Raw genomic sequence first — 72,089 nt, 5'->3', positions numbered from 1 at the left:
CACAGACATCTGTTCTAAGCGATTGTAGATAGGTTGTGGTTCTTATTTTCCAACAAACAAAGTTGCTCCCATCGAATATTGGCGGTCTGATGGATCCCATGCTTTCTTGAATATTCATGTTAATGGATCTCCCTTCAAGCGATCAAGCTTCTTCTGAAGGACCGGCTCTGATACCAATTGTTGGAAATAATACTAAGAGGGGGGTGAATCAGTATTATCAGATCAAAATTTTTATTTCCCAAACAGATTTATATACACTACTTCAGTGAAGTGAACTAGTGTGTACACGTGACTATGCTTAAAGAAACCAACGTATATGCAGAGAACTTGTGATTTAGACAGTTTATCATGTGTTGAGCTTAAACTAGTATATCAGAGATTTATTAGACAATGTAGTAAAAGCAGAATAAAGCATCACACATAAGAAACACATATGAACACCAAGATTTAAGGTGGAAACCCAATGTGGGTAAAAACCACCTGTTGTTGTTGTCTCTGTCTTCTTTTAATAATAAGAAAATCTATTTACAATCTTGTACTGGTGCAAACTCACACCAGTATGCAGGCTTCCACCTGCAGAAGGTAACAACCTTCTCTCATTTTCGAGCTTCTACTGGAAGGGAGCTACAACCCCCTAGCTCTTGTACTAGCCAATATGTTTACTAATACATAGGTGCCAACCTATAGAAAGCTCCACTCTTCCACTAGGGACCACATTTCATGAATTTTCAGACTGGATACTCCTAGATCACAACACCACAAGATGAAGGCCACGTTTCATCAAATTTTCACACTGGACCCATCAAAGCCTTTTAAACTTAAACCGCATCAACCAATATTCAGTTAATGGATTGTAGATTTCTGTGGTTAGGTTTTTTAGACTCTGAACTCGGATATTCCACAGTTTTCATCTTTGCTTTGTCGACGTTTCGAGCCTAGACCAAGACTCATCATCAGGACTTGTTTTACAAAGGATATAGACAGTAGAGATAAATAAGGTTAGGTTGAGATGTCAAGTCAGAGAGCCGACTAGCCTAATGATTTGAATTAACTAGATTTTTTTTTAATATTTTAATAATAGCCCTAATATGTTAAAGCTCTTTTTAATTTTGTTATAACTATCCTAATATATTAAAGCTCTTTTTATAACTGTCCTAATATATTAAACCTCTTTTTTTTATTTATTTTTTATTTTTTATTTATTATTTTTTATTTTATTTTATTATTTTTTTAAAGCTCTTTTTAATTTTATTTATTATACATGGATATGATTATTAAAGTTTAAGTGAAAAAGTTTTTGTTATATTTTATTTAATAATATATCCTAATGGTTATGTTTTAATTAATTGTAACTTATATTGATTTTGTTTAATTTTTACAAGATTTCAGTTACTTAGGAGGTTAATGTTTTATTAATGTTGTGTTCTTAAGTTTATATGTTTGTTAATGAATGCCTAAAACTTTTTATGGTTAGGATGATTTTTAATATTTTAATATTCATTTAATTTTTTATTATTATTATTATTATTATTATTATGGATATATTAAAGTTCTTTTAATTTTATATATTATACAAGTCCTGATGATGAGTCTTGGTTTAGGCTCGAAACGTCGACAAAGCAAAGATGAAAATATTCAGTTAATCTGAATAACCAGATCACTACCACCAGAACATTGTACTGAATGTAGAACCCTGCATCATCATCCAAAACTAGCTGTAACCTCTAAAATCATGCATTAGAGTGTATATGCTACTTGGTTGAACCAGACCTGTGTGTATACGCTACTTCCTTTAACCCAACCTGCGTATATCTCTAAAGATACTGAATCATAAGCTTCTGAACCACAGAATGTACCAATCAGTTACATTCTGAAGATCTACTATCATATTACAGAGTTCAAAAATAGATAGCAACAAGGAGCACCCTTCCTTCTCAATCAATCAATCTATCAAACTCAATTTCCTTATACAACAGTTCCACGTTCAGATCTAAGAGGACTTCATTGATAGACATCAGTAAAACAACAGAATTTGATCAGATAGATCAGTCAGATTTGAATAGAAGCTTTACTTTTTGTATACGCCACTTGAAAGAGTCGAACCTACGTGTACATGCGCTTTGGCTGAGACGAACCTACGTATAGATCTACAAATTTTGACTCAAAACTTTGCTGCAATTTTAGACTTCAGACAAACCCAGATCATGATAGATAACAAGTAGAATAGGCGCAAAACATCAGATCTGGTCTCAACCAATATCAGATCATTCAAGAATAAGTCATTTCAAGTCTCATGATTCCTGATGCAATGTTGAACTAAAGGTGCACATGAAAATTTCACATCCAATCCCAAACATAACCCTGCAACATAATATATATACTTCAGATAGAAGTATTCATTAGAATCTCATTTCTTGCACCCTTGGCCTAATGATCTTCTCCTCCTTATATATTCTTAGGCCTTTCTCAACACCTTGGACCAAAACCACTTAGGACCAATACCTTGGACCCAATACCTAGGGTCAATACCTTGGACCAAATGCCTCGGACCAATTACCTTGGACCAAAATACCTTGGATCAAATACGTTGGACCAAAAACTTGGTTTTCCAACATGTACGTGCTTTTCCTTCTTTGAAAGTGCGTGTATACGTTATACGCTACTTTTTTTTTCTTAAACCCCATGTATACAGGCCTTGGACAAAATGAACCAGCGTATACCTCTCTTTCTTCATTCTTTGGAGTATGAGCTGGAATCCTTTGCTGTTGACTTGCTGCACTGTGAACTTTTATCTGAGTGAGTTGTCATCAAGGACAAAACCTGTATCATAATGCCAACATAATCCCTCTAGATCTTAGTGCTGGTAATAGTGGCACTAGGCTCCGCATCGATAATCTACTTCCATTTATCATTTTTCTTGTTGGTTATTGAATCAGAGTCAGAACATGCATCTGATCAGCTCGGCCACTAGTGACAGTTTGGCTTGACACTCACTTGTGTTGTGAGTGGGGCTCTTATGGAACTCACACCATTTACCTGTTTCCTTCTTTGTCTTTGTGGTGTTGTTCTTTTATTGTGGCTTTGGCGGGTTGTCCTAGGTCACCCCGCCTTGGATTTTTCCTTTGTTCTACAGTTTGGGAGTGCCTTTCCCTTACTTCGGATTCACAAATCCAAAGTGTCACTTCTTTTATTTAAATTTAAGCTCGATCTTGACAATGTATTGATAGGCAACGCCAAGCGAGAAGATGTCCAGGAACTCCATCTCATCTAGGTTGTACTTGTGTATATAGCCATGGTACTTGAGTACAAAATGCCACTCAGAATCCTTGATACTGAGATTTGTGTGAAAGGTATGGAAAACATTTGTGAACTTCGGCACATCTTGGTCCCTTCTCTATTGCAACATGATCCACTTTATGTATTTATCTTCATAGCACCTGAAAGGGTAATGTTTCTCCTTGATGGCATCTCAAAAAGAATTCCAAGTGGTTGCGGTTGAAAACAGTGAGGATTCCCTCTCGTCTTTTTGTTCACAGTAGGTTTCCCAACATTCCTTGACATGTGGGGCAGCTTTAAGGAGTGTAAAAGTAATATTTTCTCGATTGGAAAAGTCATGGACTGAAAAAATGCCTTCCAACATATTTAACTGTCTATTTACGGTGTTTGCATCTATCTGTCCTTAAAAGATGGGATTTCAAAGTTAACTTGTACCTTAGAAGGAGTGGTGCATCCAAAGTGGCTATTGGATGAAGACGTGTCATTTGTTGGTAGCCATTAAAGGATCTGGGAAAAGTTATACATCATCATGTTCCTTTGTCACTTGAGGGATTCCTTGAGAAATATTTTGAAAGGATCTCTTGTCCCCTTGTATTTATTTTCTTCTGCCATGGGAGGTCGTCAGGGTTTGCGAGGCTGGTCTTGCAAAGGTTCAACCAGTCTGAGCCCTAACTCCTTATACCCTGACCTTGTTGGGGACATGTAAAGAAAATCAAAGAAAGAGAAGACTGCTCTGATACCACTGATCCAGATTTATGGAAGAATGTAACATAATATAGATATACACATAAACACAGAGATGCAGCAGAAATAAAACTTCATTTCATTAATATCAAAGAACTAAAATATGATTACATACAAAAATGGAAATAAACTAGCTCGGGCGATGGTAGCTTATCTCTAAGAATAGATGTAGCGGCTACCTGCCTCTAATGTGTGTTACAATGAGGTTCAAAGGCCTATATATTATTGAGAAATAATGGAAAATCCTAAACATCCAAAAAACTAACCCTAGGAGATGAAGCACCAAAATTGTGGGCCCCATTTAGGTATATTGGTACATCAAATTCTTTGGGTCATAACTTTGGCATACGATCTTCATTTGGCTATTATAATACCTCATTTCGAAGGTCTCAAAGAAGAGGCCAAAAACAATTCATATCTTCATTCAAGACTTTTCTAGTCTCTCCGTTTTCCCTAAAAACATCTTTTAGTCCCTCAAAACATCTCTCGAAGTTTAGGACCCAAAAAACTGCTAGAAATAGTATGTTGTGGTACAATTAAGGAAACTAAAAAGAAACAAGAGTAGAGGTCCAAGTGGAATAGGCAGGTGGCCACCAATATCCACCTGGATAAGTCCTCCCCCCTTAGGAGGCAATGGCCCCCATCGCATTGAGTGCCTCCATGAAATGGGGAAACTTCTGCTGAACTTTGTCCCTGGTGAGCCACTTGCCTTGGTGTAGGAGTTGGCCAACTTTGACAACCCAATACAATTGGATCTTCTGCTAGTGAGTGTTCTTGATTTTTATTTCCATGATTTGATCAGTTGTGCCCTCTTCCATGTAGTCTAGGTTTAACTCTATTGGTGTGAGTTGTTTTGCAATGTCTAATGTGTCAAGTAATTGTGGAAAGTATGGTCGAAGGTGGTCCACATTGAGCACTGGGTGCAGGCTAAGGAATGGTGGAATGATAAGCTCTAAATCATTGTCCCCTACAGCCTTGGTGATGGTGTAAGGCCCATATTGGAGAGCGTGAAGCTTGCAGTAGGGCCCAAAGAGGCACTCCTTCTACAAATGTAACCAAACTTTGTCGCCCACCTAGAACTTGTCTGGCACTTGATTGTTGGCATTATGATACAAGTGTTGTCCTTGATGGCAACTCACTCAGAGACAGGTACAAGTGATGGCAACTTGATCAGAGGACAGATCTCAGTACAGTAGGACAAGAAAGAGATATACGCTGGTTCATTAAGGAAAACTAGCGTGTACACGCAGGTTGGCTTCAGTAAAAGCGCGTACATGTGAAAAGTACCTTTGGTCCGTGGCGGTTAGTCCTTGGAAGTTGTGCCTATGGTTTTGGACCATGGTGTCTCGACGGGCGTGTCGATCCCTAGTTTTGAAGTTGATGGTATTGTGTTACTATGGTTTTGGTCCGTGGTATTGTGAAGTGCCTAAGGCTATATAAGGAGAAGATCATTAGGCAAAGTGCGTAAGCAATGTTTGTCTGACGAAGTGAGAAGATCTGGTATTGCTGGTTATCTGTTCGGGACGCTTGGCAAGGGTCGGATCTGACAGCGAAGGTATAAGTAATTATTTCTAGATCTGCACGCGGGTTGCCTTTGGAGAAAGTGCGTATACACGCGGTTTTGGTATATCGAAGTAGCGTATGCATAATAAGATTTGATATTTCAGGTTGCTGTTGATTCTAGTGGTTGTTGCAGAGTTCTGGGTTCTGGTTTGTGTTCTGTGTTCTTGATGACAGGGTTTCAGTGATTCAGTTTTGGGTGATCTAGAGAATTATGATGCAAGTATAAGTTGATGATTGTATTGCAGCAGTGTTTGTTTTATACTCATGGATCTAGTCTGAAAATTGATGAAACGTGGTCCCTGTAAGAAAGAAGGTTGTAGCCTTCTGTAGGGTTAGCACCTACATACTAGTAAATGGATCGGCTAGTACAAGAGCTGAGGGGGTTGTAGCTCCCTTCCAAAAGTAGTTGGAAAACGAGAGAGGGTTGTAGCCCTCTGCAGGTTGTAGCCTGCGTACTGGTATAAGGCTGCACCAGTACAAAAGATTGTAAACTGAAGTTTCTTATTAAAGAAAGAAAGAGACGACTTGCAGCAGGTGGTTTTCACCCACATTGGGTTTCCACCTTATATCATGGTGTTCATGTGTGTGGCTTTTATGTGATGATCTGTTCTGTTATACTGCACCTGTTTACTGTCAATGTGGTTAATAATGTTCTGATGCATTTACTGAAGATAAGCTAACTGAATCATAAGATTTCTGGATATACGCTAGTTGCTTTAGACACAGTAGCGTGTACACGCTGGTTCACTTAACTGAAGTAGCGTATATGTTTCTGAGCATGAAATTTGAAAAGTTTTATTGATCTGATAATACTGATTCACCCCCCCCCCTCTCAGTATTATTTCCAACAATTGGTATCAGAGCAGGTCCTTCAGAGGAAGCTTGATCGCTTGAAGGAAAAGATCCATCAGAATGGCTAATCCAGAAAGAGAGGCACACATCAGGCCACCAGTCTTTGACGGGAACAATTTTACCCACTGGAAGATAAGAACCACTGCATATCTACAATCTCTTGGAGCAGAAGTTTGGGGAATCGTAGAAGGAGGATACAAATTCCCATCAGCAACTCCTACAGATCCAGTAGAGAAAAAGAAATATGAGCTCAATGCCAAAGCTGTTACTGTCCTATTGAGTAGTTTGACACAATCAGAATTTATGAAGATCATGCATTTCAAATTAGCCAAGGAAATATGGGACAAAATCGTTACAAGCTACGAAGGAGATGATCAGGTAAAAAGAGCAAAGCTTCAAACTCTCAGAATCCGGTATGAAACTCTTAAGATGCATAATAATGAAAGCATAGCTAATTATTTCCTGCGTATGGATGGGATTGTAAATTGTATGAGGGATCTGGGTGAAGAATTTGAGGAAGTTGTCTTAGTTGAAAAGGTTTTGAGATCTCTGTCTGCTAAATTTGATTCTAAAGTATCTGCCATAGAAGAAAAGGAGAATGTACAGAAAATCACCATGTCACAGCTTCACGGGATCTTAACTGCTTTTGAAATGCGACAAGAGGTACCATCAGAAGCCGCATTCGAAGCGTCAGAGGAAGAAGATGAGGTAAATTTTGTCAAGAATCTTGAACGGGGAACTGGACGGTTCAAAGGTAAGCTACCTTTCAAATGTTTTCTATGTGGTAGAGTTGGTCACTATGCTGCTATATGCCCTCATAACAAAGGAAAGATATCTGAAGAAGATGGTAGAAGCTATTATACCCATATTAAAAGTTCATTCAATGATAGTGAAGATATTAGAAGTCTCATGGCACATGAAAAGAAGAATGCTTCATCCAATAATAGTGAAGATATTAGAAGTCTCATGACACATGAACAGAAGAATGCAGAAACTGAAGAAGTTACCAAATTAAACGAACAATTGGAGACAGAAACCAGGGTAAGGGAGCAATTGCAGGATATAGTAAAGGATCAGAGCATAACTATTCAGAGACTTGAATCAAATATCCTCTCTCTAAAAGAAGATCTTAAAAAATCAAGAGAACAGAACAGAGAAGCTCTTAAAGATCAAGAACATGAAGTGATCAAACTAAAGCAACAAGTGGAAGAAGGAAGAAAAGCTGAAGAAGACCTAAGGAATCAATATTTGAAAAAGGAAGAACAACATCAAGTTGAGGTAAATATCTTGAAAGGTAAATTAGAAGAAAAGGATAAGATTTTATGATTTCAAGATAGTACTAAAGTCTTGGACGATATTCTTAATAGTCAAAGGTCTCCTGCTATCAAAACTGGTCTTGGTTTTCATGAATATGTTGAAGGTGAATCTAGTTCACAAGGTGAGGCAAGAAACTCTAATGAGAAATCTGAAATGCTCAACAAGGAACAACCAAGGAAAGAAATTCCTCAAGGAAGATCCTTTACTCCTAACTATGGACGTGATAGACGATTATTTCCTCCACTGAATAATGTTGAATGTTATGTATGTCATAATCTTGGACATGTTGCAGCCATATGTAGAAGTAGAATGGTTCAAGACCATTACAAAAGATCATCGCATCCCAGGTATTTCAGAGGATATTGCTTTTCCTGCAATGCATATGGACACAAAGCAATTGATTGCGATAGAAGGAACATGAAATATGTAAGATGTTATACATGCAACAACTATGGGCATAAAGCAAGGGAATGCAGGAGCAGATTTCAAAATTCAAAACAAGAGGACCATACATCATCACAGTTCCAGGAATTGAAGAAGACAGAGACAGAAAGGTGTGGCAGAATTCAGACAGCTGACACAACAGACATAGGGGAATCTGAAAGTGATGAATTTCAGTATTCCATCTTGCATATGCTGATATAATGAAGACAAGTCGCGTATATACGCGAGTTACAGGCTGCAAAGTCGCGTATATGTAGAAAGGGCAGCAGAACAGACCCAAGAAATGGTTCAGTCATGGTTGACTCAGGCTCAGGGGGAGCATAAAGGGCAGCAGAACAGACTCAGGAATGGTTCTATCATGGTTGGCTCACGCTCAGGGGGAGCATATACTTCAAATTATTCATTGTTGGCATTATGGTTGGAAGTTGCTGATGAAACTAAATGATACATCTTGTTGTTTGATCAAAGGAATGGTATTGCAGGCTTATGCGTATGGTATAGATCATATATGATAAATGTTAGTTATTGCTGGTCTTAGAACCTGCATCTGCTCAGGGGGAGCATGGATAGATTGGTACACTTTGGCATACACAAAGGGGAGCACATTTGGAGATTTCAGCAGGTACTTAGGGGGAGTATGGACAACAGAAGGTATACCAAAGAAGAGAATATCTTGGTCCACCCTTTGCCCTTGATGTCAAAGGGGGAGAGTGACTTGGTGTGGTGGTTGCCATCAAGTCCAAAGGGGGAGATTTTTGGCATTATGATACAAGTGTTGTCCTTGATGGCAACTCACTCAGAGACAGGTACAAGTGATGGCAACTTGATCAGAGGACAGATCTCAGTACAGCAGGACAAGAAAGAGATATACGCTGGTTCATTAAGGAAAACCAGCGTGTACACGTAGGTTGGCTTCAGTAAAAGTGCGTACATGTGAAAAGTACCTTTGGTCCGTGGCGGTTAGTCCTTGGAAGTTGTGCCTATGGTTTTGGACCATGGTGTCTCGACGGGCGTGTCGATCCCTAGTTTTGAAGTTGATGGTATTGTGTTACTATGGTTTTGGTCCATGGTATTGTGAAGTGCCTAAGGCTATATAAGGAGAAGATCATCAGGCAAAGTGCGTAAGCAATGTGTGTCTGATGAAGTGAGAAGATCTGGTATTGCTGGTTATCTGTTCGGGACGCTTGGCAAGGGTCGGATCTGACAGCGAAGGTATAAGTAATTATTTCTAGATCTGCACGCGGGTTGCCTTTGGAGAAAGTGCGTATACACGCGGTTTTGGTATATCGAAGTAGCGTATGCATAATAAGATTTGATATTTCAGGTTGCTGTTGATTCTGGTGGTTGTTGCAGAGTTCTGGGCTCTGGTTTGTGTTCTGTGTTCTTGATGACAGGGTTTCAGTGATTCAGTATTGGGTGATCTAGAGAATTATGATGCAAGTATAAGTTGATGATTGTATTGCAGCAGTGTTTGTTTTATACTCATGGATCCAGTCTGAAAATTGATGAAACGTGGTCCCTGTAAGAAAGAAGGTTGTAGCCTTCTGTAGGGTCAGCACCTACGTACTAGTAAATGGATCGGCTAGTACAAGAGCTGAGGGGGTTGTAGCTCCCTTCCAAAAGTAGTTGGAAAATGAGAGAGGGTTGTAGCCCTCTGCAGGTTGTAGCCTGCGTACTGGTATAAGGCTGCACCAATACAAAAGATTGTAAACTGAAGTTTCTTATTAAAGAAAGAAAGAGACGACTTGCAGCAGGTGGTTTTCACCCACATTGGGTTTCCACCTTATATCATGGTGTTCATGTGTGTGGCTTTTATGTGATGATATGTTCTGTTATACTGCACCTGTTTACTGTCAATGTGGTTAATAATGTTCTGATGCATTTACTGAAGATAAGCTAACTGAATCATAAGATTTCTGGATATACGCTAGTTGCTTTAGACACAGTAGCGTGTACACGCTGGTTCACTTAACTGAAGTAGCGTATATGTTTCTGAGCATGAAATTTGAAAAGTTTTATTGATCTGATAATACTGATTCACCCCCCCCTCTCAGTATTATTTCCAAAAATTTGAGCACTGGGTGCAGGCTAAGGAATGGTGGAATGATAAGCTCTAAATCATTGTCCCCTACAGCCTTGGTGATGGTGTAAGGCCCATATTGGAGAGTGTGAAGCTTGCAGTAGGGCCCAAAGAGGCACTCCTTCTACAAATGTAACCAAACTTTGTCGCCCACCTAGAACTTGTCTGGTACTTGATGTTGATCAGGACATTGCTTGTACTTAGCATTGGCTTTGTCCAATATGTCATGGACTTGCTGGAAGATGTTCTATATGCGCTCAATGAAGTTGTTAGCCATGTTAGCTTCAAACTTGGTATGAGGCAAATCTTCATGAGTAGCTACAAATGGTATGGCCACATCAAAGGGGCATAGTGGTTGGAATCCCAACCCCACCTGAAAGGGATTGTGGCCAATTGAGCTATGGATATCTCTATTGTAGCTATGTTGGACATAGGGGAGGCTTTCATCCCATGTCCATGGATGCTTCGATTTGTACATACACAGAATGTGTACGATCATCGTACTGATGACCTCTGTTTGGCCATCATTTTTGGGGTGGAAAGTTATGGATTTAATGAGCTTGATATCCAACATCGATAAGAGACTGGACCAAAATGTACTTAGGAACCTTCTATCACGATATGAGATAATGGAATATGGGATCCAAAAATGTACCCACACTCATTTAAAATGGCCATCTTAGAGAATTTTTCAATGACCACAAAATCAAAGTCATTTCCATGCTCAGTAGAAGGAAGACCCAACATGTAATCCATGGAAATGGATTCCCAAGGTCGACTAGGAGTAGGCAGAGGAGTATATAGGCCTTGATTCTTGATGGTCGGTTTGGAAATGGGACAAGAAATGTAGGATTTGATGTACTTCCCAACATCTTATTGAAGGTTCGTCCAATAAAAATACTTTTGCAGCACTACCACTATTTTCTCTACCTCGAAATGTCTAGTGATCTGACTATAGTGTGCCTCCCAAATCATCTTGTCATGCTCGATTGAAGGAACATAGAGGTGTCCTAGTTGGAAGAACAATGCATCTTGGGTGTGAAAATTTGGAACTTGCTTACCTTCTAAGAGGGTTTGGTACATGTTTCTGAATTCTGGATTGCTCTTGTAAAGATGTGGCCAGCCCGTAGTCTTGTGTCCCCAAGAGTCGAGCATAGTCATTAGCACCATGAACGGTGTTCGGCTGAGGCAGTATGCAACATTTTTGGTGTTTCACTTCTTGTACTTAATGTTCAAATTGAATTTTTACAATTATGTGGACCATTTCTGATGGCTATCATTTTGCGACTTCCCTTGTGTCTATATGAACTGTAGGGGTCAGTGGTCTATGTGGATGACCATTTCCTTCCTCAAAATGTAATGCTTCCATTATTGGTAGGCATGCAAAATGGAGTACATCTCTTTGTCATAGGAGGAATACTTTCGGACTATGTCTGAAAGTGTCTCACTATGATATGCCATTGGATGGCCATGTTGAGTAAGAACTCCACCAATAACATAGTTGGAGGCATCTATCTCGATATCAAATGGTTGTCGAAGGTTTGGTAATGTGAGCACTGGTGCAGAGTAGAGGCAATGCTTCGATGCAAAAAACACCTTATGTTTCAATTCAGACAAAAACAATTTTTCTTTCGCTCCTCCCTTGGTGACTTGACTCAAAGGCCAAGTGATATTAGAGAACCCCAACATGAATCTGCGGTAGAAGTTGGCAAGGCCAAGAAAGTTGCGGAGCTCTGGTAGAGTGGTTGGGGCTAGCCAATCCCGAATGACTCATATCTTGGTTTGGTCCACATACACATACCGTTCATCAGTGATGTACCCTAGATATTGAATCTGGGTCATATCAAAAGTGAATTTCTCCAAATTGGCACACAACGTATGTTGCCACAAGATTTGGAGGACCTATCGATTATGGTGGAGGTTTTCTTCCCAACTCTCGCTAAAGATTAGAATGTCATCCCAATAGACCACCAAGAATGAGTTGGTGAAGGGTCAAAAGATGTCATCCATCGACCTCATGAAGGTTGCAGGGCCATTCATTAGCACAAAAAGCATGACCAACCATTCGAAAAGGCCCTCCTTGGATTTGAAGGCAGTCTTCCACACATTGGACGGTTCGATCGGTACTTGATGATAACCATATTTCAATTCAATCTTGCTGAAATATTCCCCCCCCCCCACTGAGCTGGTCCAGAAGGTCATCAAGTCATGGGATTGGATACCTATTTTGGGCAGTGATCTTGTTCAGTGTCTAATAGTCAATACAGAGTCTCCATATCCCATCCTTCTTTTGTACCAACATGATCGAGCTCCTACAGGGGTGATGAACTTGGCCTGATGTCCCCTTTCTGCAACAATTCATGAATCTACCTCTTGATTTCATCGTTCTCCATAACAGAGCGTCAATAATCGGTCCATTCAGTAGCAGTGATACCAAGGTTAGATCGATGGAGTGCTTGACCTAACAGTGTAGAGGTACCCCTGTGGGTGAGGTGAATATGTCCTTGTACTCCTATACAAACTCGAGCATCTGATGTTGTCATGTAGAGGAGCCCTATCTGGAGGTCATCGCCACAATATTCTTCTTACCTTGAGGGAAAATCATAAGGAAAAAAATTATCAATCTAGGAAATGATATTGCAACATTGCTTCACAGTGATCAAATAAATAGCAGTAGGTGGTGCTACCTCTGGTATCTTTTACAACTTATTGCCAAACGTAATAATAACAATGCGAGGCATAGAGTCATACACAACATACTACTTCCACAAGTATAGTTGGCCTAATAAAATATCACAAAATTCAAGAGGAACAACATCACACTATACCTCATATGTGAAGGGCTTGATGCTTTAGGGAAGGACACATTGTTGGCTGATGTAGAGATCTCGCCCTTGGTGAAGCCACCTGATAGTGTATGGCTATGGGTGTGGTGTTGTCAGTAGGCCTACCTAGAGGTCGCAGCCACAATCTTCTTCTTGTCTTGAGCGTCATAAGGAAAACAACTTTCCTAGTCGAGGAAATGATCTTGTTGCATTGCTTCGCAGTGATCAAAGAGATAGCGGTAGACGATGCCACCTCCGGTATCATCTACAACTTATTTCCCAAAGTAATAATAATAATGTGTGGCCTAGACTCATACAAAACATACCGCTTCCACAAGTATAGTTGGCCTAATAAAACATCACAAACTTCAAGAGGAAAAACATTACACAATGCCTCATATGTGAAGGGTTTGATGCTTTAGGGAAGGTGACACTATTGGTTGACATAGAGATCTCGCCCTTGGTGAAGCCACCCGATGGTGTATGGCTACGAGTATGGTGTGGTCAATAGGTCCAACTGCTTCATGACATCTATTGAAATGTGGTTCTTTGGGCTCCCACTATCGATAATGAATTGCAGTGGAGAACCCTTCACCCACAGTTGTGAGTGGAAGAGTCGCCCCCCCTCCTCTGGATCTTTGCCTTCATCTCTCTAGATCTTTGTGGTGGTGTTATCACCCCAAAAAACTCTCCTAGGTTGTAGCTCAGAGATGCTCGGGAACATTACAAACTTAATTAAATGTTGGAAATGGATGAATGGAAGGAATGATGCTTGTTCAAGCCAGATAACCACTTCTACTTTCTTGACTCGAGACATGCGTGAACACCCCGAGACTACAAGGCTTTAGACCACCAATTACTCACAGTTTAAGGATTGTGTGAATATGGAGAATACTAACCACACCAGCAGATGCACAGGGCTCCGTGATGTCCAACTGAAACCAGTAAAGAGATCTGCAAATCTAATTCCCCAGTGTACAGACAAGATCACAGCTCTCTATCACTAAGTGAAAAGAAACCTGATTAACACATTCACTGATACATGCAAGATTTAAACAAAGAGGTAGGATGACAGCTCCTCTAATGCTGAACATCAAGAGTTCAAGAAAAACGCATATCAAGCACAACCTAGAATAAAATAGAAATGGAAAGTGAGCAATTAACAGCAAAAGAAGCTTGTATTAGCTGAAAATGAAGACGAGACGCTGCAAGTATCAAAGCAGTTACAGTCTCCAGAAGTTGAACCTTACATCAAAACAACAACCATCAACCCTAATTACATCTTGTTTCTGGGTATATATAGAGTTTGAATAAAAAGGCACTCGACCATTCTAAATCTGAGGAGGTCATAATTGACCACCAACTGCTTTAACTATCTGATGGAGTCTCTGGTGCAATCTGCCTACTTCAATGAACGATTTGATCTTCTCGGGTGCTTTGTTGTCCTTCTCGGGTAGGTGGAGTGTTATATGGGATGAAGTCCCATAACTGCTAAATGCATTTATTTTCTCGAGGCTTGTCCTTTTCCTTCTCGGCTATCCTTCCTATTGAATGCGGTTGTTGAGGAGCTACTGCACCGAGTACTGGATGTAGGCCACCTTCGTCTTTTCGACTGTATGGGACAGGTCAAGGATGTGGACTACACAGCAGATTGACGAACTGGATGGAGGAACAAATTGGCCGTTGGATTGAACAGATGGACGGCAGATACGGCTTAGTAGGGGCTATCGGGAAGGCGAGGTGGAAGATGACCGTGAGCTGTTGGATCTCGGGTGGACAGATCCAATGGTTATCGGATGGGGGAGATGCACGGGAGTTATCGGGTGGGAAAGTGGTTTCAGTAGTGGGCAGTATTGATCACACCGTCGTGGATCATCGGGTGGTAATCATACAGGGGTGAGCGATCCCACCTGGAGGGTCACGTGTGGCAGCAGAGGCATGAGAAAACCACTTTTCATCACGCGTTATTGCGGGCGCGGGGGAAGCGATCGCCATTCAATCGCGGCAGATGCGATTGAAAGGTGGGTATTTAAGTGCCTGGGTTAGTTCGTTTGACGTGAGGGGAGACAGTTCGATCGGGACGTGGCGATCGACGACTGAGGATGCTGCGAAGGGTTTATGAAGGCGTGCGAGTATATGGGCACGGGTTATATGCGTTTTTTAAACTTACCGCTTGGGGCTTAAGAGTAAAAGTATTTTATATGATTTTTGATAGCAAGCCTCAGGAAATATAGGTGAAAGGAGGATAGATGAGGTGGAGGGAAGGTGAGAGTGACCGGTATGGGCCTCCTTTGAGCAAAACCAAGGACCAAGCCCACTTCTGCTCCTCGAATATCAGCAACATGTAGCAGAGCTAACACTAGCTCCTTTTGGAGATGAGATCCTCCCTGTGAGGTCTCAAGAACTGCAGATGATTGCCTTTCATGTGAAAGCAAATTAGAAAAATTTCCTAGTGTTCCATTGGGCATGGAGTCTAGCTGAGCTTACACTAAAACTGATCAAATAACATATTTACAACCTTAAGGCCAGAAGACCTTAAGCAACATAAATTTTTAGAAAATGCCCATTAACTGTCCATCAAAACCTGTCTCCCCTTCCACACTTTGCAGCATGAAGGTATTGTTCCCTTGAATATGAGAAATGATAAAAGGCCCTGTTCAGAAAGCATCGAACTTCCCATGGTTGCCTTTCTTCTCTTTCAATGTGTCCCACTTGAGAACCAAGTCTCCAACCTGAAAATTATTTGTTTTGGCTTTTTTTTCAAACATTTCCTTGATTCTCTGCTGATGTGATGCTGACTTCCAAACTAGTTGTTCTCTGATCTGATGTACCTCTGCTAAATCAGTGATCCTCTTTGCCATGTCTTCTTCCTCATTCTACCCTTCTTGTAGGAATTTTGCCACAGGGAGAGTTAACTGAATTGGAAACACAACCTCAGTGCCATATACCAGCTTGAAAGGGGAATTCCCGGTGGATTTCTTGGCGGTTACTCTGTCAACCCACAATGCATATTTGAGCTTAGAATCCCAATTCTTTTTTTTTATCTTCTAGCAGCTTTTTAATTATCCTTATCAAGCTTTTCTTGGAAGATTCTGCTAGACCATTGCCTTGAGGGTAGTATGAGGTGGAATGAACCAGCTTAATGCCCATTGAATCACACATGTCCACCAATTCTTTTGCCCTGAAGGCTGCTACATTGTCTGTGATTATTTTATGTGGACACCCAAATCTGGTGAAGATATTCTCTGTCAAGAACTTCATGACCACATTATGATCAGCCTTTCTGGTAGGGATTGCTTCAATCCATTTAGTAAAGTAATCGGTGGCTACTAAGATCCATCTGTGTTGGCCACTGGAATGGGGATTGATTTCTCTAATGAAGTCTAAGCCCCACTGTTGAAAAGGACCATTTGCATATATTGGTTTTAGGGGCAGGGACTTCAATTGTTGTTTTCCTTCAAATCTTTGGCACCTATCACAAGATTTAACAATTGAAAAGACATTAGAAAATAAGGTGGGCCAATAGCACCCAGCTCTAAGGATTTTGTGGGCTGTAGTTTTCCAATAATGATGTCCTCCACACATGCTGGAATGAAATTGTTGCATGACTTCAATGGATTGTTCTTTGTCCAGATACCTCAAAAGAATTCTAGAGGGGTCCCTCCAGTAGACTAGATTTTTATGAATGCAATATTTTGCTGCCCTGAGCTTAACAGTTTTGGCTTGGCTTGCACTAAAGCCTGGAGGAATTTCTAGCTTCAGCAAAAATTGAGCTATTGCAGAGTACCAACCAAAAGAAGCTAAATTTTCTGCCAATGACTGATTTTTTCTTGGTTCAGCTGTTTCTTCTTCTGTTTGACCCCTTTCTGCATCTGTGCTTATGAGATTTATGTCCAACATTCTACAATTTTCTTTGGCCAATAACTTGGCAAGGCCTTGACCTCTAACCAGCTTAGTGGGCTTCAATTCTATGTTAAATTCGATTAGCTTTGCAATCTGTTTAGCCCTTCTTCCATCAGCATCAGACTACGTTAGAACGTCTTTTATTGAAGCAGAGGGTACATATGCAACTATATTGGAATGCAGAATGTAAATTCTGAATGCTTTCAAAGACTTGACAAGAGTATATGCCTATTTTTCAATGATATCATACCTCAGCTCAGGATCCCTTAAGGTTTTGCTAAAGAATGCCACTGGATGCTCTAAGCCTTCTTCATCTGCTTGTAATAGAACTATTGCAAGGGTGTCTTCAGAGGCAAATGAAAATATATGGAACTCTTTGTTGTAATCTGGACTTCATAAAGTGGGAGCTTCCGTAATAGATTTCTTAATGGACTCAAAGGATCTTCGTGCTGCATCAGTCCATTTGATCACCGACCCCTTTCTTAACATGGAAGTAATGTGCTTCACAAGTTCTGCAAAATTGGGGATGAACTCCCTCACAAAATTTATTTTTCCCAAAAAGGACTAGATATCCTTTTTGATCTTGGGACAAACAAGGTTTGTATTGCTTTTACTCTTTCTGGGTCAATTCTGACACCTGCAACAGAAACAACATGTCCTCACAGCTTACCCTCTTCTAAAGCAAACTGTGAATTTTTAGGATTGACTGAAATCCCAAACCTTCTGAAATTCAGGAACACTTTCTTCAAATGTTGTAAATCGTCATGATGGCTGCTGGAGTACACTGTTATATCATCTAGGTAGATAAGGACAAACTTATCCTTTTCTCCCACAAATGGTATATCCATAGCTATCTAAAAGGTGGCTCCAACATTCATCAGTCCAAAAGGCATCTTGGAATACATAAAAGTGCCACAAGGAGTGGCGAATGCAGTCTTCTCTTGGTCATCTGGATGTACAACAACCTCATTATATCCTGAAAACCCGTCCAGAAAAGACATCACTTTGGCCCCTGAGACCTTCTGTAGCAAATGCTCCATCTTGGGTAGAGGATAATTGTCTTTTTTAGAGCATTTGTTCAAGTTTCTGAAATCAACACACAACCTGATTTCTCCACTTTTCTTCCTTACAACTATTAAATTGGATACCCATTTGGAATATTTGAGAGGAACTATGATTTTGGCAGCAAGTAACTTCTTTATTTCTTTTTCAATTAGAGGAAGGAGCAAAGGATTTGTTGGTCTCAGCTTCTGCTTGAAAGGGATGGTTTCTTTCTCTAAAGGTATTTTAAGATGGATGATCTTTCTGTCATAAGTTTTTAGGTCACTATATTCCCAGGAAAATACATTAGCAAATTTCTTCATTAAATTGTAGTATTCAACACTATGGGCAGCAGGCAGATGAGTGGACAGATTTATGTATCTGGGCTGATATGGACTCCCTATATTATGCTTACAGACTGTAGATTGGTATTTTTTTTGGGCAGCCTTGTAAGGCACATCATTTTGGTCAAACAACTTTTCTAATGGAACCAGACCCTTAGGTATATGATTGTTGGGCAGTTGGACGATGCTATCTTGGACAATTTTGTTTCTAAGCTGAGATTGGGGACTTTCTTCCAAGGCTTCATTCTCTTGGTAAATTTTTATTTTAGAAAATTCATCAATGACTTGCAGAAACCTATTCACTTCGTCGTCATCTTCAAAAACTTTCCAATGCTGGACATTATCAGGCAAGGATGGTCTATAATTCATTTGGACTTCATAAACTAGTCTGGAAGGCATAGGAGGGATAAACATGCTAGCATACACAACAAAAGAATCGGTAAGTTGATTTTTTACTCTAGGGATATATGAGATACAAAAGTTATCAAAGGAATCATTGAGTCTCCATACCTCATCTCTATATGCTTTCAGCCTTGGGTGCTTTGTTTGGAATGTTTTGTTCACTTGCTGAATGATCAGATCAGCATCTCCAAACACCCTTATGTTCCTAATTCCTTTGTATTTGGCTACATTGAGACGCAACATCAGAGCCTCATATTCTGCTATATTGTTTGTGACTTGAAAAGCCAGCTTAAAAGACAGATGTGTGCTTTCTGGTTTTGGAGATATCAGCACCACCCCTGCTCCTGCAGTTTCCCTGGAACATGCTCCATCAAGGAACATCTCCCAAACCTAACTTCCTTGCTCTCTCTCAGCCTGGATTATTGGTTTCCTGATCTGCATTGAGGCCTTATGAGATTATTCAATTTGGAGAATACAAGCTCCAAAGTCAGTGTCCACAGCATATATGGGATGATTAGAAGGATTATTCTCATCACTGATGATGTAGGCCAGTTGTGCTTCTTTGTACAATCTCCTGCTTTCTCCTCCAAAAACTGGGACAGTGGCATAAGATAAGTCATTCTGTAATGTCCCACCTAGTCTCTTAATCCACCCTCTGGACAACAGCATGCCAAACTTAGGAGGGACATCTGCTACCACAATATCCATCATCATACTCTTCATGGGTAGTTGAGTCAGGGTAATGGCTAGATCTTTGATTAATCCTAGGCATTTTACCTTTCTTGAATCAAACGAGAATAATTCATGATATGGTCTAGTGATATCAAGGCCTAACTCTTCCATGATAGCTTTAGGCATCAAATTGTAGCCGGCCCCTGTGTCTAGCAGGCAATTGTGGAGGATTTTGTCATGAATGGTCAAGGAGACATAAAATTATGAGGAATTATCATCAGTAGGTTCAGTCATCGGACTAAGCACAACTGCAGCCTTATCATCTTGCAAATTGACATAGTCAATGGAGGTTTGTGTGGCTTTCATCTCAAGAGCCTCAAGGATAGGCTTTCTAAAAACTTCACTCTTTACAAGTTCTATCAGAGGCACAAATATTTTTAACTTCTGGACTTTTGACTCAAAACTGAAAGGGGAAGGAGACTTATCAAGACCTCTTACCTCTTGAGCTGGTGCTTTGAGGATGACTGGATCAGCTGCTGGCTTCTTTTGTCTGATATTCTGTTGCTCTATTTGGACAACAGCTCTTTGGGCAGGGTTCTCCTTGACATTGTTTGCTTTTGACCTTAGATTATATCTTTGCTGTTCACCAATCTGCAAAAAAGCCTCTTTGTTCCACTCTTGACTGGTTTGGTCCTGTAATAATGATTCTTCATATGCAGTCAACGTCAAAAAGGCAACATTGCCTTTGTCTTCCATGCAATGGATTTCATCCTCTTCTTCGAACTGTTCCTCCTCCATGACTACATTCTGGAAAGGAGCCTTAACCTTTTGTTCTTCATTTGTTTCTTTACCCCTTTGAATGATTTGCAACTGTTCATTTGCTCTTCTAAATGGATTTGGATTTCTTGGAGCAAATGTGTTTTGAAACCTTGCTTTCCCAGAACTCTGCTCAACTTTCAGCTTAGATATCTCAGCAGCTAATGACTCTATCATTTTAGTCATCTTATCTAATTTAGGTTCTGAAGATGAAGCAGAGGAAGAAGAAGCCTCACCTCTCTGCCTTCTTCTATCAGCATGACTTTTAAGCTTTTCTACATCCATAATATTTGATTCCACCTCCAATACTGCATCTTTCATATCGGCTAGAGTGGCACATCCTCTTTCTCTCAAGAGTAGGTAGAAATCGGAGTCAAAATCATTGGCAGAGGTGGGGGTAGGCTTTACTTCAGCTGGTATCTTACTATACATACGGTTAAATCTTTTATTAAAATCAGGCAATGATTCACCATTTTCCCTCTTTAGGTTTCCAAACTCTGTATGGTAATAGAGCAGATCTTTCCTATATCCCCATTGCTTCAGGAATACATCATCCAATGCTTCAATGTCTGCTATGGACCTATGGTGCAATTCTCTGAACCATTTCCTAGCCTCTCCATCAAGGTTCTGGATGAACACTCTCATCCACACATCATCTTCACTGATATCTAAGTTATCAACATAACTATAAAAAGATTCAAGGTGTTCTTCAGCTGTTACTCCCTCTGTATCAGTGAATTTTGGCATATATTTATGGTATTCTCCTGCAAGCATGGCATTCAAAGGAACGGGCAAGACCAGGGGTCCGTACCTAGCAGCTATAATTCTTTCCATCTTCGTGGGAGCTTGTTGACCTGCCATGACTGGGGGAGGTGGAAGGACACTGACAGATTGAATGGTAGGAAGTAATGAAATAGATGACAAAAATGAAGAAAAATGATGTATTGTATGGGAGGCCTTCTTTGGACTGAGATCCAAAGAGGAACTGACTAAACAAGGAGCTTTATGAATCTCTGAAGGTACTTCTTGACTAACAATGCTGGGCTCTAAATCTTTAAACTGTATATTCTTAGCTGTAATATTTTCTTTCAGAGATGTATAAGATTTCTTAGGCTTACCTGATCCTCATTCTCCTTTCTGTGATGTTTTCTTCTATTTAGCAATCTTCTCAGGGTCAGGCACTGGGTTAGCTGGTGATTTCTGAGGATTTCTCTCGGTATGCCTCACAAACTGAGCCAGAACTAAAAAGTGGAGTCACCACTAGGTTGGTCCTCCAGTAGAGTCGCCAGATAGATGATTACAACCAAAAATGTGTCCAAACTATGTCTATAGTCAAAGCATGGAACTTTGTCATTCTCCCAGGGAAGCTGAGCTTCAATCTCCTCTCCCTGGCAATGGCGCCAATCAATTTTATGACCCCAAGAAACTCTCCTAGGTTGTATCTTAGAGATTCTCGGGAACATTACAAACTCAACTAAATGTTGGAAATGTATGAATGGAAGGAATGATGCTTGTTCAAGCCAGATAACCACTTCTAATTTGCTTGACTCCAGACATGCGTGAACACCCCCAGACTATAAGGCTTTAGACCACCAGTTACTCACAGTTTAAGGATTGGGTGAATATGGAGAATACTGACCACACTAGCATATGCATAGGGCCCTATGATGGCCAGCTACAACTAGTAAAGAGGTTTGCAAATCTAATTCCCTAGTGTACAGACAGGATGACAGCTCTCTGTCACTAAGTGAAAAGAAACCTGATTAACACATTCACTGATACATGCAAGATTTAAACACAGAGGTAGGATGACAGCTCCTCTAATGCTAAACATCAAGAGTTCAAGAAAAATGCATATCAAGCACAACCTAGAATAGAATAGAAATGGAAAGTGAGCAATTAACAACAAAAGAAGCTTGTATTAGCTGAAAATGAAGACGAGACACTGCAAGTATCAAAGCAGTTACAGTCTCCAGAAGTTGAACCTTACATCAAAACAACAACCATCAACCCTGATTACATCTTGTTTCTAGGTATATATAGAGTTTGAATACAAAGGCACTCGGCCATTCTAGGTCTGAGGAGGTCATAATTGACCACCATACACTTTAACTATCTAATGGAGTCTCTGGTGCAATTTGCCTGCTTCAGTGAATGATTTGATCTTCTCTGGTGCTTTGCTGTCCTTCTCGGGCAGGTGGAGTGTTATATGGGATGAAGTCCCATAACTGCTAAATGAATTTATTTTCTCGAGGCTTGTCCTTTTCCTTCTCGGCCATTCTTCTTGTTGAATGCGGTTGATGAGGAGCTACTGCGCCGAGTATTGGATGCAGGCCACCTTTGTCTTTTCGGGTGTATGGGACAGGTCAAGGACGTGGACTACACAACAGATTGATGAACTGGATGGAGGAACAAATTGGCCGTTGGATTGAACAAATGGATGGTGGATACGGCTTGGCAGGGGCTATCGGGAAGGCGAGGTGGAAGATGATCGTGAGCCGTTGGATCTCGGGCGGACAGATCCAACGGTTATCGGATGGGGGAGATGTGCGGGAGTTAGTGGGCGGGAAAGCAGTTTCGGTGGCGGGCGGTATTGATTGCACCACCATGGATCATTGGGTGGTAATCATACAGGGCTGAGCGATCCCACTCAAAGGGTGACGCGTGGTAGAATAGGGGCGGGAAAACTGCTTTTCATCGTGCGTTATCGCGCGATTGTTTTGTGGGCGCGGGGGAAGCAATCGCCGTCCGATAACGGCGGATGTGATCGAATGATGGGTATTTAAGTGCACGGGTTAGTTCGTTTGACGTGACGGGAGACATTTGGATTGGGACACGACGATCGACGGCTGAGATTTCTGCGAAGGATTTATGAAGGCGTGCGAGTATATGGGTGCGGGTTATATGCGGTTTTTAAACTTACTACTTAGGGCTTAAGAGTAAAAGTTTTTTATATGATTTTTTATAGCAAGCCCGAGGAAATGAAGGTGAAAGGAGGATAGATGAGGTGGAGGGGAAGGTGAGAGCGACTGGTATGGGCCTCCTTTGAGCAAAACCAAGAACCAAGCCCACTTCTGCTCCTTGAATATCAGCAACATGTAGCAGAGCTAACAGGTGGAAATGGTGGCACTAGGCTCCACATTGATAATCTACTTCCCTTTGTCACTCATCTTGTTAGTTTCTGACTCAGAGTTGGAACATGCATCTGATTCAAAAGCCTTTAGCTTGGCCACCAGTGACTGCTTCGCTTGACACTCACTTGTGTTGTGAGTGGGGCTCTTATGGAGCTCACACCATTTCCCTTTGTTCTTCCTTGTCTTCGTGGTGTTGTTCTTTGCTTGCGGCTTCGGTAGGTTGTCCTTGGTCACCCTGCCTTGGCTTTTTCATTTGTTTTGTGGTTTGGGGGCGACCTTCCCCTGCTTTAGAATTGGAGATCCAAAGTCTCACTTCTTTTGTTTAAATTTTTGCTTGATCTTAACAACATATCGATATGTGGTGCCAAGCAAGGAGATGTAGATGAAATCCATCTTGTCTAGGATATAATTGTGTAGAAATCGTGGTAATTGAGTACAAAATCCCTCTTAGAATCCTTCATACCCAACTTCGTGTGAAGGTTATGGAATTTTTTTTTGAACTCATGCACATCTTGATCCCTTCCCTGCCGCAGCGTGGTCCACTTTATGTATTTATCTTCATAGCTCCCAATAGGGTAATATTGTTCCTTTATGGCGTGTCATAAAGAATTCCAAGTTGGTGTGGCTGAAAACAATGAGGATTCCCTCTCATCCTTTTGTTCACTATAAGTTCCCACCAGTCCTTAACATGTGGGGCAACTTTGAGGAGTGCAAAAATAATCTTTTCCCGATTGGGAAAGTCATGAATTGAAAAATATCCTTCCAATAGATTTAACCATCTATCTACAACGTTTGAATCTATGAGTCCTTCAAATATGGGAATGTCAAAGTTAACTTGTACCTTAAAAGGATTGGCGCCTCCAGAGTGGCTACTGGATGAAGATGCGTCGCCTATGGGTAGTCACTAAAGGATCTTGGAAAAGTTATCCATCACCACGTTCCTTTGTCACTAGAGGGCTTCCTCGAGCAATATTTTGAAAGGATATCCTACCCCATCATATTTCTTTTCTTCCGCCATGGGAGGTCATCGGGGTTTTTGAGGCTAGTCCTGCAAAGGTTCAACGAGTTTGAGTCCTAAATACTTATATCCTGACCTCGTTGGGGACATGCAAATAAAAAAAGAAAAGAGCAGACCGCTCTGATACCACTGATACAGACTTATGCAAGAATGAAACATAATACAAATTGGTGAGCTCCAGTATTGTAGCAATAATGCTACAACTCCTGGGGCTTCCTGTCTCTCATTTTATCAACCCGGTAGTTCGTACAAACTTGGAAGCGACGGTGCTATATGCACAAGTACTAGCTCTTGTCGCAGCTGTCACTTGGTCAGCTGGCACAAGTCCGCTAGGGCTCAAGCCAACTTCTATAGGCTCTCAGAAGAAGCTTGCTAATTGATGGACGAAAGCTATTCTCAAAGGAAAACTACTCTACTTGACAAAATGGACTGAAAGCAAATCAAAGCATGTAAACCTAGGAAACCCTAATTTAACTAGTCTAACCTCTACAATGAAAAACATGTGAATGAAACTTCTACCAATGCTGCTGTTACCTCTAATAAGTGCAAATGCATGGATCTAAACTACTTGCATAATGAAAGATATGTTTTTGTATTTTTCCCTTAAGTGTGTGGAATGATTGTGATTTTGTGCTAACTAGGGTTTGATTGTGCAGATGGGATGGAGAAGGAAGGAAAGCGGGGGACAGGTTGGGGAGGCTAGGAGAGGTCCCTAGGGATCCTTAGCATCCATCCACAGAGGTCCCTCACATTCAGAAGCTCGGCAACCAAGTGAGTGGCCTCCTACAGGATGTCTGCAGGGGATCCTACAGGATACTCTGGTTTCTACAGGATGTCTACAAATGGCTACAGGATGACCTACCGTGAGTGTTTGGCGTGATGGAGGAGTGATGAAATGGTAGGGGGAGATGTGTAAGGTAGGAATGAGGCTGGTGATGGTTGTAGAAGTGGAGGAATGGGATAGGGAGTGAATGTAGGGAGTAGGTTGGAAGATAGAGGGCTAGGTCAACGAAAAGGGCTAGAGAATGGAAGTACGAGAGGAGTGAAAGACTTTGGGAGATAACAGAGTGGAGCAGGGGTCAAAGATGTGTTTGCATGCGTGATCAAGATGGAGGACGAAGTAATGGAATGAGAGAAAGCAGTGTAAGTGAAACAAATGCTTATGATTGTCACCAAACCAAAAATGCATTAACCTAAACTACCTGTGCTTGTAAATTCAATGAACAGCAATCCAAAACGCGAAGGAGAATGTGCATGAAGCTGTGATGAAGGAGTGTGGTGCAGGTGTGAATCATGTGGAAGCATCTAACGTAACGTGACTGTGTTTGCAGCAATCATGAAATAAAGAAATGCGTATTTTTGGTGGCTAGTCATGGACTGCACTCCAATCCCAGATGAGACGGCAGTGAGCCTTAACAACCTTTTTGTTGGAGCTCCAATCGATTATATCTATCCTCTGCTATACTAAGCAAGTGGAAACAAATTCATCATAAGTAACTCCTATCTAACTCATGAAAAAGACCAACTTAACAACCTGTAATTCGAATTGCATGTGCAAATGAAAAGCTCAAAGTGCTGAAATGAAATGGAAATAACACTACAACAGAGGGGATCTATGGCTCTCAGGTTGGGCCCTAACCTGAGAGCTATAGTCTCCTTAAGAAAACTCAGAGCTAGATCAAAATCTGCCTTCTTTATTCATAATCTGATATCATGCCAAATTGGCTTACAAAAAGGAACAAAAACTGAGCTGTGCTCGAAAATTACAATAGCAATACGAGAGTTTCAACAACCTATCCAAGGCTAAGGCCTCTACACTTATACAAAAACGATGATCCAACAAGTGTCCTTGATTTTAGGAGCTCGGCTGTCCAACTAGAGTTTAACTGCTGATCCTGTAGGACGGTCATAACTGCTGTTCCTGTAGAGCAGTTTATAACTGCTGTTCCTGTAGAACAGCTGGCTGCTTCTAAGCTCGGAGGGGAGATGGATTGGAGCTCGGAGTTCTTGGTGGGAATCACGAGGAATGTCCCCAAGACCGTGGACATCCTCTCCTAATAGTCAGCAGTGCCACCTCATTGTCTCCTTGTCTCCTTTTTCGTTGTCTTTTGCTCCCTTTTAATGCCAAAACCTGGAATCACAATGCATTAGTCACGTAGATAGAGTGCCTACCCTTCTTCCTACAAACAACATGAATAAACTAAGAAATGCATGCATAAGCAGTAAAAAATGAATGGTTTGAGCAAGTAGAATAGGCCAAAATGAGCCCAAATTGTACCAAAATTGGGGCTCATCATCACCCCCCAGCTGAACCATTTGCTCATCCTTGAGCAACCTTGCTCCTGCTCCTTGTCCTTGGCCGAGGACTCGGGACCGGAACAGGATCTTTCTTTTCTGCTTTTGATGGCCCTGCCTTCTCTGCCCCTGGTGGTGACGAGGGTGATGCTTCCTTCCCTTTTTCTATTTCCTTGAGTCGGGCTTCGGAAGGCGACTGGCCTATCTTTCGTGTCCAGGAAGTTATTTTTGGGCTCCCCTTTTCGGGGTAGCTGATGTTTTAGAGGGGGTCCTTGCACTGGGTGAAGTAGGGACATCCCCTGAAGTGGTTTGGCTGCTGGGTGGAGGCTGTGGCTTGCCCGCGGTCATCCTCTTGCTTCTCCTGGCTTCAGGTGGTAGAGGGGTCTCCCTCTCCCTTTTCTCTTTCGGTTTTGGAGGTGTGCTGAGGGTAGCCAGTGCCGCTGCTGCCTCCTTTTCGAGAATGCCAGCCTTCTCTTTCTTGCGTTTTGCTCTCTCGGAGCTCCCTGTAGAGGGCCCCTCCTTTTTAGATTTCAGGCTTCCTGTGGAAGACCCTGCTTTGCCCGCTTCCGGGCCTCCTGTAGAAGATTCTTTCTTTGTCTTCGGACTCTCTATAGGAGGCTGTTTCTCAATGACCTTCGGGCCTCTTGTAGAAGCCCCTCTTTCCAATCTCGGGCTTCTTGTAGAAGCCCCTGTCTCTGTCTTCGGGCTTCCTGTAGAAGCCTGTGGTTGCACTTTCGGGCTTCCTGTAGAAGCCTTTGTCTCCATTTTTGGGCCTCCTGTAGAAGCCTGTTCTCCAACGATTTTCGGGCTTCCTGTAGAAGCCTTGGTCGTTGCTCTTGGGCTTCCTGTAGAAGCCTGCTCCTTACTGATCTTCGGGCTTCCTGTAGAAGCCTTTGTCTTTGTTTTCGGGCTTCCTATAGAAGCCTGTGTTTGTGTTTTCGGGCTTCCTGTAGAAGCCAGTTTTTGCGTTCCTGCAGATGCAACTCTCACCACCTTTTCTTGCTTGGCTGCATGGATTTTGCTTTTGGCTTTGACTGCAGGAGCTGACGAGGTGCTTGGGCTGGCAGGGACCACCTCAGTTTTGACTGCCCTGCTTTTCAACCTCTTTTCCCTTGCTGACAGGATGGGGCTGTCCTCTTTTTCTCTGTCATCCTTTCCCTCCTCCTTCTCCTTTCGTTCTTTCTTCTGTGTTGGAGTCGGGACCTTTTGGCTTTTCCCTTTCTTACTCTCGGCTACTGGCTCTTCTTCTTCACCGCTAGAGGATTCCGTTTCTTCAAGCAACATTTTTATGTTCCCTTCTCTTGTTAAATTCCTAAATGATTCCCATGCGAGGGGGACTTTATATGAGTGGAGAGCATCCTCCACAAGAAGCTTGACTAACCCATGGTGGGCTACCTGATCCGGAATTCCGTCCTTGAGCTTTGTGGAGCACTCCATCAAGGACTGCAGTAAAAAGTAAGGAATGCTCAGCCTCTGTGCTGCAGGGAGGTCAATCCGGTGTCTTAGTTCATTGAGCAGCCTGAAGTGATACGCATATACGATGCTGTAACGACCCTCACAGGTGATATATTTCATAATTTGCAAACTGACTTCGTTCCATGGTGGCAACAGGCTTGTCCTTTTCACCCCATTTTTGTCCTCTGTGAATGATTCTTCAGGTGGGAAGAACTCCTTCTTTGCTTGCTGGCTCTGCTTCCGCTCTTCTTTATCCCACGGCAGACCCATGGGCAGTTCTGTGATTCGACTTATATGCTCTGGGGTGAGTTGGAGGCTGAGACCTCTAAAGCTTACTGTGGCCAGTGTCTGGGATTTAGGCTTCAATGCCTGCAAGAATTCCTCGGCTACTTCATCATCGTAGCCCTGTAGTTTATCACAAAAAGGCATCCATTGTGCTCTAGTGAAGAGCTCAACCACTGCCGGGTTTCTCCTTAATGCATTTGAATCAGTGGGCTCTCGCCTGATAAACCCACCAGGCATGATGAACACAGTGGGTTTGACCAAAGGCGGTAGATACAAAGGAAATTCGGCCTTATAGACAGAACATGCAATGAATTCACAGACTACAGTCTAATTATACTGCTATCCTGTAGAAGCGATAGTATAGGCACGGTAATCCAATATTTTTTTATGACCAGACTGTGAATAATGACCTTGCCACCTTTGAAAGCCAATTGCAGAAGGAGTTTCAGGGTTACCTCTTTTCTGCAACCTTTTCTTACGTGAAGACTTCACCTTCCTGTAGAGCTGCGTTCCTGTAGAAACTGCTTCCTGTAGGACTGCGTTCCTGTAGAAACTGTTCCTGTAGGAGCAGTGCGCAGGCTTCGGGGAGAACGGTAGTTGGACTGCGGTTGAGGTGCGCTTCACTGGTGTTCAGTCGGCCGAAAGCTTGGCGTATCAACATGCAGAGTTACTCAAGTTTTGAAGTGGAGGTGGATGGATATACGTGCACAATCTAGCCGATTAGATTTTGAATCGGTGCAGCTCGTGGCGCGGAGGGTGAGCTGTCCCCGCCGGACCGTTGGGTGACGTCGCCCATCATCCGCCTGCATATTCACTTACTGCCGCATTCATTCCCACAGATCTGCCGCCGCCCTTTTCGGTTAAATTCGTTTCTCGGTTGACGGGACTGATCTTCCCGTGCGTGCTGCGTGTTCCCTTTGTCGTGGCTGCCACCCATCATCTGACTATCCCTTCACTAGCCAACGTGGCCAGTCAACTGGCCTTACGGCCGCTCAACCATTCATTTCTACGCCATGCAAACAAATCAAAGTGATACTCATGCGATTTGATGGAAGGAAGGATTAGAACACTTACCTGCGCGCGTCTGCACATGATTTCCAGTTTTTGGACGACGGATCTACCTGCTGCATGTGGCTCACACAGTCCCGGAGGCTCGTGGTTACAGGATGCTGGCGCTGTAGTGGACGCTCTGGTTGCATGCGCCCGCGTGTTGCTTGCAGATGGCTGGGCGATGAATGGTATCCACTCCTGCAGGTTTGACTGCTACAGGATTCCCGCGGGGTGCCTTGTAACAGTCTCACCTCCTTGGGTGCATGCTACTTGACAATGGAGATGACCTGCTAATCGCGCTCCCGAAGCTTCTGATGCTTGACATGGACGTGGTATGAGCTCTCGGTGTTCGTTTTTCTCTGACAACTGATTTTTTTCCACGAGAACTCATTGATCTGGTTTGCTGGTGCAGGGATCTTGGTTGCATGGCGACGAGGATGGTGGAGCAAGGTATCAGCGTCGTGCATGGGCCCAAAAGAGGCTTGCATGCGTCCACACCAACCCGTAGTCATCAGATCCGCTCATGAAACGCATTCTGGCTCGTTCTGAGCTTCTACAGGAAGTTTCCTGTAGAAGTACAGAGCTTCCTGTAGACAGGCAGCTCTTCCTGTAGAAATTTGCACCTTCCTGCAGAAAATCTGTGTCTTCCTGTAGAAAGATAGCAGTTTCCTATAGAAGATTCAAACCATGATAAAATTGCACATATCTTGAAAAACATAAGCATTCTTGGAGGAGGAGCTTGTGAGGTGTCCTGGCTGCATGAGAAGGACCTTTGACTTTGACTTGAGAGGCTTCCTCTCCTCCATATAACACCTGCAATCTGCATGCAAATTTCACATAATAGCTTATTGATTTTGTTTTTTTTTTTTGTTTTTTTTTTTTTTTTGAAAGATAGCAGGGGCGCCTCAATGAGTTTTTCACCCTTACCACCTGCCTTAAGCGCCTCAGAGAGGTTTTCACTCAAGGATCTTTATTTCCTTTTTTTTTTTTGAAAGATAGCAGGGGCGCCTCAGATGAGGTTTTCACCCCTACCACCTGCCTTGGGCGTCTCAGAGAGGTTTTTACCCAAGGATCTTTATTATTTATTTATTTATTTATTTATTTATTTTTTTAGATGCTTCAGGGTGTGCCCAAAGCAGGGGCAGGACCCTTCTCTATGACCAATACTGCCTTCTCCATTGTTTTGATGAACTCTTGTCTTGAGGGAGGCTTCCTGTAGATCTTCAATCGATGCCCATTGACAAGCATGGGAATGGCTTCCTCATCAATGGTTCGAATGAGGACAGATCCATTGTCATGACACTTTTCCACTGAATATGGTCCTAGCCATCTGGTTCTTAACTTCCCCTTGAAATCTTTGTATCTGGAATCATACAACAAAGCCCAATCTCCCGGCTGAAATTGCTTGTCATGGAGATGTTGGTCATGCCACACCTTCCTCTGAAGTTGAACCACTTCTGAGTGAAGGAGGGCCTGCATGCGGTGCTCATCTAGTCCATTCAGCTGCAATAACCTTTCTTGCTGTGCATGGCTGAGATCTAGGTCCAGCTGAGCTGCCATCCTCAAAGTGTTATACTCAAACTCAATGGACAGCAAAGCTTTCTTCCCATAGACCAGCTCATAAGGTGTGAAGCCGGTGGTGGTCTTCCAAGTGGTGTTGTAAGCCCATGTGGCTTCAACCAGGCGATCTGCCCAGTCCTTTCTGCTGCTGCTCACCACTTTAGTCAAGATCCCTTCTAATGCTCTATTGGTGACTTCCACCTGCCCATTTGCTTGAGGATGATAGGGGGTGGAAGTCCTATGCTTGATCTTATGATGAGCTAGTAGATCTTCAACCAAGTTGGATGTGAACTGGCTCCCTTGATCGGTCACTAGCTCTCTTGGGTAGCCAAACTTGTAGAAGATGTTCTCTCTTAAGAACTCAACCACCTTCTCTTCTGTTGCTGCTTTGATTTCTTTAGTCTCTGCCCACTTTCTCAAGTAGTCAGTACACACAATGATGTAGGATCTCTTCCTCGAAGAGGGATTGATTGGACCCACAAAGTCCATGCCCCACTTCTCAAATGGCTCAAGAGTCACTTGAGGTTGGAGAGGCATCTCATCCCTTTGGGTCAGTTTCCCCATTCTTTGGCATTGGTCACACTGGCTGACATATCTTCTGACATCTTGATGAAGTGTGGGCCAATAGTAGCCTGCCTGCAGGATCTTGAAGGCAGTTCTCTTTGCTGCAAAATGTCCTCCACAAGGCCCATCATGACAGGTGAGGAGGATGTCAAAGACTTCCTCTTCCCTTACACAATGCCTTAAGATCTGATTGGGGCCAAGCTTGAACAGATTGCCCCCAATCCATGTAAATGAGGCACTCTTTCTGATGATTTTGCTCTTCTCTTTTGAAGAGAGGTGCGGAGGGAACTGAGCTGAAACAAGGTAGTTTGCTATATCAGCAAACCATGGAGAGAGTACTGAGATAGCAAACAGATGCTCATCAGGCATCTGGTCATCCACCGTCCCATCTTCATCTGCAGACAAATCCAATCTAGACAAGAAGTCAGCAACAACATTTTCTCTCCCTGGTTTATCAACAATGGTTAGATCAAACTGCTGCAATAAAAGTAACCATCTAATAATACGAGCATTCACATCTGGTTTATTCATCAAATATCTAATAGCAGCTTGGTCAGTATGTACAAAAGTCTGGTAACCAATAATATAATGTCGGAACTTGTTCAGTGCATGAACCACAACTAAGAATTCCTTCTCGGTTACAGTGTAATTCAGCTCTGCTTTGGACAAGTTTTTGCTAACGAAGTAAATGGCATATGGAAGTTTTTGCTCAACTTGTCCTAAGGCTGCACCTATGGCTTTGTTCGAGGCATCAGTGTGGATGTGGAAAAGTAGGGCCCAGTTTGGACCTCTCAGGATTGGAGCTGACACTAACTTGTCTTTTAATTCATTCAAACTCTTCTGACAATCGTCAGTCCAATTAAACTCCACATCTTTTGCCAACAGACCAAACAATGGTGAGGCTAACTTGCTGAAGTCCTTAATGAATCTCCGGTAGTATCCTGCTAATCCCAAGAAACTCCGGACATCCCTTACTTTTTGAGGAGGTGGAACGCTCTTGATGAGAGAAATTTTGTTAGGATCCACCTGCAATCCTTGGGAAGAAATGGTATGGCCTAGCACGGTCCCTTCAGTCATTAGGAATTCACATTTCTCAGGGCTAAGGGACAAGTTCATCTCGATGCACTTGGTTAGGACCTTTCCCAAGTTGGACAATGCTTCCTGGAAGTTGGCCCCATAAGGAGTAAAGTCATCCATGTATATTTCCACTGCATCATGGACCAACTCCGAGAAGATGCTCAAGATAGCTCTCTGAAAAGTAGCAGGAGCATTACATAGCCCAAAGGGAAGGACTCGGTAGGCAAAGGTACCCCAAGGACAAGTGAAGGTGGTCTTATCTTGGTCTTCCGGGCTGATTTGGATTTGATTGTACCCGCTAAACCCATCCAGGAAAGAGAAGAACTTCTTTCCTGCCAGTCCATCCAACACTTGATCTATGAAAGGTAGAGGGAAATGGTCTTTCTTGGTAGCTTTGTTCAGCTCATGGTAATCTACACAGATCCTCCACTTCCCATTATTCTTGGGAACCAACACTAGAGGGGACACCCATTCACTATCTGAGATGGGGTAGATGAATCCGGCATCCAACAGTTTTTGCAACTCTTCCTTGACAATGTCCTTAAGGGCTGGATTCATTCTCCTCTGGGGTTGCTTAACTGGTTTACAATCCTCTTTGATGTATATATGATGGGTACAGACCGAGGGATGGACTCCTTTCATCTCCTTATAGCTCCAAGCAAAAGCATCTAAGTGGCTGGCCAATAGGCTACACAACTCCTTCTCCTGGGAAGGAGATAGGGAGGAGCTGATCTTTAATGCTCTCTCAGGGCCGAACTCCACACTTTTGACTCTGGGAGTGACAGGGCTGGTTGTACAAAGGTTCACTAAGGTGCTAGCTTGGGCATCCTCCACCAACTTCTCTAAAGATAGTGCACTGGAAGGTGGATTCTGGATCAGGGTCTCAATCAAATCATCCTCGGTAGGAGGGTCTCTTCTAGTGGTATCTAGGGTGCACAGAGGTGCAGAGTACACCTCGTCTTCCTCTCCGTCCTCCAACCAGAGTGGTAAATCATGCTCTAAAGAAGGTTGGGCAGGAGGGTATAGGACTAGCTGCTTGGACATGGGACCATTTTTGATGGTCATGTTTCCTGCCCGACAACTTATGTAAGCATCTGCAGTAGCTAACCAAGGCCTTCCCAAGATGAGAGGATATCCAGTAAGCTTGGCCTTTGGTTGCAAAACCAGGAAGTCTGCAGGGTATTCCCAAGAATCGATAGAGACCAAGACATCATCCACAATCCCTTCGGGAGTCACGGTGGAGCGATCTGCTAATTGCAGTACTGTCGAGGTCTTCCTCAAGGAACCCTGAAGATTGAGTTTAAGCATGGTATCCCTGGTCATCACATTGATGGCCGCCCCTAGATCAATCAAGGTGTGGGGGATAATGGTGCCATTGATGTGAACATCTACTACAGGACTTCCAGGATCTAGGTACTTTGGGCAGATGACTTGTCCTAGCATAAGGTCAGACAGCTGTCCTATGACATTGATAGTTGAGGCATCTTTCTTCCGTCTGCTTGGGTGTTTGAAACACTTCTCCTTAACCAGCTTGTTATATATTGGCACATCCTTGATGGCTTGGAGAAGTGGGATTTTTACACACAACTGCTTGAGCTCACCCAAAAGCTCATCTTCTTCTGGGTCAGGTTGTGTGGTGGCTGTTAGTCTCTCAGGAAAGGGTGGAATAGGCTTTGGTTCACTCTCCTGATGGTTTTCCTCATCCTCTGGGGGAGGAGGTTGGCGATCTGGAAGAGTCTTTCCAGATCTAAGATTGATCTCCTGGATCTCCATAGCATAGGTAGGGCATGAGGTCTCCCCAGTATATACCTGCTGGGCTTGTCTATTGTTGGGGTTCGGGTTCGGTTGAGCAGGCATCTGAGGTTGCCTTGGAGGAGCAGGAGGTAAAGGCTGAGGTTGAACTGGTGGTGGAGGCAAAATGGCAGGAGGAGTGTTGTATTGGGGCCTCCACCCCGACTGAGGAGCACTCCATTGAGGCTGCGACTGGGTATGTGAGTGATATGGATGAGAAGTAGGTTGAGTAGGGTACTGAGGTGGATAAGACCATGGAGGAGGCATGGACCAAGAAGGATGAGCAGGGGGACCCCAGGAAGGCATGGGAGTCGAGTGGTTGGGGTTGTAATAAGCTTGAGATGCCCCTTGCATCCCCTGCTGATAAGGTCTAGATCCTTGAGGCCTCCTTTGGTTGATGAAGTAGAGAGGTTCAGTGGGGGCTTCGGTTCCTTGGTACATGGCTTTTAACCCAGGTAAGGTTGGACACTGATTTGTTGGGTGGTCCTCCTCACAAACGAAACACACTTCAACCGAATGCAATGGACATTCGTTCTTAGGGTGTCTTCTGGTGCACCTAGGACAGAAGACAGCCAAGGCTCTCTCAGCTTCTTCTTTCTTCTGCTGGATCCTGAATGTGTCCAGCTGCATGGCAATGGTCTGTCTCACCTCACTCTTAAGATCTTTTAATTGGTTTGTAAACTCATGTTTGGAGAAAGGGACACCGGTGGAGAGGAGATTTCCTCTACCTCGTTTTCTAGCTGCCCTGGAATGATTTCGAAACACAGTCTTGATGTCCTCATAAGGTAGTTGGTAAATGTCCCCCCCAGCTAACATGTGAAGGGTGTCTAAGAGATCTTCAGGGACTCCTCGGAGTAGAACCAACTTGAGGGATTCAGGGTCAAGTGTGCAGCTGGCCCGTTTATAGCTAAGTTGGAACCTCTCCTCATAATCCTCTAAAGACTCATCATTCCCCATGGTCATTCGAAAGATCTCTCCCTTGGTTTCCTTGGACCTACAATAATCCCTATACTTGGTATTGAAGGCTTGCTGCATCTGAGCCCAAGTAGCGATGCTATTCCCAGGTAATCCCATGAACCAGCGTAGTGCTGCATCCTTGAGAGTGGAAGGGAAAAGCTTCAGCTTTTGCTCATCTTCAGTATAGTCATAGGTTCTACAAAGGACAACAAACTCAAACAAGAAGGTATCAGGATCCTCAGTGGTCAGTCCATGGAAGTGAGGCAAGGCGGAGGGGCTAATGTTTTTCATTTTCATATCTCCATTGGTCTCTCGGATGGGGAAAGCTCCTTCTATTCTCTCATCTTCTCTCCTATTATCAGCCATGGCTTCAGATGGAGTGGTTTCTAACTCTTCTTCTTCTATAGGGTCTTGGTATATCTCAGGATGTTCACCTATAGGTTCCTCTGGGTCACTGTCACCAAAGAAGAGAGAAGGGTGACTCAGTGATGTGGTGGGGGTGTTTGGTAGGAATTTGCCTGATCTATCTCGGTTCCTACGAGGCATGAAATGGAAAGGACTTTTCTTTTTTTTGAGTGCTTTTTCTTTTTCTTTGGTACCTGCAAAACTGAAACAAAGTGATCTACAACTAACTATATTGCTCAAATGAAATTGCAGAATTGGAAAGCTAATCTAGGAAAGCAAGAAAAATTAATCTAGGAAAGCAAGAAATATTAATCTAGGAAAGCAGGAAATGCTAATCTATGAAAGCAGGAAATGCTAAGCTACTTTTGCAGAATGGAAATGAAATAAACTACTGAGCAGAAGTAAGAGTACGAAAGTAGAAGAAAAGCAACAATTACTAATACTCTGACGCTTCCCCGGCAACGACGCCAAAAATATGGTGAGCTCCAGTATTGTAGCAATAATGCTACAACTCCTGGGGCTTCCTGTCTCTCATTTTATCAACCCGGTAGTTCGTACAAACTTGGAAGCGACGGTGCTATATGCACAAGTACTAGCTCTTGTCGCAGTTGTCACTTGGTCAGCTGGCACAAGTCCGCTAGGGCTCAAGCCAACTTCTATAGGCTCTCAGAAGAAGCTTGCTAATTGATGGACGAAAGCTATTCTCAAAGGAAAACTACTCTACTTGACAAAATGGACTGAAAGAAAATCAAAGCATGTAAACCTAGGAAACCCTAATTTAACTAGTCTAACCTCTACAATGCAAAACATGTGAATGAAACTTCTACCAATGCTGCTGTTACCTCTAATAAGTGAAAATGCATGGATCTAAACTACTTGCATCATGAAAGATATGTTTTTGTATTTTTTCCTTAAGTGTGTGGAATGATTGTGATTTTGTGCTAACTAGGGTTTGATTGTGCAGATGGGATGGAGAAGGAAGGAAAGCGGGGGACAGGTTGGGGAGGCTAGGAGAGGTCCCTAGGGATCCTTAGCATCCATCCACAAAGGTCCCTCACATTCAAAAGCTCGGCAACCAAGTGAGTGGCCTCCTACATGATGTCTGTAGGGGATCCTACAGGATACTCTGGTTTCTACAGGATGTCTACAAATGGCTACAGGATGACCTACCGTGAGTGTTTGGCGTGATGGAGGAGTGATGAAATGGTAGGGGGAGATGTGTAAGGTAGGAATGAGGCTGGTGATGGTTGTAGAAGTGGAGGAATGGGATAGGGAGTGAATGTATGGAGTAGGTTGGAAGATAGAGGGCTAGGTCAACGAAAAAGGCTAGAGAATGGAAGTACGAGAGGAGTGAAAGACTTTGGGAGATAACAGAGCAGAGCAGGGGTCAAAGATGTGTTTGCATGCGTGATCAAGATGGAGGACGAAGTAATGGAATGAGAGAAAGCAGTGTAAGTGAAACAAATGCTTATGATTGTCACCAAACCAAAAATGCATTAACCTAAACTACCTGTTCTTGTAAATTCAATGAACAGCAATCCAAAACGCGAAGGAGAATGTGCATGAAGCTGTGGTGAAGGAGTGTGGTGCAGGTGTGAATCATGTGGAAGCATCTAACGTAACGTGACTGTGTTTGCAACAATCATGAAATAAAGAAATGCGTATTTTTGGTGGCTAGTCATGGACTGCACTCCAATCCCAGATGAGACGGCAGTGAGCCTTAACAACCTTTTTGTTGGAGCTCCAATCGATTATATCTATCCTCTGCTACACTAAGCAAGTGGAAACAAATTCATCATAAGCAACTCCTATCTAACTCATGAAAAAGACCAACTTAACAACCTGTAATTCGAATTGCATGTGCAAATGAAAAGCTCAAAGTGCTGAAATGAAATGGAAATAACACTACAGCAGAGGGGATCTATGGCTCTCAGGTTGGGCCCTAACCTGAGAGCTATAGTCTCCTTAAGAAAACTCAGAGCTAGATCAAAATCTACCTTCTTTATTCATAATCTGATATCATGCCAAATTGGCTTACAAAAAGGAACAAAAACTGAGCTGTGCTCGAAAATTACAATAGCAATACAAGAGTTTCAACAACCTATCCAAGGCTAAGGCCTCTACACTTATACAAAAACGATGATCCAACAAGTGTCCTTGATTTTAGGAGCTCGGCTGTGCAACTAGAGTTTAACTGCTGATCCTGTAGGACGGTCATAACTGCTGTTCCTGTAGAGCAGTTTATAACTGCTGTTCCTGTAGAACAGCTGGCTGCTTCTAAGCTCGGAGGGGAGATGGATTGGAGCTCGGAGTTCTTGGTGGGAATCACGAGGAATGTCCCCAAGACCGTGGACATCCTCTCCTAACAGTCAGCAGTGCCACCTCATTGTCTCCTTGTCTCCCTTTTCGTTGTCTTTTGCTCCCTTTTAATGCCAAAACCTGGAATCACAATGCATTAGTCACGTAGATAGAGTGCCTACCCTTCTTCCTACAAACAACATGAATAAACTAAGAAATGCATGCATAAGCAGTAAAAAATGAATGGTTTGAGCAAGTAGAATAGGCCAAAATGAGCCCAAATTGTTCCAAAATTGGGGCTCATCACAAATATACACATAAACACAGAGATGCAACAAAAATAAAACATCACTTAATTGATATCAAAGAAATGAAATATCATTACATACAAAAATGGAAATAAACTAGCTTGGGCAATGGTAGCTTATCTCTGAGAAGAGATGTGGAGGCTACCTACCTCTGAACTGTGTTACAATGAGGCTCAAAGGCATATTTATTATTGAGAAACAATGGAAAAACAAAAACGTCAAAAAACGTTGCCGTAGGAGAGAAGCTCCAAAATTGTGGGCCCCGTTTGGGTAAATTGGTACATCAACTTCCCGAGGTCATAAATTTGGTATACGATCTTCATTTTTCTATCATAATATCGTGTTTTGAAGGTCTTGAAGAGTAGGCCAAAAAAAACCAATAAGATATTTAGGACTTTTTCGGTCTCTCTCTTTTCCGTAAAAACGTCTTTTAGCCCCTCAAAATGGCTCTGGAAGTTTAGGACCTGAAAAACTGCCAAAAATAGTAAGTTGTGCTACAATTAAGGAAACTGAAAAGAAACAATGGTGGGGTCCAAGTGGAATAGGCAGGTGGCCACTAATATCTACTTGGACCAATTCTCCCCCCTTAGGAAGCAATGGTCACCATTAAGTTGAGTGCCTCCATGAGATGGGGAAACTTCTACTAAAATTGGTCCCTGGTGAGCCACTTACCTTGGTGCATGATCTGAAACTAAACATGAATGTAAAAACTTACAGATATAATCATAAACAAAAAGATGCAACATAAAAACACTTTATTTCATTAATATAAACATATTGAACTATGCTTACAAATAGAATGGACATAAGATAGCTTAGGCAATGGTAGCTTATCTCTGAGAAGAGATGTGGCGGCTACATGCCTCTGAACTATGTTATAATGAGGCTCAAGGGCCAATTTATTATTTGAAAACATGATAAAACCCTAAAAAACCAAAACCCTAATCCCAGGAGATGTTACACCAAGAGTTGTGGGCCCCGTTGGGGTTAGTTGGGTAGCCAACTTCTTGGGGTCATAACTTGGTCATATTATCTCTGTTTGGCGCATATGATACCTTGTTAGAAAAGTCTCTTTGATTACTATAGGTTTCAATGTAGGTGTTTTCCAATAGCATTGGGCCCATTGTAGACCCCAAAAAAATGTTGTTTAGGGGGTCAAAACTGCTCAAGAAGTTCAGGACCCGAAAAACTGCTAAAAGTAGTAAATGCTGAAATGAACAAGGAAACAGATGAAACTAACTAGGGGGTTTAGGTGGAATAGACGGGTGGAAATCAATATCCACATGGATCATTCCTCCCCCATTAGGAAGCAATGGTCCCCATTGTGTGCAGAGCCTCCATAAAGTGAGGAAATTTCTATTGAACCTAGTCCCTAGTGAACCACTTACCCTAGTGAAGGAGTTGCCCTGCTTTGACAACTCGATATAGTTGTATCCTCTATTGGTGAGTGTTCTTGATTTGTGTGTCCATGATTTGATTAGTTGTTGCATGTTCCATGCATTCCAGGTTGAGCTCTGTTGGTGTGAGCTGTTATGCAATGTCAGATGTGTCCAACAATGGTGGAAAGTATGGGTGAAGGCTTTCTACATTGAACACTGGGTGCAGACCAAAGAATGGTGGGATGTTGAGCTCAAAGGCATTGTCATCGACGACCTTGGTGATGGTTTATTTCCCATATCAGAGCGGGTGAAGCTTGCAGTGGGGTCCAACAAGGAGCTCCTTCTACAAAGGTAGCCAAACTTTGTCACCCACCTAGAACTTGTGCGACACTTGATGTTGATCATGGCGTTGCTTGTACTTAGCATTAGATCTATCCAATATATCATGGACATGATGGAAGATGTGTTGAATGCACTCAATAAAGTTGTTAGCCCTTTCAGCTTCAAACTGAACATGAACCGAATCTACCTGAGTGGCTACAAATGATATGGCCACATCAATGGGGCATAATGGATGAAATCACAGCCATACCTGAAAAGGGATGTGGCCTGTTGAGCTGTGGAGATCTCTATTGTAGTTGTATTGGACATAGGGGAGACTTTCATCCCATGTGTGCAGATGCTTTGTGTTGTACATGCACAAAATGTGTACTATCATCCTGTTGACAACCTCTGTTTGGCCATTAGTTTGGGGATGGAAAGCCATGGACATAGTAAGTTTTGTATCCAGCATCGACTAGAGACTTGACCAAAATGCACTCAGGAATTTGTTGTCACAATATGAGACAATGGACATGGGATCCCAAAGTGTACCCATACTCTCTCAAAGAAGAACTTAGTAGAAGGAAGGCGTGACATGTAATCCATGGAGACATATTCCCAAGGTTGGTTAGGAGTAGGTAGAGGAGTATATAAGCCTTGCTTCTTGATGGTTGATTTGGCAATGGAACAGGCAGTACAGGACCTAATGTACTTCCCAACATCCTCACAAAGTTTTTGCCAATAAAAATACTTTTGTAATACCGCTATTGTTTTCTCTACTCTGAAATGTCTAGCGAGCCGATTGTAGTGCACCTCCAAAATAATCTTGGCACGCTCACTTGAAGGAAAACATATGTGTGCCAGGTGGCATAACACTGCATCCTAAAGGTGAAAATTTGGAACTTGCTTCCTTTTCAGGAGTGTTCGATATATGCTATCGAATTCTAGATCACTCTTTTAAAGGTGCAACCACCCCAATGTCTTATGCCCCCAAGAGTCGAGCACAATTATCAACGCCATGAGTGGTGGTCGGCTAAGGTAATCATAAACATTATTGGTGCTTCCCTTCATATACTTAATGTTCAAATGGAACTATTGCAAATAGGTGGAACATTTCTGATGGCGATCATTCTGCAACTTCCCTTGTGTCTGTATGAACTATAGAGGTCGGTGGTCTGTGTGGATGACCATTTCCTTCCCTAGAATGTAATACTTCCATTGACGACAGGCCTGCATAATGGAATACATTTCTTTGTCATAAGTGGGGTACTTTTGGACTGTGTCTGAAAGTGTCTCACTATGGTAAGCCATTGGATACCCATGCTGAGTAAGAACCACACCAATAGCATAGTCAGAGGCATCTATCTCAATCTCAAATGGTTGTTGCAGGTCTAGTAATGTGAGCACTGGTGCAGAACAGAGGCGATTCTTCAACTTGGAGAATGCTTGTTGTTGGGTTTCTGACAAAAAAAACTTTTCTTTCGCTCCACCCTTGGTGACTTGACTTAAAGGCCAAGTGATATGAGAGAACCCCAACATGAACCTATGGTAGAAATTGGCAAGACCCAAAAAGTTGTGGAGCTCTGTTAGAGTGGTTGGGACTAGCCAATCCCGAATGACTTGTATCTTGGATGGGTCCACATGTACACCCTGCTCATCAATGATGTACCCCAGATATTGAACCTGGGTTAGGCCAAAGGTGCATTTCTCCAAGTTAGCACACAACTTGTGTTGGCATAGGGTTTGAAGGACCTATCGAATATGGTGGAGGTGCTCTTCCCAACTCTGGCTGAATATTAAGATGTCATCTAAATACACCACCATGAATGCATTGGTGAAGGGTCATAAGATGTCGTCCATAAGTCTCATGAAGGTTGCATGGGTGTTCATCAATCCGAACAACATGACCAACCATTCAAAAAGTACCTCCTTGGATTTGAAGGTAGTCTTCCACACATCAGAGGGTTCGATAAGCACCTGGTGATAACCTAACTTCAAGTCAATCTTCCTGAAATATTTGTCCCCTTTGAGCTGGTCCAGAAGTTCATCAGTCCACGAGATTGGGTACCTAATTCGGACAATGATCTTGTTCAGTGCTGGATAGTCAATACAAAGCCTCAAGGCCCCATCCTTCTTTTGTACCAATAAAATTGGGATCCCACAAGGTGATGAGCTTGGAATGATGTGCCATTTTTGCTATAGTTCCTGAATTAGCCTCTTTGTCTCATTGTTCTCTAGAACAGAGCATCGATAGATCAGTCCATTGGGAAGTGGTGCGCCCTGGGTTAGATTGATGGAGTGCTTGACCTAACAGTGCAGAGGTATCCCTGTGGGTGAGCTGAAAATATCCTTGTACTCCTCCATGACCTTATCCATCTATTGTTGTTGTGTAAAGGAGCCCTACCTGGAAGTCGTGGCTGCAACCTTCTTCTTTCCCTAGGTGTTATCGGGAAAACTAGTGTCTATGCAGAGCTGCTAGTCCCACTAAGGCTGGTAGCTACCTTAGACACAAACAAATTAAAACTACTTTCGTTTTCCTTTATGAGAAATAGATACGAGGGGAATAAGGAGACCAACCTTTGTCTTATGCTTGGTTCCTTGCTTGATTCCTCTCCCTTCTGATAGGTCTTCGCCACTCACTTCCTCGTCTACCCAGCTTCAAAGAGCACCTGTAGAATCAAAGCAGTATAACACTATCCAAGAACATAGATCTATTATCATAAACAGTGTAGGACCAGATATATATTGACCACACAAATGCATATAATATCAATCATACAAGAATGTAGAGGAAAACTTGAATAACTTTATTGATAATCGAGAAAGAGCAAAGAGGATTACAACCAATTGTTCTGACCTAGCATCATCCTCTCAGCAAGAAATCCCTTCTTCACCTCATGAAAATCTTAGATCACCCAACACTATGATATTGCACCAAGAAACCAACAGCACTTCCTTACAAGATACAAAATCCCAGCCTCCGGATCTCTGGGATGAGGGATCCATATATAGATTTTTTCAAAGGGGGGCGAGTCAGCTTTTGAGATTTGATTAGTGTCCTCTCTCTGATAGTTCTTGATTCCACTTGGAGATTGATGATCTCTTACTCATCCCTGGGCGAATGCAGAGAGGCAAGTGTCACAGGAGAAGTTTTTGGAAGATTCCATGATCCTCCACCTTGCGGATTGACCCTGCCATTTGTCCACTCTCGCCCATTTCACCCCATAGAAGGGCTTTTCAACATGCATCGTACCTACTGTGTGTAGTCAGGTGGGATGCAACGCACTTTGACCATGGAGCAGGTGAAATGGTCCAGTTTTGACCAGTTCTGAGTAGTTTTTCATGGAGAACTTCTAGGAGATGTTGTAATCAGTTGACCTTGTTCTTTTAGGGGTTGGAACAACGCCTTTAGGGACTTAGGAGCCCTTGGTTTATGGACATTTATGATTGGGGTTGCAGTGCCCAAAAATGTATATAACAGTTGCCCCCTAAAGCATGAGGTTGTTAATCTTTTGATGTCGGGTGAAATGCTTTATCACGAGGATCCAGAGTTTTTTCGAGCTGGAAGGCGACCTGTAATAAGATACAATACAATACATTATCTTCATAATATTTTCATGATCTAGCTGAGGCAGGCATTCCCATGCTCAACTTTATAAATTCATTTTCATGTACATGAGATAGACAATCGTTTGAGTGTAGACTGATGATTCTGGTAGAGCCATCATCCCTTAGATTGGATGATTATCTGTGCAGCAATGATGTACATTTGATGTCTTTATTTTCTTAAATATATATCGCAGCCCGGATGGATGAAACTAGATCTGGGGTCTTCAATCTCGTTCGATCTTCACTCAAAGTACAAGTCGATCCATGTGAGAGATGTTTTGGAGTCGAACATGGAAAGACATCGCCTGATTACCAGCCAATGATGTAAGCTGTTAACAGGCGCGAGAGGAATCATCGATAATGATGATGACCTTCAAGGTACTACAGTACAATTCACGTGGTGTGAACAAGGGACTTGGCATCGAACACCACACAAAATCTTTCGGTCGAAGGCCATTGATGTAAACTTGTCGCCGAAAGTGAGAAACTTGCTATTGAGGCATGCAAGCTTCAAAGTACTGAAAGGGTTGTTCCTAGATCGACTTCTTGGATATTGAGCTGATGTCGACAAGAAGCGATCTGCCATAGGAGGGCCTTAGTGAATCCCACATCAATGACATGGAATAGAGCAAATGATTTTAATGGAGGTGAAAATGATCTGGTGATATAAGGTTCAGGGTGGCGGTCATGAAAGAATGGAGCATGAATGTATTGCAGCGGATGAGACACAGGTGAATTCTCTGAGAGACTTCTCTTGAACATATCGGTGACACTGACATGATGGATTGGTAGCATTAACCCAAAATATGGATGGTGTGACGGAACCATGGCGATGTGACCAATGAATGGAACAACCCAACCTGACTCGGATGCAGAGCGAAAGTGTCGTGTTCAAGAGCGACTTGCTACCAACAAAGTTTCTTCCAGTTTTCTTCCCAATTTTTCCCCAGTCATTGCTGACCAGTACCTCTTTATTTTTGTCAAGCTTGGGGAGGATAACATATGCTTGTTCTATAATTTTCCCTTCGGGCAAACCCATCGCTATGTTTTAACGAGCCTAGCGATAGTGAAACTCGTTCTTATATGTTATGGACAAGTTTGTCGCTATTCGGTTTTAACGAGTTTAACGATAAAGATAACTCGGTCCTTTTCAATTTTAGAGAGTCTGAAAAGGTACGTAAAGAAAACTCCAACAATCCTTTTTCGTCATATAATCCCTTGAGTCCGAAAAAGTATAAAACAATACAAAAGGGATGAATTTTCGGTACTTTTAACGAGCTGAACAAAACAAGCGCTCGTTCTTTTTGTGTAATAATCCCTCAAGTCCAAAAAAATTAAAATTTAAAGGAGGGATAGCACTTCCGGTCACTTTAACGAGCTGGAGAGGCCAATTGCTCGACAATCTTTTCATATGTTACGAGTCAGTTGAAAAGAGCTTAAAGGAGACGCTTTTTTGAGGAACGAGTGATAAATTTCGGTAGTAGTTGATTCCAGGTAAGGTTTGGAATTTTCCAATCACGGCAGTGTCACAAGGATGGCTAACAGGATCACTCTTCGCAGTTGTTCCTCAAAAAGGGTAAACAATCAAGTGGAGGTGAATGATCGGCCAATACAGAGTGGAGGTGATGATGAGAACATGACAAAGGCTTCAAAGGGTGATGATAATACATTCACGATGGTTATTTACCTGAAATTGGTTCATTTTTTAATGAGCTTAAACTCTAGAGGAACATTTGCTCATTGCTTATGTTTATTTTTTAACGAGCTTGAATTCCGCGTTAAAATTACTCGATTAATCCAATCGTATAATAAGGATGTCTCATATATAAAAACGACATTAATTCAAAGCTTTGCCCCGCATCATTTCTTTATGAAAAAGTTAGGAAACGACCAATCCTACAAGTTTAAAGGGTTAGAGGACCTATAAATTTAAAAAACAAATGGTCGCTCTTCGCTTGCACGCCAAAAGGTTTGCATGCCCCCAGGTATAGCGAAGTAGAGTTTCCAGGTTACCCCTCAATTTGGAAACAAAACATTTGTTTTATCGGGAAAGGCCTACCTTTTCAGGTTACCCCTCAATTTGCAGACAAAACATTTGTTTTATCGGGAAACACCTACCTTAACAGAGGTATCGTATTCTAGTCTAATGCCATTTTCCAAAATGGACGGGTGTGTCAGGCCAGTCATATACTCTCCGCGGAAACCTACCCTATACCCAAGGTTTTCTCGTCGAAACAGGCCAGGGTGCATGCCCCCTAGGTTTCAGTCATATCCTCTGAATCACTCGTGCTCATCAGGAGGATGGACTGGGGATTGATGAAACATTCCTTGCGTGAAAAGTCCATTTACGGTTGGTATATGACTGTTTGCTATGTGTGAACCGGGGAATGAAAGCTGGTCTACGAGCTTGACCACTCTTCCTTCGTGCGAAAAACACATTACTCTAAAGAGTGAGGAGACAATGGCTCCCATGCAATAAATATAGTCGCGTCCAAGGAGTAGATTATAATCCAGGGGTCCTTGGAGTACCATTACATTCATGTGAACGATTTTCCTTCTCAATGTTATCGGCACATTGGGAAGGATCCCTAACGGTCGACTGGTTCCTTTGTCAAATCTTGTTAGATTTCTCATCTCAGGCAAAAGCGATGGTGAACCAAGCACTTTCCAAGCAGTTGAGGAAAGGATACTCATAGAATCCCCTTCATCTATGATGCTACCGGCCATGACCATTCTATATATTTCAACATTGATTCGAAATGGTACACTAGCCGATAAACGGGGTCTGCCTAGTAGATTCCAATCAAAGGAAACAACCAGGTTGCTTGGAGGTGGGACCGAATAGACGATCGGATATGACTCTGATGAACTTCCTTCCTGCTGTAAAGGAACGGGTAGACTGCCCCCATGTTCATCGGAGTCTGTACTTACGAAGAGAATTTGAACGGTGTCATTCTTGTTCTCTTCGGTGACTGTATCATCTGAAGATGGATCCTCTGAAGGCAAGACTGGGTCAACTGCCGCCTTGACCTTTTGACTTTCATCTGGTGTGGATTCAGATGGTTTTTATTCAATGATAGATGCTTCGGTCGACCACAAGGGCGTGTCAGCTGGATTTTCAACTAGTGACAGACTCGGCAAGAGTTTCTTATATCCAGGAGGAAGCCGTATTGGTGAAACCGGACGGTCGTCCAAAACTCTTTTAGCTTCGTCTAAGAAGGGACAACAGTGGACGGCGTGATCGCCTTCACACAATTTACAAGGAAATTTATATTTTCCTTTTTGTCTAGGGGCTTCACTTTCACTAGTTGACGGTGTATGCTCAACATGATCGTCAGAGGTTGATGACACCGGATTGTGCAAACGAGGAGACAAGTCCCTTAAGATCCGAGGGATGCAAGGAAAATATCGATGATAGTGGTCTCCTTTGCAAATGACACATGGCGATTTAGGCCTAGATGGTGTAGTGTGTGGATTTTCGCTAGACGATGCCTGAGCGCCCCTTTTCGCCTTTGGCTCCTTCTTTTTCTTCTCTTTCTTCTTCTTCTCAGTTACTTGATTTTTGGCTTTACCAGCTTCATCAAGCGAAGAGGAAGGAGGAGAGGAAGAATTGGACGAAGTAGAGGGTTGGGGGGTAGCTCTGGTATCGTTTAGTTGCTGACTTGATTGTTCAGGAATCTCGGTGTTCTGAACGATAGAAGTTGAGAAGAGCCATACGGGCAAGCCAATTGTCAATCCTGGAAGAGACAATGTGGCCATATGGGGTGCCCCAACATCTCCCCAAGAGGAGAAGGGACTAGGATTTCCTCCAAGGGGAACCCCTTGGTTGGTGGACTCCATTTTTCTCAACCTAAGACCAACATAGGAAAGGTGATTTTTATTCCGATTAAAATAAATTTTAGACGCTTTGACACAACTTGTTTTTTCAATTTTTAAGAGTCGAGAAAAAACAAAAGATGACTCTAGTCGCCTTTGATTTTTAATGAGCTTGAAGTGACAAGTGCTCAAATGGACCTTTTCCTTTAAGGAGTCTGAAAAGGAATGAAAGAGACTACTCTGGAAATCTAGACAGAGGGATTACCAAACCAATCACAAAACTGCAGAATACTTTTTACGGTACGACAATCAATCTTCCCGAATGTTGTGTTCAGTGCATTGCGATCAATACGGCGGCAGACACGACTTCCTATGGATAAAGGATATAGCCTATTGTGGTCTCCCAAAATATACTCGACGGTACGTGGGAGCACAAGTCCGTACTGGCACTTTTCGTCTCAAAGTGGAGGAATCACCCAACCAACAGTGAAAACAACAGTTACCAGACTTCACGACGCCAGAATACGTCTCTAGCCTAGACTTCTAGATGTTGTGCATTAGGTTCCAAAGCATTTTTAGATTCATTAAATTTATTTTGTAGTTGATCTTGCTTAAGAAATTTGCCTTTCAGGTTCACTGCATGATGTAGATGTACAATTCCTAAAATGCAATCTAAGATGATAAACAGTCGTTTAGTCTTCCTTTTGCAATGAAAATCCTAGCTACTAAGGAAAGAGAGATGGCGTTCTTTCAACAAAGAGCAGAGAGCACACACTATATGCACTGTCCTAAATCAAACCAAAAAACAGTCTAAATGCAAATGCACATGCATGTATTTGTTTTCAGCCTTCTTAATGTGTGAATGATAAAAAGAAAGCTAAGCGCAAATCTGAATTATTTTTCAAAGCGACATTACTAACAAGTTTCTTTTCAAGACAAAATGAGGACAATGATGAAACTTTGTTATTTGGAATTGAAAAATTGCTTTCGACACTTGAAAAAACTACTAATTCAAATCAAATACAAGAGTAACCATGTAATTGACTATCAAGAACAATCGGATTCTCTTCTATGACTGAAAACAACACTTGCGACACTTTCAAATCAAGAAATGACAGTTCAATTACGCCACTTCTTTGTAAAAGAGAACTGAAAATGGCTCAAAATACATAAAAACATTTACAGTTCTTTGCACAATGGAGGCGAAATAATGGCAAGGAAGGGGGTTTCAACAAAGGTGTACTGACTACAGGCAGCAAAACTCTTGAATAGAGCTGAAAAGAGTGAACACAGAAACCAAAATCTAAGAGCAGAAGAGGTCTGATCAGCGCACCTGTAGCACAAGGAAACTGAAATGCAACGCACCTACTACACTTGGGAAGTGTGATGCATTCAGGTTTCAAAGAAGAGACAGTGTGATGGACCAGGGACGAGACTTTAACTGGGTTCCGGGTCACAGTTTGCAGCTCAGTTCAGGGATTTAGGCCGAGCAAGTGGTAATCAGTAAATGAATCACAGGGGTAGATCTAAGGAGGTTACTAGAGCCACCACAAGGGAAATTATAGAGCTTGTAAATCAATTGTTTAATTCATAAACAAAACCTGGAGATAGACTGAAGCAGCATTGATCTACTTTGCACTCGCATAGCAAATGCAGTTCGAAGGCTAGCTGGCTTGACTTCAGGCTCTGTCTGTAAGTTTATAATGTAAAAAAATGTAGATAAAAAAACAATCTATTCGCTCCCCAGTGGAGTTTCCATTTTGTTATCGGGAAAACTAGTGTCTATGCAGAGCTGCTAGTCCCACTAAGACTAGTAGCTACCTTAGAAACAAACAAATTAAAACTACTTTCATTTTCCTTTATGAGAAATAGATAAGAGGAGAATAAGGAGACCAACCTCTGTCTTGCGCTTGGTTCCTTGCTCGATTCCTCTCCCTTCTGCTAGGTCTTCGCCACTCGCTTCCTCGTCTACCTAGCTTCAAAGAGCACCTGTAGAATCAAAGAAGCATAACACTATCCAAGAACATCGATCTATTATCATAAACAATATAGGACCAGATATATATTGACCACACAAATGCATATAACATCAATCATACAAGAATGTAGAGGAAAACTTGAATAGCTTTATTTATAATCGAGAAAGAGCAAAGAGGATTACAACCAATTGTTCTGACCCAGCATCATCCTCTCAGCAAGAAAGCCCTTCTTCACCTCATGAAAAGCTTAGATCACCCAACACTATGATATTGCACCAAGAAACCAGCAACACTTCCTTACAAGATACAAAACTCCCGCCTTCGGATCTCTGGGATGAGGGATCCATATATAGATGTTTTCAAAGGGGGGTGAGTCAGCTTTTGAGATTTGATTAGTGTCCTCTCTCTGATAGTTCTTGATTCCACTTGGAGATTGATGATCTCTTACTCATCCATAGGCGAATGCAGAGAGGCAAGTGTCACAGGAGAAGTTTCTAGAAGATTCCATGATCCTCCACCTTGCGGATTGACCCTGCCATTTGTCCACTCTCACCCATCGCACCCCATAGAAGGGATTTTCAACATGCATCACACCTACTGTGTGTAGGCAGGTGGGATGCAACGCACTTTGACCATGGAGCAGGTGAAATGGTCCAGTTTTGACCAGTTCTGAGTAGTTTTTCATGGAGAACTTCTGGGAGATGTTGTAATCAGTTGACCTTGTTCTTTTAGGGGTTGGAACAACACCTTTAGGGACTTAGGAGCCCTTGGTTTATGGACATTTATGATTGGGGTTGTAGTGCCCAAAAATGTCTATAACACTAGGGGTGAATCATAAGGAAAACAAATTTTGTGGTCTAGGAAATTATCTTACTGCATTGCTTTGTAGTGATCAAAGAGATGCTGGTTATCGAGGCTACCTCTGTTATCCTGTACAACTTATTAGCCAAAGTAATAATCATAGAGCGAGGTCTAGACTCATATACAACATGTTTCTTCCACAAGTATTGTTGTCCTAACGATACATCACAAAATTCAAGAGGAGCAATGCCACACAATACCTCATCTGCGAAGGGCTTGATGTTGTAGGGAAGGCAACACTACTCGCTGACACGACGATCTCATCCTTAGTGAAGCCACCCGATGGTGTACGACTGTGGATATGCTATAGTATTTAAGCCTAGATGGTTCACAACCTTTGCTTAAACGAGGTTCTTTTTTCTCCCACTATCGACAATGAACTACATCGGAGAACCCTTAACCCACATTTGTGAGTGGAAGAGGCATTCCCCCTCCTCTAGATCTTCAGTCTCAATCTTCTGGATCTTGGCGGTGGACACGGTGGCATTGGGCTTTGCATCAATGATCGGCTTCCCTTTGTCAATTCCCTTATCAGGTTTTCATTCAGAGTCGAACCTTGTGTCTGATTCAGAAGCTGTCAGCTCAAACACCAGTGATTTCTTAGGCTGAAGCTCATTTGTATTGTTTAATGGATCTCTTATGGAACTGACACCATTTTCCCATATCCTTCTTCATCTTCGGGGTGTTGTTCTTTGTTTACGACTTTGGTGGGTTATCCTGGGTAGCACCGCCTTAGCTTGGTCCTTTGTTTTATGGTTTGGGGGTTCCTTTTCCTTGCTTTCGATTCGCAGATCCAAAGTCCTGCTTATTCTATTTAAACTTCTGCTCAATATTGACATCGTACCGATATGTCGTTCCGAACAAGGAAATGTCTAGCAACTCCATCTCGACTTGGATGTACTTGTCTAGACAGTCACGGTACTTGGTCACCAAATGCCACTCAGTGTCATTGATACCCAAATTTGTGTGAAGGGTATGGAAAGTATTTGTGAACTCTGGAACATCTTGGTCCCTTCCCTAATGTAGTGTGGTCCACTTTATGTATTTATCTTCATAGCTCTTGACAGGGTAATATTGTTCCTTGATGATGTCTCAGAGAGAATTCCAAGTGGGTGTGACTGAAAATAGCGAGGGTTCACTCTCATCCTTTTATTCATAGTAGGTTTCCCACCAATCCTTGATGTGTGAGGCATCTTTAACAAGTGCAAAAGTAACCTTTCCCCAATTGGAAAAGTCATGAACTAAAAAATATCCTTCTAATAGATTTAACCATTTATCTACTACATCTGCATCTATCAGGCCTTCGAATATGGGAATATCAAATTTAAATTGTACCTTAAAAGGGGTGGTGCCTCCACAGTGGCTACTAGATGAAAAATGCATCACCTGTGGGTAGTTGTCAAAGGATATGGGCAAATTTATCCATCATCATGTCCCTCTGTCACTCAAGGGATTCCTCGAGCAACATTTCAAAAGGATCTCCTGCCTCCTTGTCTTTCATTTTTTCCACCATTGGAGGTCGTCAGGATTTGCGAGGCTAATCTTGCAATGATTCAACAAAATCAAGCCCTAACTCCTTATACCCTGACCTCATTGGGGACATGCAAAGATAAACAGAGAAAAAGAAAACTTCTCTGAAACAACTGATCTAAACTTAAACAGAAGTGCAACAACTTACAGATATAATCATAAACATAGAGATGCAGCAGAAAAGCACTTCATTTCTAAGAAAATACTGAACTATGCTTACAAAAGGAATGGAAATAAGATAGCTCGGGCGATGCTAGCTTATCTCTGATAAGAGATGTGGCAGCTACATGCCTTTAAACAATGTTACAATGAGGATCAAGGGCCTATTTTTTATTTGAAAACATGAGAAAACGCTAAACAACCAAAACCTTAACCCCAAGAGATGTAACACCAAGATTTTGTGGGCCTCATTGGGGTTAGTTGGGAAACGAACTTCCGAGGTCGTAACTTGGTCATATTATCTCCGTTTGGTGTGTATGATACCTTGTTGGAAAGGTCTCTCTGAGTACTATAGGTTTCATCGCAGGCTCCTTCCTATTGTTACGGGCCTACCACATACCCAAAAATTTTTGTTTAGGGGGTAAAACCTGCTTCGGAAGTTTAGGACCCAAAAAACTGCTAAAAATAGTAAATGTTGAAATGAACAAGGAAACAGATGAAATTGACTAGGGGGTCTAGGTGGAATAGGCGGGTGGCCAAAAATATCCACCTAGATCAGTCAAGAGTTTTCCAACTTTAACAACCCGATACAATTGGATCTTCTGCTAGCGAGTGTTCTTGATTTGCATGTCCATGATCTGATCAGTTGTGGCCTATTCCATGCAATGTGGGTTTAACTCTGTTGCTGTGAGATGTTCTGCAATGTCTGATGCATTTAGTAATGGTGGAAAGTATGGTTAAAGGTGGTCCACATTGAACACTCGGTGCAGGCCAAGGAATGGTGGAATGTTGAGCTTGAAATCATTGTCCCCTAAATCCTTAGTGATGGTGTAAGGACCATATCGGAGTGGGTTAAGTTTGCAATGGGGCCCAACGAGGCGCTCCTTCTGCAAATGTAACCAAACTTTGTTGACCACCTTGAACTTGTGTGGCACCCAATGCGGATCATGACACTTCTTATACTTAGAATTGGCTTTGACCATTATGTCATGGACTTGCTGGAGAATGTGTTATATGTACTCAATGAAGTTGTTAGCCATGTCGGCTTCAGACTGGACATGACAAAAATCTGCTTGAGTATCTACAAATGGTATGGTCACGTTAATGGGGCATAATAGTTGGAATCCCAACCCCACTTGAAAGGGGTTGTGACCAATTGAGCTATGGAGAGCTATGTTGTAGCTATGCTAGACATAGGGGAGGATTTCATCCCATGTGTGTGGATGCTTCGCATTGTACATACATAGAATGTGTATGATCATCATGTTGATGACCTCTGATTGGCCATCAGTTTGGGGGTGGAAAGTCGTGGACTTAGCGATCTTGGTATCCAACATCGACCAGAGACTTGACCAAATTGTACTAAGGAAAATGTTGTCCCGATCTAAGATAATGGACTGTGGGTTCCAAAAATGTACACAAACTCATTCAAATAAGAGCTTAGCAGTGGATTATGCTATGATACTCTTATTGTAGGCCGCTAGAATGACCATCTTAGATCATCTGTCTACAACCATGAAAACACAATCGTTGCAATGCTTGGTAAAAGGAAGGCTCGAAATGTAATCCATGGAGATGGATTCCCAAGGTCGACTAGGAGTAGGCAGAGGAGTATATAGGCCTTGCTTCTTGATAGGCGGTTTGGCAATGGTGCAGGAAATGCAAGATCATATGTACTTCCCAACATCCTATCAAATGTTCAACCAATAAAAATACTTTTACAACACTGCCACTTGATAAGCCTCATCATTGGGTAACTATATGGACCTTAATACACCTCCTAGCTTAGTCAAATCAATTCTTCTCATAATATTTTACATATTTTGATTGTATTTTTCTTAATGAGATGAGTCAAAGTGAGATATTATGCCTAGTACACTAATTTTCAATGATTGCAGGTTTTTGAGAGAAACTCATGGAAATTTTAGCTAATTAAGGGCCGAAACTCAAATGAGACAAGGAGTAGATATTGTAGGAGGTATATCCTCCTCATTTACTCTTCACCCATTCGAATATTCCTCCATCAAATACGCTAGCTCGAAGTTACAAGAAGCCAAGTCATGGAGATCAAAAGGCAACCGAGCAAGTGACAGTTAAAGAGCCAGTTTATCTCAGGTTTGGGAGTTGAGCCTACCTATATTTAAGGAAGTCATTGAAGACTTTAGTTGTATAAATAAGGAGGCCTAGAGCCCCATTAAGATTCGAATTTTTGCTGTAAAAACACTAGTCATTTTTGAGTTTAAGAGTTGTGGAAGACATTGTTATGTAATTTTCTGTTTTGATAATGAGAATGAGCATTTCCTTGATCCAACACTGATTTGACTCAAAGGGCTAAAGATCTTGGGTTAGGGCCCAACCCTAGTAGCAAAGGCTCCTCTTCTTTTATTTGTATGCTTATATTAATTTCATAGATTAATGGTTGAGTTGTCTTTAGCATTATTTCGTTGCAAGTAGTTGTGGATTTGATTAGTTTGCTTCCATTTGTGCTTTACTTCAGCAATAGCTTAGAAGAAATAAAGGAACATCAAAAAGCTGTCAGTAGGTGGATTGGCCTCACTCCTTCCTTCAGGGATCATGGTTTGCAGAAAGAACCCCTATGCAGCCCCAAAAAGATAGAATTATAGTTTCTCATGGAATTTAGGGCTTTCTGTTAGTTAGGGTAGAATTTGATCAATTTTCAAGAATAGGAGGTTGTTTTATTTTCTTCTATCTTTAGTCTTACATCATATCTCGTCAATGTTTCACATTATTCTGCAAGTTCTTCAATGCATGAAACAGGCAGCTCTCTCATGAAATTATGTTTTCCTTAGTTAATTGAAATCCTTCTTATTTACGTGATTTATGGATAAATATCAATGATTGATGCAGTGTAGGGGTTTCAGTAGCACAGAAAGATTTCATGACCAAAAACCTCATCCCAACTTCGTCCATCCATGATTGTCACTTTATTCCACTAAATCCCTCATCAATTTCATCATTTCACAAGAACACTTCTTCAAGCTTGTTGAGCAAATCCAGTCATCTCACAACTCTGGTTTTGAGCTCTACAGGAGTCCTAATAACTCCCTTGCCTCATTCCATCCACCAAAAAAATACACTAAGCCTCAAATCTCCTTCAACATCCATCCTTTTTCTCTCGGCTGTTTCATGTAAGAATACAGGGGATCTTGTAGGAATTCAAGACATCCTGTAGAACACATTAGGACATCCTATAGGTTTACCTATAGTGGCTTGTTTTGAGGCTGAATTGAGGAGAACGCCCCTAGGAAGCTAGAGTAGGACCCGTAATTGCCTCCTAGGCCTTCTAACAATTCACCATCATCCCTAAGACACCTGTTGCATCACCAAAAGAAGTTAGCTTTCACACTTTCACATAGAAAATACAAAAGGAAAAACAAATTTATTTTGTTCATTTACATACACAATAGTAGAATGTTTGATGTTTTAATTTGCATGCCTAGGACATTAGGATTGCATACATGTTAACTTAGCATTCTTTTTAAGCAAAGGCTCTTAGCAGTTCATTAGAATAATGGTGTGTTTAAGCATTTGATTTCAGTCTTTTTCCTTACTGCAGTAGACAATATTTCTCTTTCCCTCATTGGTAATCAAACTTCTTCTCAATCAATAGAAGCCTGGTTTGAAAAGCCTTAGTGGTCTATCACCAGATTAGCAGTGACAAAGAGTAGACCCATCACATTTACTTATGTATACAACACTGTCACCTCCAAGTTTGTATGAACCCCGAGTTGATAAAGTAAAGTTGGTAGCCCCATGAGTTGCAACATTCTTGCTGCAATACTGGTTCTCATCACTTTTTGGCATGTTTTCCGGAGAGGTGTCTGAGTAATATGTGATTTCTGCTTTCTTTCTTCTATTTCTTTTCTCTAACAATTTTCTAGTAGCTTCATTTCTGCAAAAGTAATTTAGTTTGCTTTCTTTTCCATTCCGCAAGTGAGATTTCATTCAAGTAGTTAGTTTTCATTCAGTCAGTCAATTTCCATTCAGTTTGTAATTTCAATTTTGCAATTATTCTCAAAGCTTGAAAAACACAAAACAAAGCAAAAACACTTATTTCATGCATCGTAGGAATAGGGATAACTTAGGGAAATTTCTACCAAATACCCCCACCACTTCAAATAGCTAACCTTCCCTCTTCTTTGGTGGCTATGAGTTGGAGGAACCCTTAGGTGAACAACCAAGGATATTCGAAGAGCCTACAGGGGGAGAAGAAGAAGAAGAACCCATTCCAACTGACCTAATGGATGAAAATAGAAATGAAAGAGGAAATAGAGAAAGAGTTGAGGGTGCCTTTCCCATCAGAGAAACTAATGGGCATACCAAGATGAAGAATATAAGCCCCTCTGCTCTTCCTAATATCCATGGTCTGACCGCAGAAGATCCAGACACTTTCTTGTTTGATTTTGTTGTCATATGAAAAACCTATGATTACACAAATGATGATCAGAAGTTGAAACGTTTCCCATCCACTCTCAAGGATGCAACTTTGCACTGGTTCATGGGTTTACCTGGGGATAGCATCACAACTTGGGCTCATATGGTGCAAGCCTTCAACAACAAGTATAGAGACTATTGTAGGTCCAAATACACTAAAGAATAAATTTTTAGGATGACCTTAGGTCATGATGAATCCGTAGATAATTATGAAGAAATATTCCAGCTTAGCTACAAAAGGGCCAGGTGTACACTTGATCCTGATTCACTAAAGCTAGTCCTGCTTAGAGGGGTAAGGGAAGATATTCTGGATACCCTAAACCTACTAGCATGAGGGGACATCTCCCAACTACCCTATGAAGATATCAAGACTGTCTATAGGAGCTATTATAGGGCGGCTAGGAAAAAGGGTAGGGGCAGTCAACTAATGGCCATTCCATCCTCTTCCAATACATCCATCAAAGGTGAAATTGGAAATATGCTAGAAGTTTTCAAGAGTGAGATGTTGCAAACCCTTGCCCTACATATGGACATTATGCACATCAAGAGAAAGTAGGAGGAAGCAGAGAGAGCCTTAGCCATTTTCTGCCCTAGATGCACAAGGAGGCACCCTAGGAATGAATGTCCATTGAATTTGATTGAATTTTGCTCAGTCTATGAAGAAAACCACTCCACAGACAAGTGCCCTTCTCTACCTGGATTAAAATTTGTGTATCAGGGAACTGAAGGGGTGACTGAACAGCTCTACTACATAAATCAAAGGAGATCTCATGGGCCTTGACCATACCAGCATGGCATGCAAGGGTCATCCCATGCCTATTACAACCCTAACCAGACCACACTAATTCCCTCTTGGGGCCCCCCTACTCATCCTTCCTGGCCTACACCTGCTCCTTGGTCCTTTGCACTTCAGTACCATTCCCAGCAAAACAGCTAGTCATTTCATCCATATGCTTTGCCACAACCCCAGTGGAATGCACTACCCCAGGGGTGGAGGCCCACATACAACAATGCTCCAACTTTATTGCCTTCACCACCTACTCAACCATAGATTCTACACCCTTCTCAACCTAAACAACCCCATATACCTACCCAGCCAAATCCGAACCCGAACCATAGACAGGTACAAGAAGTATACAATGGAGAGACATCTTATCCTGCTTATGTTGTGGATATTTACGAAATCAACCTGAGATATGGGAGAGTAATCCCAGACAACCAACGTCCACCTCCACCTACGGAGAGTGATGAGGAAAGAGAGGAAATCATTTCTCGAGTAAATCCACCACCCTTACCTTAGAGATTAACCCATCCAATCCAGCCTACCCTAGAAGAGAATGAACTTCTGGGAGAATTGAAAATCTATGTGTCAAAATTCCACTTCTCCAAGCTATAAAGGATGTAACGATTTACAACAAGTTGATTAAGGAGAAGTGATTCAAACATCCAGGGAGGTGAAAAATAGACACCCCTACCATTAATGTCATTGGACAACTGTCCGACTTATTGCTGGGGCAGGTAATTTTCCTGAAGTATTTGGACCCTTAAAGCCCTGTAGTAGATGTGCACATCAATGGCACCATTTTCTCACACACTTTGATTAATCTTTGGGCTACCATTAATGTGATGACTAAGGACGCCATGCTCAAGCTCAATCTCCAGGGTTCATTGAGGAACACCATAACAATCTTGCAACTTGAAAACTATTCCATAGTGACCCCTGAGGGGATTGTGGAGGATGTGATGGTCTCTATTGACTCTTGGGAGTACCCTGCAAACTTCCTAGTTCTCCAGCCTGAGGCCAAGCTTACTGTTTACCCTATCATGCTTGGGAGGCCCTGGTTAGCCACTGCCAACACCTACATCAGTTGTAGGGCTGGAAATATGACTATTAAAAATGGGCATATGTCGAAGCAATTAGTCCTATACCCTCCTACCCAACCATCTCTAGAACATGACTTACCTTTATGGCTAGAAGAGGAGGAAGAAGATGAAATCTACTCAGCCAAACTCTATACCTTAGAAACAACCATGGGAGGAGGACCACCAGATGAAGATGATTTAATTGAATACATACTCCAAAGTCCAACTCCTAGCACATTCTCCTTAGAGGAAGTAGTAAAGGAAACCCATAACAACCATCAAATTGATCTATGCTTAGCTTATTCAAACCCTACCTGTGTCAAAACCATATAATTTAGCTCTGAGAGAAATTTGAAAATCAACACATCTCTTTCTGTACACCAAGAAGAAAAGTTGTGCAACATGCTAAAGGAACATCTGGATGCCTTTGCTTGGAGTTACAAGGAAATGAAGGGAGTGCACCCCTTGGTGTGTGCTCACCACATTTATATCAAATAAGGTTACAAACCAATCTGACAACCCCAAAGGAGAATGAATCTAGCTCTCAAGGATATAGTCAATGAAGAATTTCAAAAGCTGTTAGATGCAGGATTCATGTACCCTATCTCGAACAGTGAGTGGATCTCCCCTTTGGTGCTGGTTTCAAAGAAAAATGGGAAGTGGAGGATTTGTGTTGATTACAAAGAGTTAAACAAATCCATAAAGAAGGACCATTTCCCTCTACCTTTCATTGACCAAGTGCTAGATGGCCTGGTAGGGAAAAATATTTTCTATTTCCTAGATGGTTTCAACAGGTACAATAAAATGCAGATCATCCTGGAAGACTAGGTTAAAACCACATTCACTTTTCCTTAGGGTACTTTCGCCTATAGGGTCCTTCCTTTTTGCCTCTGAAATGCCCTTGCCACTTTCCATAGATCAATCCTGAGTATCTTTGTCGATCTAGTCCATGATGCAATAGAAATTTATATGGATGATTTTACACCCTATGGGTGTGATTTCCAGGAGGCTCTGTCCAACTTAGGTAAGGTTCTGAACAAATGCATTGAAATGAACCCGTATCTTAGTCCCGAAAAACGTAAATTCTTAATTATTGTATGCACTATTTTAGGTCATTCAATATCCCATCAAGGACTGCAGGTGGACCCAAATAAGATAGTTTTTGGGTGTTTTAATTGTCTGTTAAATCCCTGTCATTTAATTTGTCAAACCGAGGGTTTTGTAAAGCTTAGAAGCAAACGAAAATATACGGGACCTCAGATGCAACTATAATCAGCTTTAGAAGATAAGTTATGGAAACTGAAGGGAATGCAATTATAAGCTAATTAGAAGTTCAAATTACAAATATCAAATTTAACTAAGTAATTTCTAATTTATTATTTAATAAGTAGGAGAAGTGGCTCCTAACTTAGGAGAATCAGATTTGTCCTTCTTCTAGAATACTACTTCATGAACAAAAATAAAAAACCACTAATGGAAAATAGATTAAGATGCACAAACAAATAATAGAAGAGGCTTCTAACTAAGGAGGTCCTTGTTGTTCTTCATTACAAATTCATTCATCATTAATGCCATTGTTGGAAAACTGGAAATTTAGAAAATCACTTGAAACTAGAAAAAGAGAATGAATTTCAATTATTACTCATATCAAATGGAAGAGAGCCTAACTTAGACCCTTGTTTGTCCTTTCATATGCTGATAATATTTAAACTAAAATTCATTCATTAATAATGAAAAATCTTCAAACATCTAAGTAATTAAATGAAAATAAAATCTATAATGAAATAAAATGTTTCTTTGATCCTTTTAGAGTGAGCTCAATTCTCTTAAGAACAAAGTGACAAACTATTCCATAAATTCATATACTACATTAAGAAATTTTATATCTAAAATTGTAGAAAGAAAATTTTATTCTATTCCATCATAAGTTAGGATACATGCTCCAAAAGTCCTCCTGTTGGAATGGAGGAGGTGTTCCTATTTATACAAAAGCATAAGAAACTAACTTATTAATGGAGATCCACTAATCCCTCCTAGATCCACAAATCCTTCATATGGTTACAACCAATATGAGACACATATTCCTTTATCCATGATTCTTCTCCATGAGATATGCTTGACCCTTATCCCAAATCTATTTCAAATCTTCAATAGAATTCGAATTTGAGTCTTGGAGGCCACATAAGAGTGTCTTGGAACCTTCCAAATCACTTACACATGTCACCAAACTCATTTCACCTTTAGGTATAAGAAAATACATGTTATTTTTCTAATCTTTAATCATAAATTCACTTTAAATACATTAAATAAATAACTTTGGAAAATGAAAATATGAACCCATATGGTAATGGAAATATAGGGTTATGTAATGATAATGTGATGAAATGAGGTGAGAAAATGAGGATAAAGGTGAAAATGGAGAGAAAGTGTATGTTAATTTGGTGGCCCAACAATAGCCATCATCCCAAGGGTCCCATCTCCACAAAAACAGAGAGATTTCATAAGTTTTCTAGGCTTAGATGGATACTATCGGATGTTTATAAAATACTTCAGCAAGTTAGCTTATCCCTTATTTGGGTTGTTGGCGAAAGACTGTGAATTTGTATGGTCAAAAAGTTGTCAAGAGGCCTTGGACACCTTGAAGGACAAGTTGACCACTGCACCTATTCTTCGAGGCCCAAATTGGGCCCTTGTTTTTCATATACATGATGATGCCTCACACATAGCCATAGGAGCAGCTCTAGGCCAGATAGATGCCAAATTGCCTTATGCCATTTACCTCATCACTAAGAATTTGTCAAAGGCCGAACTGAACTACACAGTGACCGAAAAGGAGGTGCATTCATTGAAAAATTTAGGCATTACATTACAGTTTACCAAAAATTTGTACATACTGACCATGCTGCAATTAAAAATTTGATGAATAAACCTGATGTGAATGCCCGTATTATTAGATGGTTACTTTTATTACAACATTTTGATCTAACTATTATTGATAAGAATGGTAAGGAGAATGTTGTTGTAGATTTCTTTTCCAGATTAACTTTGCCTGTAGGGGAGGAAGGAATGGTTAATGATCAGTTATCGGATGAACACTTTTTCACCACTTTAGTTCTCTCTCCATGGTTTGCTGACATAGCAAACTATTTGGTGTCTGCACGGTTCCCACCGAATTTTTGCTCCAAAGGGAAAAGAAAGGTTGTGAGGAAAAGTGCCCCATTCACTTGGATTGGGGGCAACCTCTTCAAACTAGGCCCAGATCAAATTTTGAGAAGATGTGTCCAGGAGGAGGAAGTCTTTGACATCCTTCTAACCTGTCATGATGGGCCTTGTGGAGGTCATGTCTTAGCCAAAAGGGCAACATTCAAGGTGTTACAAGTTGGTTATTATTGCCCCACTCTTCATCAGGATGTGAGAAGGTATACTAGTCAGTGTGATCGGTGTGAAGAATGGGAAATCCTACTCCAAGGGATTAAATGCCTCTGTAACCTCAAGTGACTTTTGAGCCATTTGACAAGTAGGTCATGGCTTTCATTGGACATATTACCCTCCATCCAGGAAAAATCAATACATCAATGGGTGCACTGACTATTTGACCAAGTGTGCTGAAACCAAGGAAATCAAGGCAGCAAAAGAGGAGAAAGTGGCTGAGTTCTTAAGGGAAAGTGTATTTTATAAGTTTGGGTACCCTAGAGAATTGGTCACTGATATTCAAGGCAGCCAGTTTACATCTCACATGATTGAAGACTTGTTAAGCCAACACAAGATCAAGAATAGAAAATCCACTCCTCATCACCCACAAGCTAATGGGCAAGTGGAGGTGACCAACAGAGCGTTGGAGGGCATCCTGACCAAAGTGGTTAGAAGCAACATAAAAGATTGGGCAGATAGATTAGTTGAGGCCACCTAGGCCTACAATACCACTTGGAAGACCACCACTAGATTCACACCCTATGTTTTGGTCTATGGGAAGAAGGCCCTCCTGTCCATTGAATTTGAGTACGATACATTGAGGATGGTAGCCCAACGAGATCTAGATCTCAGCGGTGCACAAAAAGAGAGATTACTCCTACTAAATGGATTAGATGAGTTTATAATGCAAGCCCTCCTGCACACAGAGGTGACTCAAATTCAGAGGAATATCTGGCATGAAAAGAACATCAAGGACAAACAATTTCAAGAAGGTAATTGGGCTTTGTTGTATGATTCTAGATGCACAGATTTCAAAGGCAAGTTAAGGACTATATGGTTAGGGCCTTATGTCATAAAGAAATTTCATACTAATGGTTTAGTGCATATTAGAACCATTCAGTCAGAGTCTATTCCTTTACTTGTTAATGGGAATAGGTTGAAGGTTTACAAGAATCCATTGTTAAAGAAAGAATTCATTGATGGCATCAGCAAGACAACAATGGTGGTGGAGCAAGTCTCAACTTCTAGCTCATCAAGTCACTCAAAAAAAGGAAAAAAAAAGAGAAAAAAAAGGAAAAAAAAAAAAGAAAAAAAGAGAAAAAGGAGAAAAAATAAGGAGACTCAGTTGAAAACCTCCATGAGGCACTTGAGTCCCACTGTTGGGTTGAAAACCTATTGAGGCAGCCCAATGGTGTCAAAAAAAAAACTCTCTCGGTGAAAACCTCTTTTGAGGCACCCAGGGCAAGAATCCAGGATGAAAACTTCTTGGAGGCAGACTAGTTGCTTTAAATATATATATATATATATATATATATATATATATATATAAGAGAAAAAAAAATTAAAATTTTGTTTGCAGGTCAGCAGGAGGACGACCAGAGCAACAAGAGAGGATCAAAAGGGACCTATCTAGTCATGTTTTTATTTCTCCATTCATTATCCTTAATCATACCATCATTCCCTCCACTTTTCTACTCTTTTAGCTCAGTTTGAAAGGGTTCTGTGTTTTCTACAGGATTCCCTATAAACCTACAGGATCCCCTCAAAACCTATAGGATGATCCCGTAGGAATTACAGTGGCATGGGAATCCCACAGGAATTAACCCTAGAGTAAGAGGATGACCTGCTTATGTAAAAAAAATAAAAAAAAAAAATCTACTTCACCATGTCTCTCTCCACCATGATCACCCTTGCATTCATCCAATAAAGTAAGTTTCAAAAAAAAATTATTACAGTTTTAAGGAAAAAAAATAGATAAAAGAGGATGGAGATAGAGAACAAGGGGACAACACCTGGAAGTTATACCTCTCATTCACCAATCCTTAGACCCCTTCTCTATCCATGCTAACCATGCTCATGCTCCAAAAGCGAAGAAATGGTTAAATTTTTTGAGGGAGAGGCAGATACAGGACATCCTGTAGGAATCGTGTAACAACTTATCCCATAAAACAAAAAAAATCACAGGTTGTAGTCAGCTTCAAGCATGGAGATCCAGAGGTCAAAGAAGCTCCTCTAGAGCTTAGCAGTAGCATCAGGATCATCAGCATCACCATCTAGTACCTGCACATCAAAGAAAAACATCAGAGGATAATAAAAATAAAGGAGAAACACATGTAACAAATACATAGCGAGGAGTTCACTCTCCAACAAACAACATCAAAGCATCATTACCACAGGTATGTATCTCGCTTCCACTCTCTCGTTAGCACAATATGATCAAACATGTAAAAGTTGTGAAAGAGTTGATTTATAAGCGAAAGGTGGCTAATTAACTTGGACACCTTCGTTTAGTTAACGAAGAGAATAAAATTAGTTCTTTCACACGTGGCAGTAGTCAAGTCAAGAGAAAGGGGAGATGAGGTCAAAAGTGGTTAAGCTACGGATGCCCGAAGTGGGAATTGATTACAAGGTAAGTGGAATGATGATGTCTTAGTGGGACCAATGGTCCAAAAATATATACTCGTACCTCGGCTGCTAGCACACAAGCCCACTCAAATCACCCATATGAGGAAATAAATGTTGATCCCTATGCATAGAAGCATTCGCATTCTCGAGACTACACACCAGAAAAGTTTCTCTCGGCACTGAAGCGGTCTATAGGAAAGGTATTGATTTTTTTTTCCATCGCGGGAGCACCTACAGGATCATACGAATCCTACAGGAGATCCTACAAGATATAGAACAACACCTACATGATCGATAGTGAGCAATTTTAAAAGGGAAAAATAGAGGTTGGCTTCATTAGACATTGATAAGGAGGTAGGAACTGAACTTTCCCACAATTTCCAAGTAAAAAACAAATATAGGAAAGACTTCTATTTTGTTGAAAGGATTTTAGTCTAGGGAGATTGTCCACAGAATTTGCATTTAAAACTCTTCATCCATTATAATTTAGTATCACACATATACAACCCTCCATCCATCAGAGAAAAATGATAGGGGGATTTAATAAGAGGGAACCCATCAACACAGTGAGGATTCATTAGCACCCTCATGTGCTAGAGATATTCACAAGGCACAATTGGATAGGTTTCTTTGAGAAATTGAGGGGATATGATGATGAAGTGGCCAGAGACTTTTCTCTCTCCCTCATTCCATTGACTAGGACCCATGCCACTGTTGTGGTGAAAGGCCTCTATATAAAACGCACCCCTGAAATCATAGGCAAAATCACCACCCTTCCTTTAGGGATGCCTTGGAGAAAGGAGGATAAGGGTAATAACAAAATTGCAAAGAAGAAATTCTTTTTAGAAGGAGAGGAGGCAATGGAAGAAAAAAATGGCGTAAGAAGAGCAAGCCTGCCATATCCTTGGAATGAAATTAGCTACCAGCTTATAAATTAGATATCATGTGAAGGTAGGTACAGTGTGGTATATGGATACCATTTTAGGCTTCTCCAAGAGTTGAGGTTTCAATTAGACACACCTCCTCAAAATAGACTCAGCATATCCTACTTCCTTCTTCAATCAACAATAGATATGAGCATTAAGGTGCAGGAAGGGAACCATAAACAGCTAGCCCATCATGGGTTAATTAGACTTATCATATAAGATGCCGTCCAAAACCTCAGATTCCCTATCACATGGGAAGCTTTCAGAGACATGCAGACAGAGGAAGACATAAAAGCCCTTGAATATGACAAAAGCCCCACTGCCAGTGAAAGGGATGAAGAAGAAACAAAGAAGGATGAAGAAGAAACAGAGAAGGAGGAAGAAGAAACAAAGAGGAATGAAGAGGAAATAGAGGAGGAATAAGAGGAAGAAAAGGAGAAAGAAAGTGGTGAAGAGATAGAAGAAGATGAAAAGGAGGAAACTAATGAACAAAGTGAGGAACTAAAGGGAGGAGAAAAGGAGAAAAACAAGAGTGAAAAGGAAAATGGAAAAGGGGAGATAGGAGACAAGGAAGAGTAGAGGTCTACAATTCAAGGCAAAGAAGGGGAGGAATCACCCAGGGTATCTCCAGAACCCACTGAGAAAGAGGCAGAAACTTCCCTCACTGTCCTTAGTACCCCTATCAAGCAAAAATGGAAGAGACATAGACAAACTCCATTGTACTTTAGGACAAGAAAAAGTACAAGAATAAGGCAAGGAAAACCTCAAACTCACACCAAGGTTCCTATTGTCATTGAAGACTCACCAAAATAGTAGGAAAAGATAAATCCTCTTACGAAAAATAAAGGAGAAGGATCATTAGGACAAGGCTCTCCCAAGTATCTTATCACTTATGTTAGGAGTCGTGTCACTAGATCTACCTCATGCAAAGGAAAAGGCCTCCTACAGGATACACAGAAGGACCTACAAGAAGCAGAGGAAATCATATAGGAAACTCTTCTAAACATACAGGGAACTCAGAAATTGGACAAAGAAGGAATCATGCAGCAAGAAACAAAGAAGGAGGACCCAGAGCTTAGGGAACCTAGTCCTCAACCTAACCTAGACTCCTACTAGAGTTTCATTGAAGGGGATAGGGTCATTCCACAAAAGTTTTCCATCCCATTATTCTTTGAGCTTGAGAAATAAAGGGCAAGAACCCATATATGGATGAAAATTGCCAAATCTAAAGGAGTGGAGGACATAGGTCACATGGAGCAGAAAGTAAAGGAGATGGGCAGAGAACTAAGTAGCCTGAGGGATAGAGAGGCAATGATGAAAGCTTAGTTGGAGGTAGAAAATGCATGGTTAAGAGGACAGATACAAGAGAGAGAGAATAATTGGCAACCATGTCCAGTCTATCCTTAGAGGCAATCCAGTGCAGGATGCCCGCAAAGTCCTATGCATTATATCTTAAGTAACAATGGATGCAGTTCCAAATCAAGACCTAAGCATAGAGAGGCACTATGCCCTTCCAGGATTACAGATAATTCATTGATCTCTGTGATCAAAGCACATTGGAGGATAGAGCTAAGATGTTTGAATTCTACCTACATAACTTGGCCTTGACTAATTTTAATGTGTGGGCCCCTAATTCAAAACTAGGAGACTTAAAGTTGATGGCTTTGACATCATGGATGAATCATGAGGAAGAAAGGGTTGTAGAAATGAAGAAAGTAATGGCAAGGAAAGAAACGGAACCCATCATGATAAGAGCAGAGCAATCAAATCCCATGGCTATCATCAGCACTGATAACTTGATTGCAAATGACCCTCAACTTGCACCTAGGTACCTTGCTACCCAAGATAAAGCAATCACACACTTTGAGGACATGTTCAGGTTGTTAGGGGATGACAACATGCAAGCTTTCCAAAGGAGATGGAACACTTTCCTTACAGTTTGAAAATTAGAGAGTACCATCCTCCTAAGAGAATGAGAGAAGCACTGAACATAACACTCATGTACAAGCAAGATCTCCAGATACTCAAAGTCAATTGGATTGGCTTGAGACTCAGTCCACCACTTCTCTTAGGAATGTTGGAAGGAATGAAGGAAGAGGAAGAAAGAAAGTAGTGGGAGGAGATAGAAAGGAAGGCGTGATTATATGCATAGGAAGAGGAAACTACAATAGAAGCATGGGATGTTAGGGAGGCCGCTAGAGAAATGAAAGACATGGATATAGATTGAGTTTCTCAGAGGATGAGCAACACTTTCATTAGGGGGGTGATGATGAGCCTCATCATTTGGTAACTATATGGACTTAACACACCTCTTAGATTATTCAAATCAACTCTTCTCATAATCTTTTACTTATTTTGATTGTATTTTGCTTGATGAGATGAGTCAAAGTGAGATATTATGCCTAGTGGACTAATGTGCATTGATTGCAGGTTTTTGAGAGAAAATCATGGAAATTTTGGCTAATTAATTGCTGAAACTTGAGTGAGACAAGGAGGAGAAATGGTAGGAGGTAGATACTCCTCATTTACTCCTCACTCATTTGAATATTCCTCCATTAATCACACTAGCTCGAAGTTACAAGCAGCCAAGTCATGGAGATCAAAAGGCAGCCAAGCAAGTGACAGTTAAAGAGCCAATTTATCCTGATTTTGGGAGCTGAGCCTCCCTAGATTTAAGGAAGTCGTTGGAGACTTCAGTTGTATAAATAAGGAAGCCTAGAGACTCATTAGGATTCGATTTTTTTTGCTGTAAGTCATTTTCTAGTCCTAGACTTGTGGAAGACATTGATATGTACTTTTTTGTATTGATATTGAGAATGAGAATTTCCCTGATTCAACACTGAGTTGACTCAGAGGGATGAATCTCTTGGGTTAGGGCCCAACCGTAGCAGAAAAATCTCATCTTCTTGTATTTGTATGCTTAGATTAATTTCATAGATTAATGGTTGAGTTGTCTTTAGCATTATTTCATTGCAAGTATTTGTGGATTTGATTAGTTTGCTTATTATTTTGCTTCCATTTGTTCTTTAATTCCAAAGTAGCTTAGAAGAGATAAAGGAACATCGAAAAGATGTCAGTAGGTGGATTTTGCCTCACTCCTTCCTTCAAGATCATGGTTTGAGGAAAGAACCCCTATGCAGCCCCAAAAGATAGAATTCTAGTTTCACATGGAATTTAGAGTTTTTTGTTACTTAGGCCAGCATTTGATTAATTTTCAAGAATAAGGGTTGATTTTTCTTTCTGCTATCTTCAGTATTACTTTAGATCTCATCAATGTTTCACATTATTCTGCAAGTTCTTCCCATGCATGAAATAGGCAGCTAGGTCATGAAATTTTGTTTTCCTTAGTTAATTGAAATCCTTATTGTTTACATGATTTATGGATAAACATCAATGGTTGAGGCAGTGGAGGAGTTTCAGTAGTATAGAAATATTTCATGACCAGCAACCTCATCCCAACTTCATCCATCCATGATTGTCACTTTCTTTCACTAAATTCCTCATCAATTTCATCATTTCATAAGAACAGTTCTTCAAGCTTGTTGAGGAATTCCAACCATCTCACAACTCTCGTTTTGAGCTTTGCAGGAGTCCTAGGCATTCCCTTGCCTCATTACATCCCCCAACTACCTTCCCTAAGCCTCACATCACATTCAAAATCCATCCTTTTGCTCTTGGTTGTATCCTGTAGGAATACATGGGATCCTGTAGCAATTCAAGACATCTTGTAGAACACATTAAGACATCTTGTAGGTTTACCTGTAGTGGCCTATTTTGAGGCCGAATTGAAGAAAAAGCCCCTAGGAAGCTAGAATAGGACCCCTACTTGCCTCCCAAGCCTTCAAACCATTCACCATCATCCCTAAGTCACCTACCACATCACCAAAAGAAGTTAGCTATCAAGGACAGTAGGATTGCAAATATGTTAACTTAGAATTATTTTGAAGCAAAGCCTCTTAGCAGTTCATTAGAAGAATGGTGTGTTTAAGAATTTGATTTCAATTTTTTTTCCTTACTACAGTAGACAAAATTTCTCTTTCCCTCATTGGTAATCAAACTTCTTTGAATAATGGTCTATTGCCAGCTTAGTAGTGAAAAAGAGCAGACCCATCACATTTACTTGTGTATACAACACTATCACCTCCAAGTTTGTACACACCCCAGGTTGATAAAGTAAATTTGGTAGCCCCAGGAGTTCCAGCATTCTTGCTCCAATACTGATGCTCATCACCACTTTTTTCTCTACCTTGAAATGTCCAACGAACCAACTATAGTGTGCCTCCAAAATAGTCTTGGCACACTCGCTTGAAGGGCACAAAGGTGTCTCAAGTGACATAATAGTGCATCCTGGAGGTGAAAATTTGGAACTTGCTTTCCTTCCATGAGCGTCTAGTATGTGTTGTCAAATTCTCGATTGCTTTTGTAAAGATGTGGACACCCCATAGTCTTGTGCCCACAAGAATCAAGCACAATGGTTAGCGCCATGACTGGTGGTCGGCTGAGGAAGTCTACAACATTGTTGGTGCTACCCTTCTTGTAATTAATGTCTAAATGGAACTGGTGCAGGTATGTGGACCATTTCTGATGGTGATCGTTCTGCAACTTCCCTTGTGTCTTTATGAACTGTAGGGGCCAGTGGTCTGTGTGGACGACCGTTTCCTTTCCCATAATGCAATGCTTCCATTGTCATAAAGCTTGCATAATGGAATACATCTCTTTTTCATAGGTAGGATAATTTCGGACGGTGTCTGAACGTGTCTCACTGTGATATGCCACTGGATGCCCAAATCGTTTCTCAGTAGGAAAAATCATGAACAGAAAAATACCCTTCTAGCAGATTTAACCATTTATCTACAACATCTGCATCTATCTGACCCTCAAATATGGGGATTTCAAAGTTAACTTTTATGTTAAAGGGTGTGGCATTTCGAGAGTAGCTGCTAGTAGTAGATGCGTTGCCCATGGGTAGTTGCTAAAGGATCTGGGCAAAGTTGTCCATCATCGTGTTCCTTTGTTGCTCGAGGGATTCTTCGAGAAAGATTTTGATAGTATCTCCTATCCCCTCATCTTTCTTTTCATCTGCCATGGGAGGCTTTCGGGATTTCGAGGCTGGTCTTGCAAAGGTTCGACTAGTTCAAGCCCTAACTCCTCATATCCCGACCTCGTTGGGGACATGCAAAGACAAACAAAGAAAGAGAAGACCCCTATGATACCACTGATCTAGATTTAAACAAGAACGCAAAAAATTATAGAGATAACCATAAATACAAAGATGCAACAGAAATAATACTTCATTTCATTAATGTAAAATACCGAAATATGCTTACAAATAGAAATGGAAATAAACTAGCTAGGGCGATGGTAGCTTATCTCTTAGAAGAGATATGGCGGCTACATGCCTCTGAACTGTGTTCCAATGAGGCTCGAAGGCCTATTTATTGTTGAGAAATAATGGAAAACCCTAAACATCCAAAAACATAACCCTAGGAGATGAAACACCAAACTGTGGGCCTCATCTGGGTAAATTGGTACATCAACTTCCTGGGGTCATAACTTTGGCATACGATCTCCATTTGACACGAAAAATACCTGGTTAAAAATATCTACTCGAGTAAAACAACTTTTGAGTGAGAAACATCATTTGAAAGCCCATGTTACCATTGGTCTTCCTAAAAAACATCGTTTAGAGCCTCAAAATGGCTCCAGAAGTTGAGGACCCAGAAAACTACCAAAAATAGTAAATTGTGCTACAAATAAGGAAACCTAAAAACTGAAAGAGACAGTTGTGGGGGTCCATTAGGATAGGCGAGTGGCCACTAAAATCCACCTGGATCATTCCTTCCCCCTTAGGAAGCAATGGTCCCCATTGCGTTGAGTTCCTCCATGAGATCAGGAAACTTGTGCTGAACTTGGTCCTTGGTGAGTTGTTCTGCAACCTCTGATGTGTCTAGTAATTGTGGGAATCTTGGTCAAGGGTGATCCACATTGAACACTCGGTACAAGCGAAGGAATGGGGGAATGTTGTTCTCCCAAGCATTCTTTCCTAGAACCTTGGTACTGGTGTAAGGACCATATCAGAGTGGTCTGAGATTCTTATGGGCTCTTGTAAGCCGTTCTTTCTATAGATGCAACCAGACTTTGTCACCCACTTGAAACTTGTGTGGTACCTGATGCTGATCATGGCATTTCTTGTACTTGGCATTTTCCTGAATGGAGTGGTGATAGGTCGGCCCGTTGTGTAGAGGTGCTTCGGAAGTCAGATCGGACGAATGCTTGACATGACAGTGCAACGGTACCCCTGTGGGTGAGGAGAATATGATTGTATGCATCTATTGTTGCTGCTACGTGGAGGAACCCTTCACAAATTTCATGGATGTGGCAACGATCTTCCCCTTACTTTGGGAGCGAATTGGACATAAAATAAATTTCCTGGTCTGGGAGATGATCTTACTGCCTTTCTTAGCAGAGATCAAAGAAGTGGCGATAAGTGGGGCTACCTCTAGTATGCTGTATAATGTATTACAGAGAGAAATAATAAAAACGTGAGGCCTTGAATCATACACATCATGTTGCCTCCAAAAGTATGTTTGGCCTAATAACACATCACAAACATCAAGCGGTGCAACATCACACAATACCTCATCTATGAAGGGCTTGATACTGTAGGGATGGTGGCACTGCTAGCGGACTTGAAGATCTTGTCCTTGTTGAAGCCACTCGATGTTGTATGGTTGTGGTTGTGGTAGGGCTCGTAGTAGCAGCCGCTTCATGACCTCTGCTGAAATGAGGTTCTTTCGGATACCACTGTCAATAATGAATTGTAGCGATGAACCCTTCACCCACATATGTGAGTGGAAAAGACGCACCTCCTCCTCCAGATCTTTAGGCTCATTCTTTT

Source organism: Pinus tabuliformis, chromosome 5_1, assembly GCF_031772625.1.
Source record: "Pinus tabuliformis cultivar Carrire ecotype Pingquan chromosome 5_1, CPIR1, whole genome shotgun sequence".
NCBI classification, from domain to species: Eukaryota; Viridiplantae; Streptophyta; class Pinopsida; order Pinales; family Pinaceae; genus Pinus; species Pinus tabuliformis.
Note: the sequence above shows the minus strand (reverse complement) of the source record.